At 35.3% G+C, this 72,089-nt stretch overlaps 3 protein-coding genes across 4 annotated transcripts in view; 2 read left to right on the top strand and 1 right to left on the bottom strand.

Annotated features, from left to right (window-relative positions):
• Positions 1 to 18,812: 18,812 nt before the first annotated feature.
• LOC123544880 (dynein regulatory complex subunit 7-like) lies at positions 18,813 to 49,073 on the top strand. 2 transcript variants are annotated; one of them, XM_053540929.1, is made up of 17 exons: positions 18,813 to 19,005; positions 22,945 to 23,116; positions 23,853 to 23,978; positions 25,063 to 25,257; positions 26,095 to 26,253; positions 26,671 to 26,889; positions 27,461 to 27,583; positions 30,550 to 30,597; positions 33,726 to 33,801; positions 34,687 to 34,815; positions 35,661 to 35,789; positions 36,522 to 36,754; positions 37,317 to 37,532; positions 38,300 to 38,521; positions 43,731 to 43,925; positions 45,426 to 45,565; positions 48,344 to 49,073. In XM_053540929.1, exons 1-17 carry the CDS (start codon positions 18,842 to 18,844, stop codon positions 48,423 to 48,425), a joined length of 2,628 nt encoding a protein of 875 aa, XP_053396904.1. In that variant the 5' UTR covers positions 18,813 to 18,841; the 3' UTR covers positions 48,426 to 49,073. The 2 variants fall into 2 exon arrangements, with proteins under 2 accessions (XP_053396904.1, XP_045186908.2); XM_045330973.2 differs by lacking the exon at positions 30,550 to 30,597.
• Positions 49,074 to 55,436: 6,363 nt separating this feature from the next.
• LOC123545763 (surface protein P113-like) lies at positions 55,437 to 58,758 on the bottom strand. Its single transcript, XM_045332074.2, has 3 exons — positions 58,621 to 58,758; positions 56,363 to 57,341; positions 55,437 to 55,795 (listed from the first exon to the last, which is right to left on the bottom strand). The coding sequence occupies exons 1-3, from the start codon at positions 58,706 to 58,708 to the stop codon at positions 55,765 to 55,767; spliced, it is 1,098 nt and encodes a 365-aa protein (XP_045188009.2). The 5' UTR covers positions 58,709 to 58,758; the 3' UTR covers positions 55,437 to 55,764.
• A 12,114-nt stretch (positions 58,759 to 70,872) lies between these two features.
• Positions 70,873 to 72,089, top strand: part of LOC123545764 (fibropellin-3-like) — a 3,600-nt gene continuing 2,383 nt past the window's right edge. The window contains exons 1-2 of the mRNA XM_045332075.2: positions 70,873 to 71,485; positions 71,682 to 71,781. Of these exons, the coding sequence (XP_045188010.2) occupies positions 71,159 to 71,485; positions 71,682 to 71,781 (427 nt within the window). The 5' untranslated portion in view covers positions 70,873 to 71,158. The remainder of the gene's footprint in view (positions 71,486 to 71,681; positions 71,782 to 72,089) is intronic.

The raw sequence follows: 72,089 nt of genomic DNA, 5'->3' as shown, positions 1-72,089 counted from the left end.
ACTTCAGATGTTGACTTTTGCTAATTGATGTTTAGTTCCATATATGATGATCTCATGTTTTTAATGTCTCAGTTTAATCCAAAAGTCATCATGAAAAATTTGAATGTACTGTTGGAACGCGGCGCAGAGATCTATCATTACCACGACTGTTACAAGATTCTTGTCAACGCATAAATACTTTGCATATGTCCTCCGAATTTTATTTTTGCTGCATATAAAATGTATCAAATACCTCAAAAAGAGCATGAAAAATATAAAGAGAGAGGATATTACATGAGTGTCTTTTCATACGAGTTGAATAAAATAATAAAATGCGAGACTCTGTCGGGCATTTTATCAATTTATTCAACGAGTTTGATAAATTCAATGTGGAAGGTCGCAAATGTAATATTCTTTTTATCACTTGTAAGCTTTTCCTGCTGAAAGATCAAAATTCCCTCTTTCTTTTACCTGTTGTAGACCAACGTCTCCTATACTAAAGAAGCTTTATTACATTAGTGTAATACCAAATTTATGTAATGGCTTTATACCATTCCCACGACGAAAAACATATGATAAAGGCACATATGGGTTTTCAAAACCTTTAAAGGCTAAATAAAATACACAATTATAAAGACAGTTTGAATCTTTCACTTGTATTAATAAATGTGAAAGTGCGTCATAAATGACACGAACCGATGAATGTGCTTTTGAATGCTTGGGCACAACGGTCGGTCGTCGCTGTATTTAGTACCCGTTTCACCACTAACGCGACGGTTAAACATAGAGCCATTTATCTGACAGCTGTTTGTTATTACAGGAGAATATGTGAAAGGAATCTACGAACACTTGTTTGCTTGATCAAGACCTGGTATGTAAGTGAAATATTGTCACTCATACAAGTAGAAATAGCTATTTGGTTATTCATTACTTGAGTTAATTAATACTTTTTAGATAAAAATCCTTCAACACTAGTATAGTCCTTTCTCCAAAAAATATCATAAATAGGTATATCAAAGATTAGTGATGTTTAATTTGCTTCCCGTCGGTACAATTGATTTCATATTCACATTTACTATATGAGTTAGAAAGCGGTTAATGACTACAACATAAACAATTATTTACATTCCAGTCTAAATGTGTGTCTTTACCCCACTATTAATACATTTCCGTGAATGATTACTAAAATATGCATGTTTTTATTTGACTCATCTGCTACTTTTCGCCTCTAAAGCAGACGTAACAATAACAATCATTCTGGCGTAATTTTACTCAACAGCTGAAGTGCTTTCTGCAGTTTAATTGACCACAAATGTCGGAAATACAAACAAACCGACATCTGACATCATGCTTCTTGGTACTAAGATCCACAATTATTTGTTCAAAAGATCAGAAATACAGTTAGAAAGTAAAGCAGAATCGCTGTTTTGCTATATTTTTCAAGACGATATCAGACATAGATTCCAGCAAAAGTTGTCCTCCAGTCTGATGTGGAGTAATTGTGACATTGTTATTTCCAAATACAGCCTTTGTTCTTAATCGTTATCTTTTTGTTCTTAATCGTTATCTTTTTGTTCTTAGTCGTTATCTTCCTGGTTTCTTTGATGTGCTCAGAGTATACGTCATTTATACTTTCATAAATGTCATGCATTGTAAGCATATTTTTTTCAGGTCATTATTGATATTGGTAATAGGTTCTTAATTCATGTCCTTAAATCTTTGCCTTCTAAATAGCCATCTTGTAATTGTTTATATAATTAGATATATTAAGAAACTACCGCTTTTATGCTGAATTACAGACAATAACAATATTATTTCATTTGAATATCTATGTCAGGAGGGGAAAAACTGTTTTGATTGTTATTACCAGGTAGAGAAGTGTTGATGACTCACAAATGTTAATGTCTGAAATGAGTGATAGGGAGGTTCCTGATGCTAAATCATCATAACATTCATAAATATTTTTACTGTTAGTTAGCTAAAACAGCATATACAGTTTCGTTCTAAACAAAATATAATTATAGCAGATGCTGTACCGAAAAGTGGAAATTGTTCTTATCAACATATTGTTGTTGTACCATTATCCTTTATGATTAAAAATTCAATGCAGTTAGTCTAACCATGTATATGCTATTAAATATACGGTCTTTAGGTGACGCAGATATTCTAACTGGTCTCTGACAACATGGCAAGCAGACTATTTGCATAAGCATGTCCGGCGTCGTTTGTGTCAGTACAGATTTTACAGTATAATCACTTCATTCACTGCATGTTATAAGCTCTCTTTTTACAATTATTTGGCAGATTAACTTCTCTCTACAAATCAGCTGGAGACATTTGTGTGTGGAAGGAATGAGTTATTGGTAGACGATCTGGGGATTGTATCCGGAATACGTAAATAAAAAAGAAACGTTAGCTAGAAGATATCTTGAAAGTCGTTTTCTTAAAAGTTTTCTTAACGTCTCTGTTGGGTTAAATGGACAAAAAAAATTGTTTTTGAGGATATAAATACGTGCACTCTGGTAGAATCAGGAAAACAAATAAATATCTCGTTTGTTCTTAATAAATATACCCGTTTGTTATTTAGTTTTCAGCAACATGAATATGCCCGTTTGTTATTTTGGTTTTTATTTCAATTACACCTACATTGTGACCTAGCTATATATAGTATAAAAAAATGGCGTTAAACCCAAAACAAACAAACAAAATATATAGCATAGAGTGCTGTGAGAGACTTCTAAATTTTATTATTTGCTTTAAATTTGCAAACATTTGTATCCCGTGATATATATACAAAACAATGTAATTTTCATTAAACAGATTTTATTAAGAGAATTTTCCTATCTTATAAAATAACTCGGCATGTTAACTGATTGTCTTCCACATACAGTTCCCTTCTACTTTGTAACTGTTACAGAAAGAAGTATAGGAAAACTAACTTCGTCTTGCATTCAATAAGGTAGCAGGGTACACTTTCGAATTTTGGCCCCCGTCAATATTTGTTATAAAGAGATTTATTTATTTTGTTGGGTTTAACGTCGCACCGACACAATTTTAGGTCATATGGCGACTTTCCAGCTTTAATGGTGGAGGAAGACCCCAGGTGCCCCTCCGTGCACTATTTCATCACGAGCGGGCACCTGGGTAGAACCACCGACCTTCCGTAAGCCAGCTGGATGGCTTCCTCACGTGAAGAATTCTACGCCCCAAATGAGGTTTCGAACCCACATCGATGAGGGGCAAATGGTTTGAAGTCAACGACTCTAACCACTCGGCCACGGAGGCCCCCTGTTATAAAGAGAACATCGTGATTTTGGATGTCTGTAAATTAAGGTGAGAGATAATGATTATTAATTCTTTAGAAAATTTATACAGCCGATATATGTAAAATTCTGATGTCAGTTGGAAAACTAACTGCCGGTAGCTTTGTATGATCAATGAGACACCATTTCGCGGAAAAATTCAATTCACGGAAGGGTTCTGTGCTTGTTGATTGATACTCAGGAACATTTTCGTTATTTTCCGAAAAAACGAGCTGGATGGGCCCCCATTCCGTTCATGTCCTGACGTTCAGTAAGGACTAATAAATTAAGAAATGCAATAAAATTGGACAGTGTTCTTGCAGCGGGATCATTGTAGACTGTTCAAAAGGTGCAAAATTGATGATTTTGGCACGCTATTTTTCATGGATGATGTAAACCTTTCGCTTTGATAACTTTCTTTATTCTTGTATGAGAATCCTCATCTTGCCATTTATTAAAAGCACAAAACATGCACGCAATTTATAAAATAGCCACCCAAATTTTGCTCATAGGGGAAGTGCAATATTGCGACTCGCTACATGTAAGACCGTCTGTGCCCAAAATTTCCGCATCTAAGTGTACCTTGCTACCTTAAGGAAAATCTGCCAAAATTAAATTTTGAAAGAACTCTTAAATTTGTGCGGTTTCAAATAGTTTAGAACCTCTTCTTCGATATTCTAAACTTTCTGGGCACTTAAACGCTACCTGACGGCACAGCAGCTCAAAAATGTTACGGTGAGGACACATAAAAGCATAAAGTCAATATACATGCATACGATTTTTTTTTATTCTAGCTCCAGTAACAAGGTTCTGGTACAGTAAAAACATCATTTTCATCGTTATTAACTCACACAGCGCATATCTGACCCACCAGCTATGCAGTTTGTCAATCAGGGGGATGGTCGGACGGTGGGGACCCCATGAAATAAGAAAATAAGGGGTGGAGACATTTTATTTTCGCAAAATGGTGCAGAATTGCCCTTATATCATTCCTAATGACAAAATACGTTAAATCATGTCAGAAAATGGTAAAAACGGATGTATTGTACGTTTTTTGTCTCATAGCGACGATTTGTAAATTTTGGCTAAATCTGTGCATTAGGGGTGGGCAAGTTTAGAGTCTCTCATACAGACTTCTTTTCATGCTATTGAAAACATTTTTATTTGGTTGAATTGGCGAAAGACATATAAAAGTTCAGAACAAGTAAAACCCTCTTTTGTTCATTAACTGAAAAATCTTAAGGTAGCAGGGTACACTTTCGAATTTTGGCCCCCGTCAATATTTGTTATAAAGAGAACATCGTGATTTTGGATGTCTGTAAATTAAGGTGAGAGATAATGATTATTAATTCTTTAGAAAATTTATACAGCCGATATATGTAAAATTCTGATGTCAGTTGGAAAACTAACTGCCGGTAGCTTTGTATGATCAATGAGACACCATTTCGCGGAAAAATTCAATTCACGGAAGGGTTCTGTGCTTGTTGATTGATACTCAGGAACATTTTCGTTATTTTCCGAAAAAACGAGCTGGATGGGCCCCCATTCCGTTTATGTCCTGACGTTCAGTAAGGACTATTAAATTAAGAAATGCAATAAAATTGGACAGTGTTCTTGCAGCGGGATCATTGTAGACTGTTCAAAAGGTGCAAAATTGATGATTTTGGCACGCTATTTTTCATGGATGATGTAAACCTTTCGCTTTGATAACTTTCTTTATTCTTGTACGAGAATCCTGATCTTGCCATTAATTAAAATCACAAAACATGCACGCAATTTATAAAATAGCCACCCAAATTTTGCTCATAGGGGAAGTGCAATATTGCGACTCGCTACATGTAAGACCGTCTGTGCCCAAAATTTCCGCATCTAAGTGTACCTTGCTACCTAATGTGTAGATCAAGTCGGGACTATTTCATGCGTTCATGAATTCATCAGTCGCTCCCCCTTTTACTAATCAGCCTTTATGAGTGGCTTAAACATTTCTTTCTTTCAAACACATGTAATGATACAATATCTAATATTTTCATCTGTTAAAATTTATACACGTTGGATTTGGTATATATATACAGAAAACAGTCTTGTATTCAGTTTTTTAAATGTGTAATTATATATACAATGTACTTAGTCATCATAATGCAACATCTAAAATGCATAGTTGCAAGGAAAGTTGTAGGCTCTATTATGTGAGACGTGTTGGAACTCTCTGATACAATTTCACTTTGCGGTAACATATTTCTCACTTAATTATTTAGCAATCTGTCAAAGTCGCGTGTCTAGAATAAATTTCGTAATCAAGTGGATGTTCTGTTATATTTGAGACGGTATGAGGGTAATTCTTATAAACGTTATATAAGTGTTTCCAGATGGTTGCTGGGTCTTTAATTTAGTCTTCAACGTAACTTACCTATAGTCGCTGCAATCCACTAGAATCCAGGTAGAAAATACATAACTTCTTAACAAACAGTCTACATTATCCTCATTGTTAAAACCGCATAATTAAGTGTGTGTGTTTTCAAATAGCTCCAAGATAGCTTTAATTCCAAGAGATTTTACGAAATAAATTCCATATCACTTCGAAACAGGTTGCTCTTGTTCTATAATCGTTTGGTAGCCTCAGGCCTGGAATTTCAAGAAATATGTTTCAAGGTTAAAATTAAATATGTGCACAAACTGAAGATGTACATTACTCAAGGGAAAAGCAATGTTGTTTTAAGGTCACTCCCTCTGTCTGCCAGGTATTTTAATCAACTAAAGCATCAAAAACATTTTCAAAATTTGTTAAGAAATGTGAAAGTTATTATCATTGCAATATTCTTTCAAAATGACAGCCAATTGTTTCAATAGGAATTTATTTTTATATATTTGTTTGAATAGATTTCCGTAAAAACATTTCTACTTTTCTTACCAGAACGAAAGCAATTACATCTTTAACCTAAGAGCTTAATCTATTTTTGCTAAATAAATAACCCAGCAGTGTGCAAATGACGTCATAAACACCCTAAAATGGTTGCTTCCGTGTTAGGCCGTTTTCTTACCGGTAAATGTTTTTAATGTCATAATATAGTCAATAGTGACCCGAGTAAAAAAAAAATTCTCACGGCATTGTAAATAGATGTACGATAGCTATCATATGAAATATAAAATATTCTTCGAAAAAAAAAAACGTTTTCTTTAAAATGAAAAAATATATAACTTATCTTGTCGTGATCACTATGTTAATTGTGCTGTTTGTAATTCATATATATGTAGTTTTTCATCAATGGAGTAAACGCAGTGGTATAAATAAATTCACTTACAAAAATGAAGCATAACTTACCTTTATTTCGTTTATGGTAAGCACTCACTAAAGTTCGAAAATGCCTGAGACAACCGCAAGTGGTTAATAAAAAAACTTTTAAAAAAAAAACGAACCTCCTTCCCAAGCCGCCCCAGTTGCTTAAAAGTAGCAGAAACGAGAAAAAAATATATTTATGAAAAAAAAAATATAATTGATTAGGCTGGATGTTCTGTAGGAGTTTTGCGCTCATAATTATTTTAAACCCGGAAAACCGCTTATTTAACCATGTAAAATTCACGGAAACACAAGGCCTGCTCATTATCCAAACTCATAAGTTTTCTTTGAAGGCACGACTGTTAAAGAGTTTTGAAGTATTTTTGCTTATCTGAAAAGTAAATTATGTATTTATAACCACAACTCGCCGGGCCTGGAAAAAAACAGTAACCAGTCGTTTAAGTGGTATATTGTGATGCATCGGGTTTCTTGCTCAGTCCTTTGTCCCTTCTTTATGGGCTACTTTATATCATTTATGCACATATACCTTACAAGTCTTTTATAAATCAATATAGACTTATGTATTTTATCTATCTAGCTAATTCTTACTGTTTATTTCCCAAGTATTTGTACGTTATTGATCATAAACGTTTATTTTCAAACCCGGAAGTATTCGTGGGCAGCCATATTGTATTGTACGTGCTCTTTATGACGTCACTTTAGACATGACGTCATGTATTCTCGCTTTATCTCGTGAGGTATCCAAGGGCGTTTTTCTTATATTTAATAAAGTAAACTGTATTAAATGACTCTTAAGACCGCATCACTTTTACTTTCCCCTCGTTATTATGTACTTGTGTAAATAAATAAAATGTGCACGTGTAATTTGGCGGCGCAGGGTGCTATTTTTAAGCCTACTACCATGTACTTTTTTGTTGTTAGCAGTGTTAGCAATCCTTTCGGGGCCCCTTTGCTTACAATTTTTCCATGTTCTAACATTTTGCTAACACTGTAAGTAAACAGTTAGCAGAACCATATAAAACGTTGCGTCCGACAGTAAAACGGCACTCCGCAGACAATATTCTTTTGTTACAGAAGGCCATTTCTAAAATTCAAGTAAAATACTTTAGTCGGAATTTTCTTTTACTTTTAAGACTTCTTAAGTAGATACAAAAGTTTTCTTCTACTTTTGTTTTCTAAACGTATTTTATAAGTTGAACTTGAAGTAGGATATTTTCAGTAAATCTAGCCTTTGTGACTTCGGGGCCATATTTATTACTGAGATATTTTAGATAATTTTCATCTAAAAGTTTTGTGTATAGATCTAGAATAAATACATTATTATAAGAAATTTGGTATATTTGCACCTGCGCCAGCCCCTCTGTTAAAAGTTCTATAAAGTTTTATTCGCGGTGTTTTCTCACGCAGCCATATCGTTAATTTTCGTTGCTTTTACGGTCATTTTGTTAAGTTTAATAAATATGATAAAAACCTGTACAAATACCAACATATATCAAATTAAAGAAAGAGCTGAATACGGTCTGCGTATCACATGAATAAGGGTGTGATAAGAGTCTTTTATGTAGAAGTGCTTTTTAAAAGATTTTCCTTGTTACATTGTCGTCTGTATATGAATAGGTTTCTTGCTTTTGTGACTTATTCAGATTGCATATTAAAATGAGTACTTGTTTGCTTTGATATATTTGTTATAAATTATTTAACTGATTTATTATATATGAATAGTTTTCTTTAGTATGGTATGCAAATATTGAACTCAGTTGAAATCTGTTTCATTATATATATGCTATATAATGACTGAATCTCATCACACTGAAATGAAGATACGCTGCATACAGTTTATCTATGTGATATGACTACGGTCAAACTTTGCTTATGAAACAGAAATATTGAAATAATTACAATGGTATGTTTTGCTTGACCTTCACTTTTTTATAGGTGTGACGTCATTGTCCAAAAATTCATGAATAGCGAATATGCATTTGTTAAAGCGGGATCAGTTGGCCTATTTTAGAAATAAATAAAAATAATAAATAAAAAAAAAATCCTTTAATTGATTTTTTCTCATGTATTCTAATCAAACTTGATTTGTAGCATCTTTATTAGGCCCGCAGCCAACTTTGTTCAGCTGGGACATTTGACCCCTTTTAGGGGCTGATAGAGCTAAAACTAGAAATGCCATTATACAGCGTCTCATGAACAGCTTGGTGGATCTTTGTCATACTTGGTCTGGAGCATCATTATTAGGTCCTCTTCCAAATTTATTTATATAGGAACTTGGGCCCTATTAGGGACCACTATAGCTAAAAGTAGATATGCCTTTCTTCGCATTAACCACTAAAATGTAAGGGATTTTTTATCAAACTCGATGTGTAATAATATCGTAAGGTCTCCTGCTATTTTGTTACAAATGGGAATAGGGGCCAATTTAGCTAAAAATATAAACACGTTTAATGACCTCTTCTCATGAACCGCTTCATGCATCTTCATCAAACTACTGCTGTAATTATTCGTCTAAGGATAAACGAAACAAAATTGCAACCCTACGAAACCTTTGCGAAAAATTAAAAGAGAACCGTTTAAATTGTTAAAGTGCGGTGTTTAGTTTTGCAATTTGAAAAATGTTAGATGAAAGATGAATGTTAGATGAAAAATTCATAAACTTCTTTCCTTATTACAATTCGCCGACCATCATTTTTAAAGATATTTCTTGTTATGAAATTATAGGTTTGCTTAATTGCCCATTGTTGCAGTATAGATTAAAGAAGGAACAAATTCGAATATACATGAACATTTGTATTTCGTGGACAACACGCAAAATAACGACGGCGGTACTATAATATCCTGTTCAGTGAAGTTATTTGTCAAAAACTTTAAAGGTACATGTAGGTTAATTTGTAAATAGTTGCAAATAAAAAGCAAAAATAATAAAACTTAGACATGTTTGTGTAGTTGAAGGAAGTACTGTTGTATTTAGTTTTAGTCGAAGAATAAAATACGAAGCAAAATCTAAAAAAAAAAAACAGCCCTGCACATCATAAAACGTCAACCTATGTTTTTTTAATCCAACCTGCTGATAGCGGTCATCAAATGATCAGACTGAAAGTTATAACTGATGACAGAAGACATCTATAATTATGCTATCCATGTAATGTATCAATATTTGGAAATACAAATTGTCCCCAAAGATGCAGCATGTACCGTCCTATTTAAAAATGCAGTCCTAAATTTCCGTTGCCGCTATCAAAGTTTTTTGTTTATTTAAGTTTTAAGTTTCAACTGTGTCAAAGGTAAAAACAGAAATAAATAAAAACTTTGATAAAATTGGCTGGAATAAAACTCCATCCGATTCTGCTTCAACTTCTAATGGAATTTTATGGGAACCAGCCTATCTGAGCCAAACATTTATGTTGACATAGTTAAAAATGCGAGAAGATGAGCAAATCAAAAAGTATGTGTTGAGATAATTTACGAGTTTATTGAATTGGTAGGGATCGAACAGAGAAATAGTAATCTGGCACATCAATTCAAGAGAATATCGTAACAAAGATAACAAAAAATATCTTTAACAAGATTAACGCTGTTTCGCGTATGGAAAATCGGAAACACCACGGTATCTGTGAGGTTGAGTTTACTTAATAGACTGTAAAAATATGGATAATTTATACGGAAGAGCATTAGTGCCATGTGCGTTTTTTTATTAACTCGAAATTTCGAGTCAGTAACTCGAAATTTCGACTTACATAACTCGAATTTTCGAGTTGGTAACTCGAAAATTAGTAACCCGAAACTTCGAGATAATAAGTCGAAATTTCGAGTTACGTATGTCGAAATTTCGAGTTAGTAACCCGAAATTTCGAGTTAATAAGTCGAAATTTCGAGTTAGTAACTCGACTTTTCGACTTACGTAACTCGAAATTTCGAGTTACTAACTCGAAATTTCGAGTTACTATCTTGCCCTTTTATCCACAAAATTTGAACGTCTGTCCGTCTGTCAAAGGCTAAAAATGTAATGGTCGACTTTTGACTCTTCGAAGTGGAATCATTTATCTACACATCCACATATTGTACCGAACATGTAGGGACTTGAACATATACTACCGTACATCAATGTATGACCTACCATAGCCTCTAGAGCTACTCCAGATTTCAAACTGTATCCAGGATAGGTTCCCCCATTTGCATGTATAGTATGTTCATGTGGTAGGGGCTCGAACTAGGTCGAAAACCTTCCAGATATGGTCAAAATAGTGGAATATTCTAAGTTTGAATACTTCCCGGTCTCCTTCTATGACCTCTCCTCAAAATCTAGATTTGTCCAGGTACCCAATCTTGGTCATAACTATACTTTCCTTTAGGGTATGTCTATATTTCATTGACATATGGGCTCAAACTAGGTCGAAAACCTTCCAAACTTAAACATGGTTTAGACATCTGGGGTCTTCCTCCATCATAAAAGCTGGGAAGTCGCCATATGACCTATAACTGTGTCGGTGCGACGTTTAACCCAACAAAATCAATCAATAAATAACATGGTTTAAATAGTAATATTTTCTATGAGCAAACCCTGTAGGGCAACCCAATGGATACACCAGGTACCTAATCTTGGCCAGGACCTATACATCAGCGTAAACTATTGTAGTTAGTAACTCGAAATTTCGAGTTAGTAACTCGAAATTTCGACTTAATAAATAACATACATCTGGCACTAATGCTCTTCCGTACTTATGGTAGTAAACAGGATTTAAATTCAGAAGAAAATTTAAATGAACAACAGGTATCATATCAGTGACAGCTAGTCAAAATGATTTGACATCCTGGGTTCACTCTGTTAGGTCACCATTCTCTATTAACTAAATTTCAGCTCTCATGGAATTACTGGGTTACATTATGCTTCGGAACATTCGGAAAATGTCAAACATGAAGATTTTTTAGAAGTTTCTACTACATAAATAAGGGGTAAAGTGACCAAATCTTCTAGTGGCAATGCTTCCTAATAAAACAGAATAATTTCTACAAACTTCGTAAAGGGTCAGCCAAGAAACTTCAAAGTAATGGTTTCAGAGGAGATGCTGTTTAAAGGAAAGTGTGGACGAACGACGGACGGACGGACGTACGGACACCGGACGGACTTCAGACTGTGAGCGATCATAATAGCTCACACCGAGCACTTCGTGCTCAGTTGAGCTAATAAGGCAAATGGAAAATACAGGGTCATGTGTTTGATTCTTTGCTAGATTGATGCGAAAAAAGAAGACTCCACATAAGTTTTTATAATCAGTGTGTACATACCACGTGGTTTGTGACGTCATTTTCGGGTATTACGGCAAGAAAATTAAGAAACAAATCCTTCGATTCAGAACTTAAAATCACCGTAAGTATTTCATTTTTTCGCCGATTTTAATAATTCTTTTACGAGGCTCAGATAACGGGCTATAAACACAAGGCAATGTTTTTCTGAAATTCTAATAGTTTTTGCAAAGGTCCGTTCCAACCCTGAAAATCGGCAAATTCTTAGAGGGTAAAACGACAAGAAAAACCCGTGATTTATAAAATAATGCAGGATTGCTTTCCTTTACATTGTTGTGCCTTTCACCGCTGTTTATTTCGGTTCCGAGAAGGCCAGAGAATCATTATACTGAAAACAAAATGGTAGGTTTCTCTGTGAAAACATATGTCTTCGGAAAATGCTAATACTGCAAGAATGATATGATGGCAAGCAGATTCATGAATACTCCTATTGTCCCTAACAGCAGTTGAGGCTTACTTACTTCTGTCAGCAGGTTAGTAAATAGGGCATACCTACATAGTGCATGCTATGCTAAACTAGACGGAACCGTTTATAAACAGTAAAGCCCTGTTTCATTTTTGAAGTGTTGGCAAAACATTTTTCCGTATGCATAAAATTTATTCGAAAGAATAATTCAGTGGTCTGTTTTCAAAATTATTGTTACCTTTTCATGCACTTTCAGTCCATAGGAAGGATGGGCGCTTTGCTGTACAAGCAGTTGTACTAAGTGAGCGATAAAGGACTGACATAGCCGTCGCGAGATTATTTTTTAAAGTCTGCCTGTTTAACGCAACTTGAAAATACTTTTTACGAATAATGTTGGCAAGTAAAGTGATAGTATAGGCATAGTCTTACATTCTATTTTACGACCATGATTCTGAAACTATATTTTGAACGATTGTAATTTTGTTCTTAGAAGATATTTATCGTTTGTCAAAATAATTTGATACTATGACAACTTACATATAGGGGTCTGAAGAATGCATGTAATACTGTATAATTTTGATATTAGATTATGCAAAATCTTAGGAAAATTCAAATTTATAATGTTACATTTACCGAACAGGATAATCCTTCTTTTCTTTTCTTTTCATACTTTTACTTTTATGCCTCCTTTTAGGAAATAAAGTTTTAGCACTTTCTGGATTCATCATTATATGATTGGATATATGATTCTTAAGTTTAATGATAAGCTCAAGTTATCTTCAGTAATGATTCTGCGATCCTTACAATAACTAGGGTCATAACTTAGTAAACAACTGTTTCATGACATGACCTGTATTTGGAAGATGTTACACCGACCCTTGATTCCGTCTGTGGCAACTATGTTTAATTTTCCAACAGATTGGTATGCCTCAGGAGCAGATCAATATCGCACTTATGTGCGCTCTTTGGCTAATCACTAACGCTTTGTTCAAATTCTTTCTCTCACGTTCGGTGTGGTCTTTATGAGATACAACGAATCGTTGGTTTACGCGATGAAAGTGCCCAAATATTTAAGAAAATATTTTAACACATTATATTTTGTATATTGTTTTAATTTGTTACACTCTAGTATGACATACTAGAAGTACACATGCATACCTGTATTTTTGTTATTTATAATTATATGGTTTACAGTGATTAAACTGTGATTAATGGACGATACGACAAATGCAAAGTCGAGATGGAAATTCTTTGCACTTACAATAATTTTATATCTTAAGTATGTGTTAGTTTGCCCATCGTCAGTAAAATTTTTGTTTGAATAAAAGATAATTTGAAATACAAATATAACACAAAAAGATGCTGCAACATTTATGAATGTTGATTACTAAGTTTCAATGTGCACAATATGTCGTTGCGTATATGGAAACTACATAGCTGGCTTGGTGACCTTTTATTGATTTTGCATTTGTTGTGTTACCACTGCTTTCTTGGGTCTGATAAAATGAATTGTTCAATTTTACTTAAATTTTACTGTTATGTTTTACATTTCAAAACGTTTAATAAATCTCTAAATTTGTAACTGTCTGCTTATACTGTCATAATTTAATGTGTAATGTGTTAATTTTATTATAATAAGTAACTTTACTGAAAATTTCAATTTCTGTATGTATCCATAATGTAACAAACTTTACATTTGAACTCGCTTGTTGGTTTCTGTGTCTGAACACTGACGTCTTAGATTGTTTCTCAAGTTTAAGTTTAGTCTTTGTTCGTGTCATTACTCTTAAAAAGTAAAAATACGTCGTCCGAGTATTTGTTTTTGCTAACATCAAGTTTTGTGTGTGTTTTTTATCAAGGTTTAGTAGATCTATCACCATAATCTCGAAATCTCAAAGACTTATTTCGAAATACAGTTTCGATACATTATCAATTACTACTATTGATAGGCATTGTTCAGATGCTCAGCTTTCACTAATGCTTGATACGTAAACACATAATGTGAATATGTAGGATATATTTTCAAATTTAAACACTTTTTGTAGACATTTTTGCAGTTTGACTCTTTTAAGATTGTTGTTAGCATTCGCGGATGCAACAGTTTACGGATGCAACAGTATAGACACATAGGGACTCATTTTTAAGATACCTCTTGAGACTATAAATAAAGTAGAAATTAGGAAACTTCTCTTGAAAGCTCTAAATTATTAGATAACAAGTAATAAAACAGAAAAAAATAGATATTTTAAACGATCTTTAAGAAGCATTGAAAAAAAAGCCGTTCTTTCATATCACATCATACCGAAATTAATCTGAATAGAAGCTAAAGAAATCTGCAAACAGGTATTATACATGAGGAAACGAGTCTCAAACTCAATAATCCGCGAAACTGTTTGTAAAGGAACAATAGGTGTACTCATTAATCTGCTTGCCGTCATATCATTCTTGCCGTATTAGCATTTTCCGAAGACATATGTTTTCACAGAGAAACCTACCATTTTATTTCAAGTAAGGTGGTTCGCAGGCCTTCTCGGAACCGAAATAAACAGGATGAAAGGCACAACAATGTACAGAAAAGAAATCCTGCATTATTTTGTAAAACACGGGTTTTTCTTGCCGTATTACTCTCAAAGAATTTGCCGAATTTCAGGTTTGGAACGGACCTTTGCAAAAACTGCTTAGAATTTCAGGAAAACTTTGGCTTATGTTTATAGCCCACTATCTTGGCTTGAGCCTCGTAAAAACGTTATTAAAATCGGTGAAAAAATGAAATACTTACAGTGTTTTTAAGTTCTGAATCGACGGATTTGTTTGTTAATTTTCTTGCCGTAATACCCGAAACTGACGTCACAAACCACGTGTTATGTACACACTGTATAATGATAGAGAGTCTATGGGAAAATCACAATTTTGATGACATTAAAATTGATGACTATAAACTTACGTATGATCGACAATGTAGGGATAGCGCATGTTTTTTCGTGTTATAACATCTGCAGAATCCCAAAGGATTGGATGGTGTCCGATCCCGGTAGGGCGAAGGTACCAACGTATCCTGAGGTATTCTGAAGATGTTATGACAGGAAAATGAACTTGCGCTAACATTATTCTAGCGTTAAAAACAAAATAAATTAATACATTATCCCTAAACGTTATTGAACTTTCATGAAATGCGCGGGAATATCAACGTTGATTTATGACGTTCATTCCTTTTGAATTATCCGTTTTAGGGCACAGTGCCACGGAACGCGCATATATAAAAAGGTGTTTTAACAGCTCGCGAAGAACGGCAGTGAAGTAATATTAAGGATAACATGATGTAATAGGCTTCAATTTCACCAAAAGCGTACATACAACTTGATAATGTAAGCTTTATAAATGTCAAACGATAGAAATAAGGTGCATATTGACAAGTTATATAGTGACAGAAGTTTCAAATATTTCCTTTACATTACCTCCCCTGATAATTTTAGTTTTTCATGAGTTATCTCCCCTGAAAACTAGAAAAAAAGATTTTCTCCTTTTCCATACGGGGAATTTTAGATTTCTTTATGATATTTGTATCAGAATCATATAATGCAGCTTTCTACCGCAAATTTTTCTCGAAACTCAAGTTCAGATTCTCATAATCAAAGAAATTATATATTTCCCATAGGCATTAATGTTAACTTCAATACCGATTATCTGCCCCAAAATGATAAAATTTGAAAAATCTCTCGGTGAAAAGTTTTTAATTTTGAATGTCTTTAAAGTGACCAAATTTCATTTAAATATTACCATCCAAATGTTTAAAGACTCTATAGTTCTCACTCAGTTTTATTAACGTTTCGGCCATAAGGCCTTTATCAAAATGACAAATTCCGAGAATTACTCTACATCATGGCGTCTCATAATATAACAACATTTGAAATACAAAACCGGAACTGACGTTACGTTATTACCATCTAGTTACAAGATATGAAATATGGCTATTAGGCCTACACCATGTTATCCTTACGATATTTAACCATGATTATGGAGATTCTCATATTTCAAGATGATTTTGTGATATTATCTGGAATTATTTTTATTGTGCTGTTTTAGAGGCTTAAATTCTTATAAAATGCATATGTTTGCAGTAAAGACAATTTTAATAACCATGCAGCCAGGAAGCCAGGCTAGGGTGACCGCTGGTAACTGTGAATCATTTAGATTCAAGTTTTGTGTGAATATTGATTTAAATCCTATTCTATATTTCATTTGCAACACAATTAAATATGTCTAAAATAATCCACGATATCTGGAAAAATGAGGTCCGTACTCCTGGGTAATAACTAACGTACGGTGCGGATCTGTAACTGCTGTGTTGATTATTAATTATTCTATTATTCTAACACGATCCGATTCATTTTCCTGTTAAACAAAGAAGGCTGAAAACAGTGAATTATTATACAACAATTCACTGTTCTGACGTCAAAATTATTACGTCATAGCGTCAAACGGCATAGCGGAGCGCTGCAAAAGAAACCGATTGAAAACGGGTCAGTATTTAATGAATGCCGTCAAGGATGTACTTTAAAGTCCTTGGTAACGTGTTAGAATCGAAATAATATATCTAATTTAGTGATTTGCTCTTGAATAAAATCATTGTTTGTCGTTCAGATGCGTATTATTATATCACTCGGGCTGCGCCCTCGTGATATAATTCCTTCGCATCTGAACTCCAAACAATGATTTATTCAGCGACAAATCACTAAATGAGATATATTATTTCTTAAATAGTCCAACTCGTAACGTCGTAGATCTAATTATCACTTTCATTTCAGTTCTGTAACTCAGTCACGTTTAAAAACAGGCGCAATCATATATAAGTGATTCACATCCTCCGAATATATTGCAAGCTGCAGAGAATAAGAATTTTAAATTGCTGTATATAATGCTTTTATCTTGTGAAATGGAACGTCTTTAGCATGTCCTTTAAAAACAGCTATTAAATAATATGCCATGAACTTACAGCATTTAGTTCTGAGCATTACTTTTTTCAATGTCCAACTTTTAACGAACAACGCATATAGCCTAAATCTATTTATATAGGTTGACACGACATTTTTATCCTTTGAACTTGGACTGTTTGTTATTGGGAAAACATGTGCTGTTACCAGAGGAAAATGAAGAACTATTCATCGAAGTTCAAAATTATATAAAACATACTAATCGTTTTGAATAGTGATTGGATGTGTATCATTAATTTAGTCGTTAATTACATCCCGCGTGAGTGTAAAACTCGTTTTTATTAAGGCCCGGTCACACCGACCGAACTTTGTTGGAGCGTTCCTGGAGCGGTGAAAAAATTTCATCACCGCTCGTTACCGTTCACCACCGTTTAACAGAAGTTGGCCCCCGTTAAGGCAACGCCGTATACGCTCGACCACCGCTGATGGTCCCTCGTACCGCTCCGAAAGTTTTGAGCTGCACAAAATATTGCGAGCGGTGGGGAGAGGGCAATTTTCCGCTCCGGCAAAGTTCACCACCGCTCTAACAACGCCCAGTCAAGTTTGGCACCGCTAGACGCAAGTTCGTGGACGCTTGGGTCCTCTAGGCCAACGCAGAAATCTTGAACGCTGGACCACCGCTGCTTAGCCAGCTTTGCCCGGGCGGTGATTAAACGTTGCACAAACTTTGGTGGAGCGGTTGTAAGCATTTTACGAGCGGACACGGGATTGCTGGAACGGTGTCGGGCGTTGAAGCAGCGATCCATTGCGGTGATGAACTTTGGTTTGGCGTTGGTATGGAGGTGTCGGAGCGGGACCAGAACTTCACTATCGACTTCTATAAAAAAATCTATCAGAACTTCTATCAAAGCGATCCGTTCAGCTCCGTAGTCAAAAGCGGTATGCCGCTAAACCAACTTTAAAACCCCGCCGAGCCAACGCACGCATGCGCGGAACGCCGCTCTATCAACGCTCGCGTCACCGCTAAACCAACGCTCGCTACCGCTCGCTACCGTTAAACCAACGCTAAAGCAACGCCGGCTTCAGCGGTGCACCTCAAAGGCAACGCCCGTGTTTTCGATTTTTTTCCCATTTTGTGTGCGGTGACGAGCGTTGTCTAAATTCCGCCCCCTCTTCCTACCGTTGAAGAAACGCTCCAACAAAGTTCGGGCGGTGTGACCGGGCCTTAAACCTAATCCTTGTGGGAACTGGCATCAACTTCTTCAATCTGTTCGAGCTTTTTCTTCTTTCTTATAAGGTCTTTAAAAACCAAAACAGAAATATTGCTCATTTACATTGTATTTTGCTCTTTTATGTTATGATTGTCAGCCGATTAACTTTTAGCCTATATGTTCTTTGTTAGGGGAGGACATTCATTAATGTTGGAAGAACTTGTTGCCCAACACTTTTTGCTTTACTTCTTTATGCTGTGTATATGTTCTGTTATTGTAAATATGTAGAGAGCAAATAAAATATGATTAAACTAAAGTTCTGATTTCCGTTTTAAACTCTGATGCAGTGATGGTTCTATCCGTACACCATAGTTTAGTGCGGGTTGCCATGACGCGCTAGGTAATCAAAAATGGCGGACACTGAACCACAGCTCGAACAAGAAAATACCGAAGATACTCTTAAGGAAGAAGACGAAGAAGGATCTGTTCATAGTGGCGAAGAGCTTACAGAAGATGCACAAGCCTTGAAAGATGAACTTGCAAAAATCGTCGTGCATCCGCCTACAGTCGAACAGTAATTCAATTTGTTATCAGTTTACGCGACATGTTTATATTTTGACGGATGTCTTCAATCAATATTTTGCAAGATATTAAGTGTAGATCGTTTAGTCAAGTTTAGAACATAGCTTACAGGTTCGCTTATTTATTATATTTATGTCATTTATTTATTAGGTGCTAGACAATCATTCCAAATTGAAATTTATTTCACTTGAAATTATTGGTTGGTGAGGTTTGGCAGTGGCTGGGGTCCGGTAACTCAGCCTATGCAATGCAATTTAGACTATATTTGGATAATCATCTATAGGAATTACAACCAAATGAATTAAGTGTCATGGTATAGGACTGTAGTGATAGTAAGTTTATAGCCTTGCTGTTGGATTAAGCCTTTAGTGACGTGGTTGAGTGTCCGCCAGATCTCGAGGTCTGGGTTTCTAGCCCCAGAGGGGACCTTTGTATTTTCTCTCCCAGGATTTACTTTAATGGTGTCAGAAGTGCTTGACGGACTCATGCGGTGTGCATGGAGTGTCATTCTGGAGAGCTGGTAAGCTCTGAAAAGTAAAGGGGGAGAAGCGTAGTGATAGTAGGTTTATAGGCCACTTCCAACAGCCTTGCTGTTGGGTTAACCCTTTAGTGACGTGGTTGAGTGTCCGCCTGCAGATCTCGAGGTCCGGGGTTAGAGCCCCAGAGGGGACCTTGGTATTTTCTCTCCCAGGATTTACTTTAGGATTTATAATAAAAAGGGGAGAAAGTATGTAGGCGACCGGGTAGCTCGGTCAGTAGAGCATCGGAACGGTTTTCTGAGGCCCTGGGTTTGAGTCCCGATCTGGCTGCACATTTTTCTCACCCTGTGACATAAGATTTGATGCATAAGAGAGATTCGGGAGTCAGCGTGATGGAGATCTAATCTGAGCCATTTTAGACAGTTCTGCTTAATTGTTTACATTTTCTTTATTTGGCGCCCAACGTGGGGCTGTGACGGCATTACACTGGTTAGTCTCCGATGCCTGTAACTGCTTATGTATAAAGTACCCTCTGAAATTCAAGGACGAATTTCAAAAATGGTGGGGAAATATGTCACGGTATAGGACTTATAATAAAAAGGGGAGGAAGTATGTAGGCGGCCGGGTAGCTCGGTCGGTAGAGCATCGGAACGTTTTTCTGAGGCCCCGGGTTCGAGTCCCGGTCTGGCTGCACATTTTGCTCACCCTGTGACATAACATTTTATGCATAAGAGAGATTCAGGAGTCAGTGTGATGGAGATCTAATCTGAGACATTTTAGACAGTTCTGCTTGATTGCCCTTACAGAAGAAAAAGGCCTGCTGCGTACTCTTGCTGTGTACATACAGCGTATATGATGCGTTCATGATGTGTACTGAAATCAAGGGCTTTAAATAGTATGCAGGATATACACCGCACATTCACCGATAGTACGTTTGTAGTACACTTTTGACATGCAAATGAGCTCTGCCGCGTACTACTTGCTGCGTACATGCTGTGAACTACATAGTACACAGGATGTACGCTGGAGGAATTTAGTATGCGGGAAATAGTACACAGCATGTACTCGGCACATACACTTTTCACATGCAAATGAGCCTGCGGTGTACTACCCCTGCGGCGTACATGCTGTGTACTCCTGCGGCGTACATGCTGTGTACTCCTGCGGCGTACATGCTGTGTACTCCTGGCCCCGAGTCCTGCAGCGTACATGCTGTGTACTCCTGCTGCATACATGCTGTGTACTCTTGTGGCGAAACTGCTGTGATAATGTAAATTCCTTACCCCACCAACTTTCGTAAATGCTGATCATTTGGACAGAAAAAAACAGAAAAAAGATAAGTGACATGCATCAATAAGTATTTACCCTTACCAAAATAATGTAGATTAATGTTATCAAATAAATTAGTATGCTTTTCTTCATCCACTTTTCAATGAAATAAATCAATTTTTGTAGCATGTAATTTGGTAAACATTTGAAGAAAATGGCGTAACTGCATCAAGGGGAAACAACTTTAATGCAACTAATTATAAGTGTTATGATTTATTATAGATGATGTGTGCGTAGTATGTATTTATTTTGATTAAAATCCATCTGAGAACAATCTAGGACTGGAATTATATAAGCATTTATACACTTTAACGTCCGTAAAAAGTAGCGCATCAAAAAATTTTGGATTGATTTTTTTCAATGGGGCGAGCGCAATTAGCCAAAAACGTTCTGAAAATATACGAGTGGCAAATCCGATGAACAAATTTTTAATTTGGTGAGGCCTTAATGAGTTAACATAATGAGCATTAAAGCCTTTATAAAACATGATAGAATGGTGTTTTGCCTAAGAGTATTCAAATAACAGCGAGAGCTATTAATTCTTCTCATTCGGGTGCTGTTGAGGCATTATCTTGGTAATTATTTCATGTATTACAAAATGTAATGCAACGAAGTTCAAATAAGGCTTTTCAATTATCCAAGTTAGAAAGCTCCAGGATTAATTCAGAATGAAAAAGAATATAGTTTGGCAAATTTTCATTGTTCAGAATACCGGTAATCTGAACTATTCTATGCTATTAACCCTTACCCTGCTAAATTTCTATAATGAACTCGCCATCTTTCAATTTGGACAATACCATTAACTGTTAAAATTGGGTGCATACCAAAAAGTTACTGACTTAATGGCGAACAGTGCAGATCATGATCAGACTGCACGGCTGTGGAGGCTGATCTTGGTCTGCACTGGTCGCAAAGGCAGAATCACTCCTGTTCAGCAGGATAAGGGTTAAGATAAAAGTTACTCGGAAATCAAGTTCTTGCTTCCAAAAAAAAAAAAAAAATGTACAAATCCTTCCTGCATGAAGTGTACTTCAGACTTTTACCTAAAAAAATTCAAAGTATAAACACCAAAAGAAAATGAACAAGTCCCTCCCATGTATATGAAGTTTACTTCATACTTTAACTTATAAAAAAAAAAACTAAGTATAAATGCCAAAAGAAATTGTACAAGTCTTTCCTGCGTATATGAAGTGTACTGCACAAATTTCAAAGTATCTGCGGTGTACATGCAGTGTACTATTTTCTTGTACAAGTCCCTCCTGCGTACATGCAGTGTACTCCTTAAATTTTCAGAGTCTGTGCTGCGTACTTGAAGTGTACTAGTGACCTCCTGCGTACATGCTGTGTACTCGTCGAAATAGTACGCGGCATGTAAGCGGCATGTGGTGTATGTAAAATGTACTCCTCTGGCGTACTACTGTGTTCGCGGCATATACACAGCAAATACGCAGCATGTACGCCACAGAGGCTTGCTTCTGTAAGGGTGTTTACATTTTCTTTAGAAACATAATAACTGAGGAACTGGGGAACACCAGTTAAAACACTCTGGATTGACTAAGCACAGATAATTTAGCAATTTGATGTTTAATTAAGAAATGTGTGACCTTGGTTTCATCTTATAAAGTTTAATTTAGTAGATTTCTTTTTCTTAGTTCAGTTCGTCATTTTTTAATTTTAATTTTCATTTGTTGTTGAGGAATGATTAATTGAAGACTAAAGTTGTATATATGTATGTATACATGTTAACAATATGCATCAAAATGTTTTAGCTCAACTAATTGAAGAATAAGGAGAGCTATCCTACTCATCACTGAGTCGTTGTTGGCATCAGCTTCACACCATAATTAAGTTTTTCGTACTCGAGTCCACAATTAGGAAAATTTTTTGAAACTGCCAACAAGTTTTAAGCAAGAGGGGTACATAACATAAGCAACTGTAAATGGCCTGGCTATATATAAAGCCTAGATTTACTTGAACTGGAACACTGAATTGATAATAAAATTGTACAGTGCATATGCAATAATTTTTTTCTGTACTTTTGCAGTCAGATTTTGTTATGACCATAACAATGCATTTGATGACAATAATGGAAAGAAAGATAAACTATATGTTTTCTCTTCCAGGATTCCAAAAGAAACATTTGATCCGGCAGAATTTCCAGCCTCTTATAAAGAAAATTTACCCAATGAAAATCTAGTTCTACAATTTGCTGAAAACTTCCGTAGACAATATGTGCATTTATATCGGGATAGAAAACCTTTGTTGCTGAATCCAGTCAATGAATGTTTCATAGAGGTATTTGAGCCGCACCATGAGAAAACCAACATAGTGCATTTGCGACCAGCATGGATCAAGACCAGCCTGTGCATCCGCACTGTCTGGTCAGGAACCATGCTGTTCGCTAATGGTTTCTCTTATTACAATAGGCTTTGAAAGCGAACAACATGGATCCTGACCAGACGTCAAAGATACACAGACTTGTCTGATAGCAAACACACTATGTTGGTTTTCTCATGGTGCGGCTCATTTATACATTGTATAAATAAAATTATGCAGAATTTCTAACCAGCCTTTTCACATTTAATATAGTTAAAATATTTTTTCTGGCATATTTAAAAATATTAACCCTGCCGGATAACACACACAAATAAAGCCATGTGTGCATTAAAAGGCAGGGTTTACACATGCATGAACACCAGAAAAAAATTAATTTTATAATTGCCAGTAAACATGTTTCTCAACCAATTTTTCATTTTTTAAGTATTTATCTTTTTGAAACAACATATTGCTGGTTGTCAGAATATACAGCAGTGAAATATTAAAAGTCTTGCCATTATCTTGCACTGAAATTAAATTTGTTGCATCAAATCAGTAACTTTAACACATAATATCTTTCATATCAGTTTCATTTCCCAGATACTGATATAGTTTGATAACTACAAATTTATGTCAAGACATAATCATCAATTTCTTACACATTTTAATGAATAAGATATGCGATGTGAGAAATGCCAAATGCTTTTATTTTTAGAAATTTGTATGTACAACAATTCGACCAACCCAGCTTGAGTATAAGGAGCTGTACAACTGGGATGGAGCTGCAGAATTTGTTGCAGACTACCTTAATTTTGAAACTCTAGATCCTCCATATGAACTGGTAAGATTGTCTTGTTCTCTAAAAACAAGGAATTATTTTTTTTGTATTGAAAGTAGAAATAGTTGTTACAATTTAGTTGAGTATGAACATTTAACAGCTGTATCCAGGACTTATATTATACCAGATTTATATAGTGTCCTTCTCATAATAAACATGTTCAAAGGCACTTTACAAAGCACAGTGGCAGTCACTCCGGGCACCAAATTCATCGAGGTCTTCTACTAGTGAAAATACTGTGATCTGATAAGAGGGACAGAGTGAGAGAAAGTTTCTTTTGTTTTCCAGTATATCCTAAGCTGCTGCTTGGATGAACAAACATTTTTGTGAAATTTGCTTTTCGTTTACAATAAAAAAATTTATTATGTGTTAATTATTGTTTTGATAAAAAATAGTGTTACAGAGTTTCATGTTACTACTTCAAATGGAAATGAGAATCAGTTAAACCTGGACTTAAAAACTAATTAGGCAGTCACTATCTATATTTCCATCAAGCTGCGTTATTTTGATTTAAGTTATGGACCTGTAATGACACTGGGCAATTTCCGAGTGATGATGTATTCTCATTAGATAATTTGGTATTCTTTGAACTTAAATTTAGCTGAACATGTATACACAGCCTTCAGTTTAAACCAGAGAATGTCGAAATCACAGACAGTATGTAATTTAGGCTGATTGTCATTACGGATAAAAAATTTAAAGTTAAAAAAAAGTTTCTTGTTTAACGCGGGTAGTTGACAGAATGGGTGGAACAACTTATTTGCAGCCGAGCCCACAGCAGGCATCATGTTTACCTCCCCAGCATCCAGTCTAGGCTGATACTGCTGGAAACAGTATTAATTTAAGTAAATCACCCAGGACTGAACACTAGTCAGGATATCAGCCGCAACTGGGAATCAAACCCGGACTGCTGGTGTTATAGTCCAATCTGCTAACCACTGCGCCACTGATCCACTACCATTACACATTTTTTTCAGAAAGCTAGTTACAACTTATGAAAGAATGAAGTAGTTTTGGTGTGACATTTAGTTTTCCAAACTGAATGGAAATAGTCATAATTGGGTATTTGAAATTTCATATTTTATAGCCAAAACGACTGCTGTCACCGACCACAATATTGAAGCGACAGAAAGGCAACTGTTTTGAGTACAGTACGTTACTCTGCTCCCTTCTGATTGGTGCTGGATATGATGCATACGTTGTTAGTGGTTATGCAACAAGAGAGGTGTGTCTGGCAGATGAATCAAGAGAAATATGCCCACTGCTGAAGAGAAAGGAGGAGGTACTTGATACTTTTTTCTTCAAAATTTTGCAATATTTTAATTTTCTAGTTACATTAAAATTCTGATAAAAATTCTCAGTTTGATCTCAACATAGACAATATATGGATAACAGCTGGAGACAACATGCGTTGTTCAGGTCAGCCCTGTTGCTTGTGTCATCCTTGCTACAGCAAGTGGTGTTTCTCTTGATACACTTGTGTCATCCATGCTAGAGCAAGTGGTGTTTCTCTGGATATGCTTGTGTCATCCATGCTAGAGCAAGTGGTGATTTCCTGGATACACTTGTGTCATCCATGCTAGAGCAAGTGGTGTTTCTCTGGATATGCTTGTGTCATCCATGCTAGAGCAAGTGGTGTTTCTCTGGATACGCTTGTGTCATCCATGCTAGAGCAAGTGGTGTTTCTCTGGATACGCTTGTGTCATCCATGCTAGAGCAAGTGGTGTTTCTCTGGATACGCTTGTGTCATCCATGCTAGAGCAAGTGGTGATTTTCTGGATACACTTGTGTCATCCATGCTAGAGCAAGTGGTGTTTCTCTGGATACGCTTGTGTCATCCATGCTAGAGCAAGTGGTGTTTCTCTGGATACGCTTGTGTCATCATTGCTAGAGCAAGTGGTGTTTCTCTGGATACCCTTGTGTCATCATTGCTAGAGCAAGTGGTGTTTCTCTGGATACGCTTGTGTCATCCATGCTAGAGCAAGTGGTATTTCTCTGGATATGCTTGTGTCATCCATGCTAGAGCAAGTGGTGTTTCTCTGGATATGCATCAGAAAAATGTGCTTGAGTAATATCATGAAAATTTATATTCTGTTCTGATTTATGTTTCATTTAATAGATAAAAGCAGAAGAGAAAAAGAAAGAGTTGAAGAAATACACAGTGAAACCACCTAAAGATTTACAGAGCAAGTTTGAACGTAAGCAGGCTGCGAAGGCCCAGGCTGAAAAAGAGGCAGAGGAGGCCAAGCGTAGAGCTGAGGAGGAGGAGAGACTGGCTGTAAATATTAATCGATACTAGTGTTGAAAATCAGACAAATTTTCATGTTGATTAATCAGTACAAATGCAATTTGATCAATCATAAATCATGCATTTATTTATGTTCAAAATAAAATGAAAAAAGCCTCTTCGATTTGGGGCAGTGCAATAATTCAAGTATATCTCTAACTTTATACACAATTCATAGGTTTTTACAAACATTTAATAAATCATTTAACATTTGCGTAATTTCTGTTGCATTTGGCAAACAGTTAACAGATCTTCAATAAATTGTTCTAACTTGTAGCTCTAGTTCTGCTAGTCTGTACTATTGGTTTATGTTCTATACATTTATTTCTGTACACTGTTTGAAAATGTTTACAATAATAGCTGTATACATTTAACGATATAAAGTGTTACAATATTTAAATGTTTCAGGAGCTTGAGAAACCCCCTCCAGACCCACTGTATGGTTTACGTATTCACTCATGGGTACTTATCCTGTCTGGTAAACGTGAAGTACCAGAGAGTTTCTTTGTGGAGCCGTTCACTGGCTTGTCACACCCTGTTGAGAGTACCAACTACCTAGGTATAGAGAGTGTGTGGAACCATGTCAACTACTGGGTCAACATGCAGGACTGCTCTGAGGGAGTAAAGGTTTGTTCTACTGCATTAGGCAAAGTTGTCTCTTCTACCTGATGACAAGATCTACGTATCGCGGGGTCGTGAGTTCAATCTCTTGGCGGGCTGCATATTCTCTGTGATGATTTGATAAAAGACATTGTGTCTGATATCATTTGTCCAAGTGGGGAAGTTGGCAGTTTATTGCAGAGAACAGGTTTGTACTGGTACAGTATCCAGGAACACTGGTTAGGTTAACTGCCCACCGATACATTACTGAATTCGAAATACTGTTGAAAAATGACATTAAACCCAAAACAAACAAACAATCAAATCTACCTGATGTATGGTCTAACATACTGACATTTGTATCTAGTAGAGGAGATTGTTTTCACTTTAGGGGGTTTATGACTGTTTTTGTCCCATATTGATACAACAATAAATCATGTGCATGGCAAAAACATGTAATACCAGCGTGTTAGATTCTGTATAATATGTATGAAAATTGTATTATTTGGACATGAAGTGAGTGACTTGTTTTTTTTTTCAATTTCTGTTAAAAAATTTCTAAAACTACCTTACTATTAACAAAATTTTAAATTTACAGAATCTTAGTTATGATCTTGGAGACTGTACAAGATGGGAGTACATGTTCCCAAACACAGACAAACCATTGTTACAGATTCCCGAGGCCGAGGATGACATCATGGACGGTCTTGATGATGAGGAGGTCTGTTAACATTTGTCTTTCTTCTGCACTCTTTTTTTTCCTGTTACAAGATTTTTACATTCATGGAGGTGGGTTTTTTAACTAGTTTTTTTTTTCAATGAGGATTTGAAAAGATACAAGTAGTATTGATAACTGATATACTTTATTTTTTATATTACACCATTTTTAAAAAAGACTTTTGCACTGTTTATGGCATGTGGTGAATACTGCTGTATAATATAATTGTATGCACATACACAAAAAATGGAATGATACACTTTTGAACGTAAAAGATGTTTTAATTTTTATGCCCCCGAAGGGAGGCATATAGTTTTTGAACCGTCTGTCGGTCTGTCAGTCTGTCGGTCTGTCAGTCTGTCAGTCTGTCCGCAATTTTCGTGTCCGGTCCATATCTTTGTCATCGATGGATGGATTTTCAAATAACTTGGCATGAATGTGTACCATAGTAAGACGAGGTGTCGCGCGCAAGACCCAGGTCCGTAGCTCAAAGGTCAAGGTCACACTTAGACATTAAAGGATAGTGCATTGATGGGCGTGTCCGGTCCATATCTTTGTCATCCATGGATGGATTTTCAAATAACTTGGCATGAATGTGTACCACAGTAAGACGACGTGTCGCGCGCAAGACCCAGGTCCGTAGCTCAAAGGTCAAGGTCACACTTAGACGTTAAAGGATAGTGCATTGATGGGCGTGTCCGGTCCATATCTTTGTCATCCATGGATGGATTTTCAAATAACTTGGCATGAATGTGTACCACAGTAAGACGACGTGTCACGCGCAAGACCCAGGTCCGTAGCTCAAAGGTCAAGGTCACACTTAGACGTTAAAGGTCATTTTTCATGACAGTGCATTGATGGGGGTGTCCGGTCCATATCTTTGTCATTCATGCATGGATTTTAAAATAACTACGCATGAATATGTGACACAGTAAGATGACGTGTCGCGCGCAAGACCTAGCTCCGTAGGTCAAAGGTCCTAAACTCTAACATCGGCCATAACTATTCATTCAAAGTGCCATCGGGGGGCATGTGTCATCCTATGGAGACAGCTCTTGTTTGAGATCATTAAAATTCTAATTTGAGTCAATTTTATTTATATCGTTCAAATTTTTGACACTTAGCCATTGAACAAAGCTCAAAAATGTGAATGAAACCTAGACCTAGGTGCTCCAGTATGATAATTGTAAGGGTTGTTTTACTGTCATTTTTCTCTTTTCTATATTATCTAAATTTTTGTTTGCTGGTATAGAATCAAAGACAATTTTCTTGTATGTTTTATTATACATGGCTTATTTACCTCTTTTAAATGCTATTGCATTAACACATTTAATGCATACAGCACTGATTTTAGAATGAGTTTGAGTAATTTAAGATTAATTTAGGTTTTGATGCATGTTATTTTTTGATCTTTTATAAAGATGATATAACTCTTTCAGCTTTTAAAGGTAGTGAAATTTAATTTCTAGATAAAGTGTTTGATTGTTAATTGCTTATAACTGAAGGGGGTTTTTGTTGTAAAATGTGGAAATTTAATACTGGCATTTAAATCCATTGCTTTAACCTAAAGTTGTCTAATGTGCTTAAATGATCTGTTAAGATAGAGAATTTGTTGTGCTTGTTTTGGTGACTCCAGCCAACATAGTCTGTCATGAAAGTTACGTTTTGTGTGAAGTATGTGTTGTACAGTTGTTATATACTTTTTCACCTGACAGCTTTCAGACATTTCAGACCATCCTGTATGTTAAGATGAAATATCAAGAGTATAAAGGACTTTATAAGCATGACCATTTGAAATTTTTCAAATATGAGAGCTTTATTTGTAAGATTTCTGCCAGCAGCGTCACATTGTTGGCATTATCAGCATCCATGACATATTTGCTTCTGAATACTGGGCTTAAAACCTCACTTGGATTTTCGGATGTGGAAGGTTGGTGGTTCTATCCAGGTGATTGTTTTTGCCATATGAGCCGTGCCATGGGAAAACCAACATAGTGGGTGTGCGACCAGCATGGATCCAGACCAGCCTGCGCATCCGCGCAGTCTGGTCAGGCTCCATGCTGTTCGCTTTTAAAGCCTATTGGAATAGGAGAAACTGTTAGCGAACAGCATGGATCCTGACCAGACTGCCCGGATGCGCAGGCTGGTCTGGATCCATGCTGGTCGCACACCCACTATGTTAGTTTTCCCATGGCATGGCTCATATGTAATGCTTGAAGTTGCACCTGTATGTCTCCTCTACCATCAAAAACTGTGTTGGTGTGACAATATACCCAACAAAAAACAAACTACTAAGCAAAATGCTCTCAACATTCACACACATGTCTTTGACATGAGACCTGACAGTACCTGATACATAATTCTAGCCTGTATTTTGTCAAAATTATGACCCTCTTTAACCGCTCTCTAACCTTTAAATTTTCGTTAAAGTTTTGCTTGGTAAGTAGGTTTTGCAGAAGATAATGAGCCAAAAACTTCACACATATCTTTTGCATCTTAAGTTGACTCACAGGACAAGTTATGTTAAGTCTAGCTTATATTTGTACATAGAAAATTTGTTGAAGTGTTGCTTGTAAGCAGATTTTTATAAACTATTTGACTAAATGCTTTCAGACTTGTCAAAAGTTTCTTGCATCATGAGATTTCACTGAGCAGGTTTTGCAACTTTGGCTTACATTTGTTGTAATTATGGCCCATTTCAATATAAAAAAATATGAAGGTTTATCAGGTAAGCAAGTTTCTGAGAAACTTTTCAAATTCAGCATCATAAAATGATCATTCATATCTAGGTGCCATATTTCTGACTAACAGTTTACAAAATTTTGCCCAGTTCTCAAGTTAGAAAATTTTTGTAAAACTTTTCTATGTAAGGTAGTATTCCGTAGAAAGGTCTCAAGTAGTGGAGGTACTGTCATTAGGCAGCATTATGTTTGTATTTGTTTTGTGAGCTATGTTCTTGTCATTTTCAGGACGACAAACATTACATGCGAGATAACACTATGTATTCTGATGACCATGTAATTCTATGTTCTGTGTAAAACTATATGTCCTCATTGCTTTACCACATATATCATCTGAGTGTGCATTCTTAACTGCATGTTAGGGTTTTAGTGTGTCAGGTACATTTAAACAGGAATTGTTGCTAGATTTTTGTCCATTGTCCAAATTCCTCTTAAGATAAATTTTGTTTGTTTACAGAAATGGCTTATGTCAGTATTTAAAAAAAAATCCTTCACTCATTTCATATGACCTACCATTTGTTATTTTGCCAGCGTTTTATAATAACTGAAAGTATTTTTTTAAATATAGCATACACTTAGAACAATATGTCGTTGATAAAAAAAAATTAAAATTCAATAAAATCAAACAATGACGTATATAAATATACCCATTTTATGGCTTCGACCTATTAAAGTAACAATAAAATGTATAGAATTTACAAACTAGAAAAAATGTGATGTCAGTGGAGAGAAAATGACAAAAAAGCACAGTGATGCTGTTAACAAGAATTGTGCCCTGACGAAAAAGATTATTTGATATAAATTTGTGTGATATTTGACCATTTTCTAGCGAAAAATCAAAATCTACATAATCTATATTCTCACAAATTATAATCGTCTGTTTTCTAGTGACAGAACTTTTATGCATATTTTTTTACTTAAAAAATTGAGTGTGATGGTAACATGAATAAAACCGTATCTTTGTGTGATTCCATATTTTTGAAATTTTTGCATAATATTAACAATTAATTTATCTACAGTACTATGGTTTATTTAAAAAAAAGTATTTTCAGTAATTTTTTTAAGATTTAGGCTGAATAGCAAATGGTGGGGCAGCTGTTTAGATCAGTATAATTACATTAAATGGTTGAAAATCTAGCATATTGTATAATTGGCCATCAGTTTTTGCATTGTTTCTTACAAAAACTGAAAAAAAACCTATAAAAATCAGACAATAAAAGTATGGAAACACTTGTATCTAAATTAACATACTTACTAAACTGAACAATGTCTGCTTCTAGAAGTGATATGAACCTATTAAGAAACAAGTGTTCATTTAGACATTTTTTTTAAGTGAGACTGAAAAATTACTGGTATTGAACAGCTGTTAGCTGTATAAAAAGAGCATTAATTCAAGCGAAAAGCATTGAAAAATAGGTATTTGTAATTTCATTTTTTTGTCATTCCTTAGGAGTATTTGAGCTTATAGATTGTTATGATTTAAGTGTTTTGCTGTTCACATTATTGGGTAAATTTGGAGTACAGTTCTTCATCAGTGGTTGTGGATTGTACATTATATTTTTTTTTAAATTTTGCAACAAAACATTTTTTTTTTGGATAACTACTTTTTAAGGTCCAGTAATAAGAGAAAAATTGCCTTAATACTTACTACATTTATCAGTTAAAATGTACTTTATGTTTCTACAATTCTGTTACCATACACAGATGATACTGCAAGTTCTTAGTGGTGTCAAAAACTCAACAAATGGTGTCTTAAATGTTAAAAGTGAAATTGCAGTCTTGTATTACTATACTTAAGTATTTTTGAAGATTTCATACATCATGCTGCATTGATACATGCTTACATTTATACCCCTCACTGCCCTACCTGTTTTAAATGTGTGATGTTAAAGTAGGGGTGTCACAGATATTCCCATCCAAAGCCTGTTCCATGCTAGCAAAGACTTTACCCTTTCTCACCTGCTTATTTAATGCTTTGTTAGTTAAGTAGAAAGGGGTACTCCAGTAAGTTTCATCAACACAATTCAGTATAGACTGATGAAGAAACCATAAATTCATTTTCTTGTCTGCATGAACTACTAAAATGTAATGTCCTGATCAATAGTAGAGCATTTTTGATGGACTAGATCAACACATATATCTACATACTTATGGTGTTACATATTGCTCATGTCCAAAAGCTTCATGAAGTGAACAACACTTAAACATAATTCCTTGCCCAGTTACACTTAAACTGTTGCAGTGTGCATCCACAAGCTTAAATCATATTGACACAAGCTTACCAGCCAAGCGTTTTTTGAGAAGTGAGGTGTGTTCACACTCAGCACAAGTTTTAGCTGATTATCATTTAAAATCTGTGTTTTTTATTATGCTCCCCAAAGGGAGAGCATATAGTTGCCGCTTTATCCATCTATCTGTCTGTGCATCACACTTTTGTCCGGAGTATAACTTGAAAAGTATTAATGGCATTTGATTGAAACTTCACATAGTCATAGAGGCCATTAAGACAAAGTGCAGTATCAAAGAATCATTACTTGAAAATTATTAATGGCTTTTCATTGAAATTTCACAAAATGATAGAGGCCATTTTTTTTTAGGTTTTTCTAATATGTTATTCCCCATATTGGGACAAGCACTTGCGTCGGGGAGCATCATTCAGTTTTACCAATTCCTTGTTTAGATTGAAATTGTTCCTTAGTATATGTACATGAGTTACTTTTTTGTGAAAAACAGAGTTTGCCGTGGTTTGATAATCAGAGATTTGTTTGTTTCAGCAGTTCTGTATATAGCACTTGTTTCTTACTAATGTGCTGTTCAAATGTTTAGAGAAACTGTAACTAGTTTTATAAATTTCTTGTCAAGAAATTTTGTAGATTTTTTTCTCAACAATTTTTTTATTGTTAAGTAATTACAGCCAAGCTATTTCTTAGTTTTATTCTTTCTGGTCATATCAGTGATTGAACAATTATGCAGTAGATTGTGTGAATTTCATGTTGGGTTTATTTAGTGATTTATGGGTTAGCAGTCTCATTTGCATTGCTAAGAGTCACAAATACAAATATTCGTGTTTTAGGACATTATGCAGATTAACCTTTACCCTGCTAAATTTCTAAAATGGACTGGTCCATCATTCAGTTTTGGCAGTACCACTTATAATTCAAAGGGGTGTTCACTGTAAATTTACTGACTGAACAGTGCAGACCATGATCAGCCTGCATGGATGTGCATGCTTATCTTGGTCTACACTGGTTGCAAAGGCAACATTTACCGCCAGCAGGCTAAAGGTTGATATTGATGAATTTGACAGTGGCATTATTTGCATTGAATATTAGCAAAAATAAAACCGTCTTGATTATTATTCAGTCTACAATAAGAGAGTAATATTGTACTCCTGTCTTTACTAGGAAGCACAAGAGGACCTGGAAAAACAGCTGGATCTTCCACCCACCTGGGTAGAACCCATCAGAATATCAAAGAAAGGTAGAGAGATTTTTTCTTTATGTACAAATCCTTATTGTAGTGTGATACCATTTTTGTGTGAGCTCAAGAAAAGAAACACACACACTATTCTGACTTTGGTACAAGAATTGCTTCTTTTCTTTAGTTGATATGTGTTAAAGTAATATGTACTAAGTACTGCATTCTTTCTCAACTTTATGCAATTTTTTTGAATACAGTACAACTTGTGGTATCCCTATGGCAGAGTGGTTAAAGTCACTTGTTGTCAAATCAGTTGGGTCTAACACCCAACAAGGGATATAGAACTCTTCCATATGAGAAAGCCATCCAGCTGATTTACAGAAAGTCATCGGTACTCATGTGCCCAATCCCAGCAATTTATTTCCTTCTTTATAAAGTATTGGTAAAAGGACCTAATTTCCCAATTCAAAAAATGACAATTATTCCCAATTTTCAAGCAAAGATTCGCAAAAAGTCAAAGAAAACTGGTCAAATTGTCTAGTGGTTTGGTATTTTATTGACTTGTACATGCAAAAGAAATTTAAACTTTGCAGATATTAATGATTGCTTGCTTGCAATTTTATAATAAGTACAGGCCTCTGCCACGATTCTTCCCAATTTAGTCTATATCCGACCTTTTCCCAAAGTGACAAAAAAATAGATGAAACCTTGCAGGAGATAATCCAGTCAGTTTACTGTAGATTAAAGATCAAGAAATGATAGCATGGTTGGATGAAAAACTTGGTGTTAAAGAAAATTATAGAAATCAGCAGAATGAAGGCAAAGCTTTGCAGCTATGTTACAGTTAAAAGATAGAAATACTGTATAAGAATTTTTTCTCTCATGAAAATGGCAGTTAATAATGTTTCTTCAAATCAGTGACAACTGATTTTTTTTTTTCTTCAGATTTTGAAATGCGGTGCCCACAGGGAAAGAAGAACAAATTATACAAGAGAGCTAAACTTGAGAAATTTGCCCACTATCTCATGAAAGATGGACTTGTTTCCAGACTGTCAGTGTACTCAGACAGAGAATGTAAGTTTTTTTTATGAGTATTTATTTGATTATAATATACATTATTATATGATACACATCACGTTTCTATGCTAGGAAGAGATTATATTTCAAACCACCAAATAAAACATCTAATTATATACTAATTGTCCTTATCCCTTATCATGCTGCACATGATTGATTCTGCCTTTGCGACTAGTGTAGATCATGATCAGTCTGCACATCCATGCAGTCTGATCAAGATCTGCTTTTTTCGCCGTTCAGTTAGTATCTTTTTGGTAAGCACTCCTTTTAAAAGTTAACAGTATTGTCCAAATTGAAAGATGAAGTTCATTATATAAATTTAGCAGGGTAAGGGTTAATCATGACCAAATTGTAATTTTGATAAATCAGAATGAAATACTGTGAAATTATTTGTGGCATGAAATTTCATGGATTGGGCCAAAATGTCTATTTCTTGGGGAGATAAATTTCTGGATTTTATTTTCTGAACCTAAAATGAGTTGGAATTATATTTGTTCACTGGTATATATTTTTGTGGATTGACCCAACCAGGAAAACCACAAAAAAATCCACAAGAATTAGTCTCCCTTGAATATTGGGGGTGTATCAAAATGAGGGTTTAAGTTTTTAGTTGTTTCGGTTCCTTTTCTCAAGGGTAAAGAGGAAATATATACAGTAATTGTATAACATTTTAGCTTGAACCAGAATGGTCAAACAGACAAATTGGTGTGGCATCATTTCCTACTAATAACAAAGCAGGTAACTTTGATTGCCTATCATTGTAACACTAGAAATATTTGGTAAATTTTGCTAATGAATGTGAAAAGCCATGGTCTATTCAGAAATTGTTTATTTTACTTCAGTGACAGATTTGGTAATGACACGTGAGTATTTTGCTCACCGTGAGGATAAGTTATACAACAGAGTACATAACCACCAGACAACATGGATAACAGAATACTTCCAACCCGGCAGAGCTAAATGTGTTAAAGGTACTTGTACTCACAGTTTTCAGTATACACGATTACATTTACATTTTAAATGTTTTCTGTAGTGGCAGATCTTTACTTTTAAAAATTATGTTATTAGTACATGAGCCGTGCCATGGGAAAACCAACATAGTGGCTTTGCGACCAGCATGGATCCAGACCAGCCTGCGCATCCGCGCAGTCTGGTCAGGATCCATGCTGTTTGCTAACAGTTTCTCCAATTCCAATAGGCTTTAAAAGCGAACAGCATGGAGCCTGACCAGACTGCACGGATGCGCAGGCTGGTCTGGATCCATGCTGGTCGCACACCCACTATGTTGGTTTTGTCATGGCATGGCTCACATATATTCTAGCTTTATAATATTTTCAATTTCTTTTCTTCTTTGGACAGGTCCTGTAAAGAACCTGTTTCCAACTGCAAAAAACTACTTTAATTCCCAAATTGTATGTTTTCATGAGTTGTTTTTCCAAAATTTCTTGTCATTTACAACTGATTTTTACTCACTTTATAATGTTTTCGGGGACTCATATTTTTTATCTGACTGGCACTTGATCCATTCCCAAAATAGGATAAGAAATGCTGTGCTTGCAATAATAAATTGACGAAAATTAATTTCAGTTTGAAAAACCATACTTAACTTAAAGTGAAGAGTAGTTGTAAGCACTAAAATTTTGATAATTTTAAGTACATGTTAGATTTAGCTATGCATAAGTCTTCCTATTTTATTTGTGCAGAACATCAGTATAAGGCTGGAAGTCCTGGACCTGAGAATGAGAGGACTATGTTATTCTATGATGAAGCTAGAGTAGACGGTCTTGTCAAACGTATTGAGACTCCTGCAGAAATGACGGAACATTTTCACAACAGGGATGATTTCTTGTATTACAAACATATTGATTTTGGAAAGAAACCTAAGAAGTTTGGTCCACAAGATGGTTCCTCTTCACAAACTCATAGACCTATACTTGTAAGTGTGTCTAAAGATTATATGAATCTTTCCCGGGTTTAAGGTGCATACAGAAATATCTGGTTTAATGGTAAATGTTTGGGCAGTAATAAGATTTACCAAGTTACTGTAAAAACAGTTGCCCTAGAGCTGGAAATTTCCAGCCACACCTACAGCACATGAGTCATCCTAGACCCAGATTTTCCAACTCTGGCGAAATTTCAAGAAAATACTGTCTGGTCTGCAAAAATAGATAATATTCAACACGTTTTTATATTTGCAAATGTTCCTGCCTTGTATTCGTGTCAGTTGTCTCAAATTCTTACCTATATGAATATTGATAATTTAACTCTTTTGACTTCTTTTAAACAGTTGACAAAATATCCTCATCATGATTTCGTTGATTTCTTGATAAATGATACATTCACTAGCTACTTCAAACTGTAATAAAAAAGATTCACTTATTTTTCACCAAATGATTCTATATATGTAATAATTTTATTATCTTGGTTTAATTTAGTGATGAGTTGGTAAGAAATTTTACAAAACAAAGAAATTTAAAACTTCTTGTTTTTCTTTGTAGAAAATGATACTGAAATTTCATCGCAACAAGAACAAGCTAGCGAATGAGGACATCCTGGAGTGTGTGTTCCTGTGCTCCGAGGACAAGATACAGATCACGTACCATACTGAGGATAAACGTATCGCATCATCAACACGAGAATTCCTCAAACCACACAACTGGGATGAAAAAGGAGCAACCTTGACCTTTTCTCCAGATATGCATCAAACTTTCCAGGTTTGTAATAAACTGTATAGTGTGTTTCTCTACTTTAGTTTCTGTGGAATACAACTTTGAGGTGTATTAATTCTGTATATAGAAGCATATCTCTACCACCATCATCAGATGACCTTTAACTTCCTGTTTTTCTATTTTTTAATACAGTATTTTATGTCAGTTTCTACGTAAATTAATTTGCTGCAAATTTTGTATTTCTGACATGATAAAAAATGCTGCTATGACTAAGCAGTATATATCCATGTCGATGTTTTTAAAAATAAGAAAAGTAACTCTTCAAGCACAAAAAGAAGCCAGTTCTTATTACTTCCCTTAGGGTACAATCTTGGCAAAAGTACTATAAAAGTTAACACTAGTTTTTCAATGTAATCAAAGTAGAGAGTGGTCAGTGCCAAGTTTCATTGTTCATATTGTCGGTATGTTTCAGTTCAGTGATTTTCAGAGACCTTGATTAGTTGTATTTTACTTTGAGCTTTTTATTACTAACTTTGAGTAACAACTGAATTATTTGCAGTAAGGTACAGTTTATACTTAACCCTTACCATGCTGGACAGGACTGCTTTTGCCTTTGCGACCAGTGTAGATCATGATCAGCCTGTACATTTGTGTAGTCTGATCATGATCTGCACTATTCACTTTTCAGACAGTATCTGTTTGGTAAGCACCCCTTTTAACAGTTAATGGTACTGTCCAAATTGGAAGATGGACAAGTTCATTATAGAATTTAGCATGGCAATTTTTTAGGTAATTTATTTATATGTTTCTAGGTTGGTTCTTCCCTGCCCACTAACAAACAAGTGGAGCTGTACGAGATGTTACTTTACTTGCTGGAACAAGAGACAAAGAGTATCGAAGCTGTGCGTGACTCTGAGGAAGAAGTTCGTGAGATTCTCAATGACCGTACCCAGGAGGAGGCAACTCAAGAGCTTGATATTTCCGTGTATGACACAGAAAGAAATGAGAAAGCAAAGAAACATAGACGTGAACTGGTATGTAACTCTATATTTTTAACTGCTTAGAATGATAATAAAAATGCTATATGAGAGAGTAATTCAGAGAGAAACAGTATGGTTGCTTTTAGGTTTTTTTCTGTCATTATTCCCAGCAGTGATCATAATAGAAAAAACAATTTTAGACTAACAAATGTAAAAAAAGGAATATTTCCTCAAGTTTTACACTTTACATTAATGCATTTAGTTATTTTCCAATAAACCCATGCTCTGTGCTTTGAAAATGTCATTTGACATAAATAAAGTTTTGTATTTCATGTGAAAATGTTGAAATGTATTTTAAGTATGACTTCCAGCTATGTGAACTTATCAAAAGGCAAAATCACAGTAGAAACATTTTTTTACCATCCTTCTTTTATTGTATTTCTAAAAATAAATGTCACAATAGTGTATATGAACATGCAAGTGGGTAAAGGGTTGTCTCATTTCATGTGTGGGGGAGGAGTTTTTGAAAAAAAGAGACTATTTTTGTAAATTAAAGAGAGTCTGCTTTTTTGATTTTGAATGACTACCTGTAAGTCAGAGGGAATTCACATTGTAATTTAAAACTAATAAATATCTCCTTAAATTTTTTAAAACATATTTTATGAAGATATGTGTACCAGTAATGTGTAGGATTGTGTTGAAGTCTTCAAGAATGTGTGTTGAAAATGGGACTTATAATTTTCTTTTAATAGCCTACTAAAATACTAGCAATAGACAAGCATTGATCAGTTAGAAAAGTCCAGATGATGAATACATTGTGTGTCAGTGCAAGCTTATAATTAGAGAATTTGAAATACTAGAAAATTTTAAATTCTGCTCAGAAACAATAAAATAACAGAGTTACATAGGTGATTGCAAAAAGAATAACTGTCATAGAAAGACATATGATTTCTGTTGAAAATCACCATTGCAATTAATAAAAAAAAGCCACAGTGTTAGCAAATGAATTTCAAAAATCACCGTTCCATTGACTAAAATTTAACTGTTTCAGCATGAAAGTCTTTAGCCTTCCTTATTTCTATACCAGAATTTGCATATTCTAACCAATGAGGCTAATCTAATTTGATATTCATAATAGATTCATTTGAATAATCAATGATGGATAACATCATATAAGACTGTTACATGCATATAGATGCCATTAGTAGATGATTAACCCTTACCCTGCTAAATTTATATAATGAACTTGCCCATCTTTCAGTTTGAACAGCACCATTAACTGTGAAAAGGGGTGCATACCAAAAAAGATACTGACTGAATGGCGAACAGTGCAGATCATGATCAGACTGCACTTGTCCCAAAGGCAGAATCAGTCGTGTCCAGCATGATAAAGGTTAACAGTATATTTTGGAAAAGTCAAAGAAGTTATAAATCTAATTTGAAAATGTAACTGAGCCGCGCCATGAGAAAACCAACATAGTGGCTTTGCGACCAGCATGGATCCAGACCAGCCTGCGCATCCGCCCAGTCTGGTCAGGATCCATGCTGTTCGCTAAAGGTTTCTTTAATTGCAATAGGCTTTGAAAGCGAACAGCATGGATCCTGACCAGACTGCGCGGATGCGCAGGCTGGTCTGGATCCATGCTGGTCGCAAACCCACTATGTTGGTTTTCTCATGACACGGCTCAATTATGGTTGTAGAAGCTGCATTTAATAAGTGTCATTAAAGCACTAAATTTGGGGAATTTGTTCTGTACTGTCAAGTTATCCTAGATCTGTATAACGGGAAATTACTTAACCTTCTGCGATAGTTTTTATAAGGCCATAGATGTACTGTATTTATTTGTCCACTGTTCTTAATGAAAAACAGTATCAAGTAAATTAATGAGATGCATCTTTAAAACATTTTTGTCATGTATACAAAATATGAAAAACAGAAATTGAAAAAAAATCACAAGTCCAGTTTATTTTACAAAGATTCCTTTATGCATTATGTTTAGAAAGAATGTGTTTTATCACCAAAAGCTAATGATAAATTCCCCTATTAAAAATACTATTTTCAATGTAACCAAATATTATTGAGAATAGCACGAACATGAAAAGTGAAAATTGTTTTGTATCCAGTTACATCTCTGTGATTAGGGATAAATATAACAGATGCAGTTTACTTTTCTGACATGTATTATACATATTTTAGCAAAAATACCATGAATACAATGACTATGGCTATGGTGCAATCTTGTATTGCCTAGGAGAAAACCATCAGTTCGTTTAAGTATTGACAATTGTAACACAGTTGTAGATCACTTTATTCTCTTTCTGCAATTATTAGCTCATCTGATTTTTTGAAAAAAAAATGATGAGTTATTGTCATCTCTTGAGCGGTTGTCGGCGTCGGCGTCGGCGTCTGCGTCGGCGTTGCCTGGTTAAGTTTTATGTTTAGGTCAGCTTTTCTCCTAAACTATCAAAGCTATTGCTTTGAAACTTGGAATACTTGTTCACCATCATAAGCTGACCCTGTATAGCAAGAAACATAACTCCATCTTGCTTTTTGCAAGATTTAAGGCCCCTTTTGTACTTAGAAAATATCAGATTTCTTGGTTAAGTTTTATGTTTAGGTCAACTTTTCTCCTAAACTATCAAAGCTATTGCTTTGAAACTTGGAATACTTGTTCACCATCATAAGCAGACCCTGTACATCAAGAAACATAACTCCATCTTGCTTTTTGCAAGATTTATTGCCCCTTTTGGACTTAGAAAATCAGTTTTCTTGGTTAAGTTTTATGTTTAGGTCAGCTTTTATCCTAAACTATCAAAGCTATTGCTTTAAAACTTGCAACACTTGTTCACCATCATAAGTTGACCCTGTACAGCAAGAAACATAACTCCATCCTGCTTTTTGCAAGATTTATGGCCCCTTTTGGACTTAGAAAATATCAGATTTCTTGGTTAAGTTTTATGTTTAGGTCAATTTTTTCTCTTAAACTATCAAAGCTATTGCTTTGAAACTTGCAACACTTGTTGACCATCATAAGCTGACCCTGTACAGCAAGCAACATAACTCCATCCTGCTTTTTGCAATAATTATTGCCCCTCTTGGACTTAGAAAATCATTTTCTTGGTTGAGTATTATGTTTAAGTCAACTTTTCTCATAATCTATCAAAGCTATTGCTTTAAAACTTAAATAAGTGGACACTGAACATCAAGAAACATAACTCTATCCTGCTTTTTGCAAGAATGATGGCCCTTTTTAGACTTAGAAAATCATGGGTAGGACAATATTTCTATTACACAAAAAAAATCAGATGAGCGTCAGCACCCGCAAGGCGGTGCTCTTGTTTTAATGAAATAATCATAAATCTCTGCTTTGTTTTTCGTGAGAAAGATAAAAAGATAGCTTGATATCATGCTAGGCACTGCACCATATTGGACGTAAGCTTTTAAAACTGTTTCGGGAAGTCAAGAATTTAAATTGTATAAAGGTCAATGTGCAGACTTCATAGAAAGTATTTTAACTGAGTTGTAATTATACACTGGTTGGAAAGTATGGTAATAGTTTCTCAGGGAAGGTTTATTGCAAGTTAGACCAACATGGGTTTTAAGAAAAATGGCTTCTGTCTCTTTTGAACAGTATTTAATCATTACCTCAGAAGGTGCAGATACTGTTCGAAATCCAGGCAGCAGAATGGCCAGAAAGAGTTAATATTAGTTGCTTAAAGTTGTTGGTTTTTTTTAATAAAATGAATTAGTCTATACTATATCAGACTCTTTTGCAGTCACAAAGATGCTCTATCTCAAGTACTACTGGTCTGTCTTACATACTGCTGATCTATCTCAAGTACTGCTGATTACCTCAAGTACTACCAGTCTATCTTACCTATTGCTGATCTATCTCAAGTACTGCTGATTATCTCAAGTACTACTGGTCTATCTTACATACTGCTGATTATCTCAAGTACTACTGGTCTATCTTACATACTGCTGATCTATCTCAAGTACTGCTGATTATCTCAAGTACTACTGGTCTATCTTACATACTGCTGATCTATCTCAAGTACTGCTGATTATCTCAAGTACTACTGGTCTATCTTACATACTGCTGATCTATCTTAAGTACTGCTGATTATCTCAAGTACTACTAGTCTATTTTACATACTGCTGATCTATCTCAAGTACTGCTGATTACCTCATGTTCTACTGGTCTATCTTACCTACTGCTGATCTATCTCAGGTACTGCTGATTATCACAGGTACTACTGGTCTAACTTACATACTGCTGATCCATCTCAAATACTGCTGATTTTCTCAAGTACTACTGGTCTATCTTATGTACTGCTGATCTATCTCAAGTTCTGTTGATTACCCATTCATTATTTACCACTGTGTCTATCTAATACTGCTGATTATCACAGTACTACTGTCTATCTTACATACTGCTGATCTATCTCAAGTACTGCTGATTATCTCAAGTACTACTGGTCTATCTTACATACTGCTGATCTATCTCAAGTACTGCTGATTATCTCAAGTACTACTGGTCTATCTTACATACTGCTGATTATCTCAAGTACTACTGGTCTATCTTACATACTGCTGATTATCTCAAGTACTACTGGTCTATCTTACATACTGCTGATCTATCTCAAGTTCTGCTGATTATCTCAAGTACTACTGGTCTGTCTTACATACTGCTGATCTATTTCAAGTACTGCTGATTAACTCAACTGCTGATCTATCTCAAGTACTGCTGATTATCTCAAGTACTACTGTTCCATCTTACATACTGACGATCTATCTCAAGTACTGCTAATTATCTCAAGTTCTACAGGTCTATCTTACATGCTGATCTATCTTACATACTGCTGATCTATCTCAAGTACTGCTGATTATCTAAATTGCTGCTGATTATCTCAAGTACCTGTGGTTTATCTTACATGCTGCTGATCTATCTCAAGTATTGTTGACCTGTCTCAATTACTGCTGATTAAACTCCAGTTCTGCTGACCTATCTGAAGTACTACTGATTTATCTCAGGTACTATCTCAAGCACTGCTTGATCAGTCTCAAATACTGCTTATTGCTTATTAATCTCAAGAACTGCTAATCTATCTCAAGTACACAGATTCACCTGAAGTAGTACTATTCAATTTAGGTACTGCTGATCTATCACAAGGACTCCTGAATATCTCAAGTACTACTGATCTGCCACTAAGATCTATCACAGGAGCATTGATCTATTTTAAGCTGCTCTGATATTTCCAGGAGAGACAGCAACTTGAGGAGAAGATGCGTAAACAGGAAATGGAGATTGATTACCTTGCGCCATTCCTTGCTCAGATTGGAGACCCAGATAAGATTACGAGACAACAGGCTTATAAACTGAAGGAAGATTGTCTAGCTGACCTGAAACAAAGACTTATTGACAAAGCCAACCTTATACAGGCGAGGTTTGAAAAGGTAAGTTCAACTTAACATGCTTAGCACAGACCTACTTTTATTTTCTTCTGAATTTACTTCTAAATAAAAAGTACTAAAATCTTAAAATGAAATAACATTTTTCATTTGCCTGGTCTTTTAAACATTGTTATAATTGAGCAAATGTGATTAGAGTTTGTATTAGTTAAAAGAATAATAGTCATCTCAGAGAGAAACTGGGAACTTGTTGGTAGTTTCACTGTTTTTGTGTCTTTAAAATCAAAACATACTGAAAAGCTATCCATATATATCTGAAAGAAGTACAAGTAAATAAGTGTTTCCTGAAGTACACTGAACTAGTCCCAGAGCAACACTTCCTGTGACAGATGTGTTCAATTTATGTGATGAATTATGTTAAGTGTTCTCTAGAAATGTTTTGTTTGTCCTTTCAATTTTTTATATGAAATTATGGCACCCGCAGGGAGAAAATGCTTGTAGATTATCAACTGTGTTAAAATTAAGAGAATAGTTAATTTTTTTCTATGTCCTTCGATGTTAATATCAGACTTGATTCAGATGTTTTCTGTCCGTAAAGTGGATTCAAACGTTGTAGAATTAATACAGTATTTACAATATATTGCACATTCATGAAGTTCTTCTGAATAGGCAACAGATAGATTTCCCCAGGAAAGAATGTAGAGGGATATACCTTCAGAGTAAATATCAATTTAATGAAATTGCTGTTGAAATATTGATGATTCCAGTACAGAGAGTCTTTTAGTATTAAGGAATTTGTCCAGTTATAGCCTAATCAAACTACCTATAGGGAAATGAACTCAACAGAAATACAAGTATTTTAGCCTACTATTACCAATTGTGAAACAACATATTGTCTGTTATCTCCAAGACTAGTTAAAGATCTCTGTATGATGGAAAAAAGAGAATGATATGCTCTTATTCCCATTGCTGTTACTTGGAGACTGGTGGATACAGTTTATAAAGTATCTGTTGGTTTGTTATCGCAGGAGACACGGAAACTGCATAAGATGCAGGCTTGGTACCAGCAAAATTAGTTGTCCATGTTAATTTAAACATCTATTACAGGAGACACAGAAACTACTGAAGAAGCAGGCATGGTACCACCAGAATCAAGTGTCCATTTTGATTTAAACATTTTGTTTTATTATTACAGGAGACACAGAAACTTCAGAAGAAGCAGGCGTGGTACCAGCAGAATCAAGTGTTCATGTTGATTTAATCATTTTGTTTTATTATTACAGGAGACACAGACACTTCAGAAGAAGCAGGCGTGGTACCAGCAGAATCAAGTGTCCATTTTGATTTAATCATTTTGTTTTATTATTACAGGAGACACAGACACTTCAGAAGAAGCAGGCGTGGTACCAGCAGAATCAAGTGTCCATTTTTATTTAATCTTTGTTTTATTATTACAGGAGACACAGAAACTTCAGAAGAAGCAGACATGGTACCAGCAGAATCAAGTGTCCATTTTGATTTAATCATTTTGTTTTATTATTACAGGAGACACAGAAACTTCAGAAGAAGCAGGCGTGGTACCAGCAGAATCAAGTGTCCATGTTGAAGGACGATGAGGAATCATACCTAGAGTATTGTAGCCAGGCCATGTTTAGGATACATATCCTGGAACTGAGACTGAATAGGTATGTAACTCTGGAATTGCTTACTGCTGTATTGGTAACAGTAGATAAATTCTGAACATCAAAGTAGGTGGACAACTTGTTCTTTTTGCAAATATTTGGAGCCCTTGATTGGATACAAGATTTTAACAACATGTAAGCTCTAAAGTTTGTCGAAGAATGTTTTAAATGTTTCCGTAGGCATGTTATGTTTTTATTTTCTAAAAGTCAATCACTAACCTAATAGAACCACGTACTGATCATGTGATTTGAATAAATCAGGTGAGGAAATGATCAACAGCTATTGTTACATATATTCTAATGTGGGAATAATTCAATTTTAGGGATACTGAAGACATATCAGTTGTTGTTCTTGATGTTGTTATTTCCAATTAATGTTCAATCCCATAACACCCTAGACATTATTGACAAATTGTCTTACTTGTTTCTCTGGACAAATTTACTTTTGATTTAGATGCCTCTCTGTGGCATACATTTCCTCATCAGATTAAGGATTTGTAAAATTTAGTCTAGCTGAAATCACTTTTTTTAACAACTGATTTTTAGCTCACCTGAGCAATGCTCAGGTGAGTTATTGTGATCACTCAATGTCCGGCGTCCGGCGTCTGTCGGTCGTCTGTCAACATTTACCTTGTGTATGCGATAGAGGCTGTAAATTTTAACTGATCTTCATGAAATATTGTCAGAATAGTCTCCTTGATGAAATTTAAGCCAAGTTCGAAAATGGGTCATCTTGGTTAAAAAACTAGGTCACTAGGTCAAATCAAAGCAAAACCTTGTGTATGCAATAGAGGCTGTATTTTTCAATTAAACTTCATGAATTTTGGTCAGAATTATTATCTTGATAAAATCTAGGCCAAGTTTGAATATGGGTCATCTGAGGTCAAAAACTAGGTCACTAGGTCAAATCAAAGAAAAACCTTGTGTACGCAATAGGGGCTGCATTTTACACTGGAAATTCATAAAATTTAGTCAGAATGATTGTGTATGCGATAGAGGCTGTATTTTTCAATTGATCTTCATGAATTTTGGTCAGTATGATTGCCTTGATGAAATCTAAGCCAAGTTTGAGTATGGGTCATCTGGGTTCAAAAACTAGGACACTAGATCAAATCAAAGAAAAACCTTGTGTATGCAATAGGGGCTGCATTTTATACCGGATCTTCATGAAATTTGATCAAAATGATTGTCTTGATGAAATCTAGGTTGAATTTGAATATGGGTCATCTGTGGTCAAAAACTAGGTCACCCGGTCAAATTCAAGAAAAACCTTGTGTATGCAATAGGGGCTGCATTTTACACTGGAAATTCATAAAATTTAGTCAGAATGATTGCCTTGATGAAATCTATGTCAAGCTAGAATATGGGTCATCTGTGGTCAGAAACTAGGTCAGTAGGTCAAATCAAAGAAAAACCTTGTGTAAGCAATAAAGACTTTATTTTTCAATTGATTTTCATTAAATTTGGTCAGAATGATAGCCTTGATGAAATTAAGGTCAAATTTGAATATGGGTCATCTGGGTTCAAAAACTAGGTCGCTAGGACAAATCAAAGAAAAATGTTTTGTGTGTGATAGAGGCTGTATTTTTCAATTGAGGTTCATGAAATTTGGTCACAACGATTGCCTTGATCAAATCTAGATCAAGTTCGAATGTAGGTCATCTTTGCTCAAAAACTAGGTCACTAGGTCAAATTGAAGAAAATACTTTTTACACTTAAGAGACCACATTTTTGATCAAATCTTAATGAAAATTGGTAAGAATATTTGTTTCCATGAAATCACTAGGTCAAAAATGTTAACACTGTTATGGTGTTTCTCAGGTGAGCTACCTAGGGCCATCTTGGCCCTTTTGTTGTTCTTAGTATACTTAGATATTAATCATTATAAAAAGTAAATTTGGGTAAATTGAATAGTAGTGACTGGATCTTTTTTTTCTATGTAAGATATTCTTAAGGGATTTCTATTAATGGGACATCTTTATAAAGTTTATTTCAGAAAAAAGGCAATAGTTTTTCTCACATTGCCATGGGAATTGCTTATTAGATCATTATTTTTATCTATGGACAATAAGTGTGGCCTTTTGTTAATATTGTCAACTTCATATCTTGTCTTTTATCCTAGTTATGTCGTCATCTAATTCCTGTGTGGCTGAAACACAAAAAAATCTGATCAAATATGACACTCCTAAAGTTTTAATCCAATAAAACAATACCCGTCTTTCATAATGAATTTACATGCCTCAAACAAATGTCTCAGTACTTCTCTTAATCTTGCTAAATGTCGATTTTAGAGCTAACTTGAAGGAAAGGTGATACTGCTTTCTCTTTCAATGAAACGTATTATTGAAAAAATATTTGCTGATATCCCTTTGTCTGCATTTTCTAGACAGAAGCATTTTTCACTGTTTTGAATGAAATATGTTATGAATACTGTAAAATCAGATTTTTTTGCAAAGCTAAAAGTTTACTTTATTTGAAATGGGAATTGGTTTGTGTTTTAGAAAATTTACAAGGTACAGGTACAAAATGTAAAACATGTAGGACTATTTGTAAGAACAATAGCACTTTCACAAATACTTACTTTCACAAAAACACACCGTTCAAGAATAAAAAGTGAGTTAAAATAACTCTTTTGTGAAAATTTCTAATTTTATCAAATACCAAAGTTTATGACAGATTATTAAAAAATCCTAAAAGCAAACTTGATACATGCTGTTTAATTATCTTAATTACAGATGATTAATCAGAATGCCCAACAATGATCATTTATCATATTTTCAGACACAAAGATCAGGCACCTCACAAGTACATGATGCTGGAACAGACCCTGAGACAAGACCCAAGACTTGCAGAATATTTCTAAGCATTCATTCAGAGCTGTCATACAGTGACACAAGTGTGATATTCAGCTTACTGAAATATTTTCACTTTCATAATGTAGACTTTGTTCTAACGTTCAGGCAGTTATTTAAGCATTTTGTAAAAGGATAAATTTGAATATGCTACATTGGCTGAAAAATGTTTGCTTAGAATGGCTGAATAAAGTTCTCCTCATTTATATATTGAACAAAAGACTTTTCACTATTATGAAGGATGCTTTTACTGTGATTCTCTAAATTAAAAGATTCTTTATCATGATTGATGAATAGAAGTCTCTTTGATCGGCAGAATAAAAGACTCATTGTGTGTTTGGTTGAACAGACCATTAATTTCTCCGCTATAACTTATTCAGTAAAAATGTATTCATTGAGTTATCATTACACTGAATACAAATGTTCAGATTCTTTGAGAATTGGAGTTTTCCTATTGATCTATATTTGTAATATCAGCTTCATAAAGTTTAACAAGTGAACAGTGATATATCTGTGATATGAATATTATATTGTAATATATGTGAACAGTGGATACATTCTGTTTTGTTTTATTCTATGTGTATTGCATATGCACATGTTTTCCGTCCATGTCTAAAAATGAGTACATGTATTTATTGAAAATAAAAGTCTTAACTGAATTGTATTTTATTTCTGTTTTAGTTGATATGATGACTGAAGTGTATGACAGCTGACACTATCTTTATTTCATCACATTAACACCACGTGTATCGATGCTAAGTAAGTCGTTCAGGGGTCTGTATCTAAAGGATTTATCTCTCTGTTCTTGGGGCTTTCTCGCACATGTATTGGTGCTAAGTCAGCCAAACAGGGGTCTGTATCTAAAGGATTTATCTCTCTGTTCTTGGGGCTTTCTCGCACATGTATTGGTGCTAAGTCAGCCGAATACGGGTCTGTATCTAAAGGCTTTATCTCTCTGTTCTTGGGGCTTTCTCGCACATGTATCGGTGCTAAGTCAGCCGAACAGGGGTCTGTATCTAAAGGATTTATCTCTCTGTTCTTGGGGCTTTCTCGCACATGTATCGGTGCTAAGTCAGCCGAACAGGGGTCTGTATCTAAAGGATTTATCTCTCTGTTCTTGGGGCTTTCTCGCACATGTATCGGTGCTAAGTCAGCCAAACGGGTCTGTATCTAAAGGATTTATCTCTCTGTTCTTGGGGCTTTCTCGCACATGTATCGGTGCTAAGTCAGCCAAACGGGGTCTGTATCTAAAGGATTTCACCCTCTGTTCTTGGGGCTTTCTCGCACATGTATCGATGCTAAATCAGCCAAACGGGGTCTGTATCTAAAGGATTATCTCTCTGTTCTTGGGGCTTTCTCGCACATGTATCGGTGCAAGGTCGAGCCTGAAAGGGGTCTGTATCTAAAGGTTTATCCTCTGTTCTATGGGCTTTCTCGCACATGTAATCGGTGTAATCAGCAACGGGTTTTTGTATCTAAAGGATTTTCTCTGCTCTTGGTTTACCCGCACAGTGTATCGAGTACCTAAGTCAGCAAACAGGGGTGGCTGTATCATAAAGATTTCACCCTCTGTTCTTGGGGCTTTCTCGCACATTATCGATGCTAAATCACCAAACCCGGTCTGTATCTAAAGCATTATTCTGCTATGTTCTTGGGTATGTACCGGTGCTAAAGTCAGATCAAACAGGGGTCTGTACTAAAGATTTATCTCTCTGTTCTTGGCGCTTTCTCGCACAAGCACTGTGCTAAGTCAGCAAACGGGTCTGTATCTAAAGCTTTATCTCTCTGTTCTTGGGGTTTCCGCACATGTATTGTGCTCAATAGCCAAACGGGGTCTGTATCTAAAGAGATTTCACCCTCCCGTTTCTTGGGCTTTCCGCACATGTTCACTTGCTAATATCAGCCAAACGGGTCTCTATATCTAAGGATTTATCTCTATGTTCTGGTATGAACGTGCTAAGTAGTCAAACAGGTCTGTATCTAAAGGATTTATCTCTCTTTCTTGGGGTCTTTCTCCACATGTAATCGTGCTAAGTCAGCCACGGTCTGTACTATAAAGTATGTATCGCTCTGTTCTTGGCTTTTCTCGCACATGTATCGATGCTAATCTAGCAAAACGGGTACTTTACTAAAGATTATCTCTATGTTTTGGGTATGTACAGGGCAAGCATGCCAAACGTCTTATCTAAAAGATTATCTCTCGTTCTTGGGCTTTCTCGCACATGTATCAAAGCTCAAGTCAGCCAAACGGGTCGTCTAAAGGATTTACCCTGTTCTGGACTTACTCGCCATTATCGATGTAAATCACCAAACGGAGGTTGTATCTTTAAAGGATTTCTCTTGTTCTTGGGCTTTCTCGCACATGTACGTGTAATCACCGAACAGGGGTCTGTATCTTAAGGATTTAATCCTCTGTTCTGGCTTTCTCCACATGTAATCAGTGGCTAAGTCAGCCAAACGGGTCTTTTACTCAAAGGCATTTCTCTCTGCTCTTGGCATTTCCCGCACAATGAATCGATTGCTAAGTCAGCCAACGGGTCTGTTATCTAAAGATTTCCCTCTGTTCTTGGATTTCTCGCACATGTAGCGATGCTAAATCAGTCAAAACGGGTCTGTATATAAAGGATTATCTCTATGTTCTTGGGGTATGTACCGTGTAAAGTCAGTCAAACAGGGGTCCTGTACTAAAGGATTTTATCTCATGTTTCTGGCCTTTCTCCAATTGGTGCTAAGTCAGCCAAACAGGGTCTGTATCTAAAGGCTTTATCTCTCTGTTCTTGGGGCTTTCTCGCACATGTATTGGTGCTAAATCAGCCAAACGGGGGTCTGTATCTAAAGGATTTCACCCTCTGTTCTTGGGGCTTTCTCGCACATGTATCGATGCTAAATCAGCCAAACGGGGGTCTTTATCTAAAGGATTTATCTCTATGTTCTTGGGGTATGTACCGGTGCTAAGTCAGTCAAACAGGGGTCTGTATCTAAAGGATTTATCTCTCTGTTCTTGGGGCTTTCTCGCACATGTATCGGTGCTAAGTCAGCCAAACAGGGGTCTGTATCTAAAGGCTTTATCTCTCTGTTCTTGGGGCTTTCTTGCACATGTATTGGTGCTTAGTCGGCCAAACAGGGGTCTGTATCTAAAGGCTTTATCTCTCTGTTCTTGGGGCTTTCTCGCACATGTATTGGTGCTTAGTCAGCCAAACAGGGGTCTGTATCTAAAGGATTTGTCTCTCTGTTCTTGGGGCTTTCTCCCACATGTATTGGTGCTAAGTCAGCCACACAGGGGTTTGTATTAAAGGATTTGTCTCTCTGTTCTTGGAGCTTTCTCGCACATGTATTGGTGCTAAGTTAGCCAGACAGGGGTCTGTATCTAAAGGATTTCTCTCTCTGTTCTTGGGGCTTTCTCGAATATGTATTGGTGCTAAGTCAGCCAGACAGGGGTCTGTATCTAAAGGATTTCTCTCTGTTCTTGGGGGCTTTCTCGCTCTGTTCCTCAGGTCAGATCGCTGTGCGTCTGTACTAGAACTGGATGAATTTGGTGCCCGGAGTCGCTGCCTTTGCGCTATATAAAGCGCATTTGAACATGTTTATTATGAAAAGGGCGCTCATAGTATAAATCTGGTATAATAATAAAAACACTTTTTAATAATTTTTAAGATGCAAGTCCATAATCGGGTATTAAATGCAGCTGAGCTAGCGTTTTTGCAGTCCTAAGATGTTATGTATAGCAATACTTTGTGTATATAATAAACGCCAACACAAGTTTAAAATCACTAAGAGAAGTACCTTTCCATTTGTATGAATGCAGGATGGACATGGCTTGCATCAGTCAAGTACCCAAGTATTTTATTTCTTAACTCGCCTGTGTCAAATAATTGTTGTTTCTTTATGTTAAGGACAGACATAATTTCAGATAGTGTAGTATTCCCCACTCCTGTTATTTACCAGTCTGCAGTCAGCCAAGCAGCAATTATTCATGCAAATTAATCCTGTTGCCTTACGAGTAACTCGGAATGTATAAATTTTTCTCAGGAGACTCAAAGCTTACAGAGATCTAGATCTTAGCCGACTTCAAATTACATTGTACTTGCCTCTTATTTGTGTGTTTGAGTCCTGCTCGGGTTTTCTTGAAAAAGCCACCTAGCTGAATTGTGGAGGATCGGTGGTAGAACCCATGAGCCGAATCCCCCCGCCCCCCACCAACGCCTTCACCCCAACCATCAATGTGCTAGAAGTAATGTCCGCACTTGTGTCTTCCTCCGCATAGTCTCCATGTAGCCTAAACTGCTTCTGTGTGACTTCAATCTACATCTACGGAGATACTCCCAACAATCAATCTCTGATCATAACTCTGATCATAATCTTTCAAAAATAGTAATCAAGTTAGAGCTTTTCAGGTGTGAAAAGGAATTTTGTAAACTTACATTATAGCGGCAATTTAACAGAAACTCATTCATTAAATTCATTCATTTCCCTGTTGTCTATCTAGATTGAAAATTTCTGAATTCTACAGACTACAGCTACAGACAGTTTTTAATTTGCCTTTTACAATTGATTCTAACCCTGTAGATATGACTTAGAAGTATAAAATGTAAAAGACTTTTGAATGTAAAGAAATACACATAGTTTTAATATTTACATCTTAAACAGATCTCAGTACTAAACAATGACATTGGAAGGCAAAACAATATCACTAAATATGATTTAGTACCATGATTATTTAGTGAAAAATTGCCCAGTTTTACATATAATTTTGTTTAAGAAATGCATAGACAGATTCTGTTCAAATTATTTCCTAGATTGTAAAAGCGATAGGTCAAGTTGTTGAAGAACAGAAAAAAGACGTTTGGTTAGAATTATACCTAAATTGTACAGAAAACAAAAAAGATTGTTTTCTCACTCATAAAAAAACTTTAATAAAAATTACTTTTTAGAATACATAGAGCTATAACATTGAACCCGTCCAGTTGTAATCATCTGCATCGGTGTCCACGTCTGTGTCTCAATTTGGTATAATTTCTGAATGTAAGTTTGTATCTCAGACACTTTTGGGAATGGACTTAAGTTCACTATTTCATTTGTTCACTGTGATGTTCCATCTTTTTTATAAGTTACGCCTATTTTTTACTTATCAGTTTTGTTAAGATTTTGTCGGTTAGCTTATTTCTCAGCAGCCGCTTTTGGAAATGGATCAATACTTAACATACTTGTTCACTGTGATGACCAGACACGCAAATTGGGGGTTGCATAACTCTTTATTTTGTATTTTTACAAAGCAATGCCTATGCAAGTTTTTGTATGAGGGCTGGAACCTCAGTAACATTTTGTGGGAATAGGCAGAAACTGCACACATTCGTTCACTGTGATGTTATTACATGAAAAACTCTGGTCTTATAACTATGTTTTGATATTCTACAAAATTATGTCCCTTTATCAAGTTAGCAATTCTATGTGATTTGTTCTTTCATTAAGCATTATTAGAGGTAAAAGTTCAGCTATTCAAAATTGTTGCCCCTTTCGTAATTGTTTGTCTATGTTTTCATTATTGTAACTTTTTAGTGACAAGGCTTTTGACTAGTTTAGCATTGTTGTCCTTCAATAGCCCATGTTACAATGCCTTCTTTGGTGTAAATCTTGAGGTTTGATTTATTATACAGCATTTTGTCTGGAAGGCCGTTGTGCCATGCTAATTGCCAAATGGTAAATGACAAATACTAAATGCCAATAGTAAAAACCAATTTCTGAATCATTTTGCTGAGTGCCAAATATTTAACACCAAGTGTATGCCATATACTTAATGCTAAATGTCAAATAGCTAATGTCCTGAATGTCAAACGATAAATGCTAAATTCTTTATCAATTAATGACCTCTATCTCTTAAACAAATGAAAGCAGCTTTTGCTTATTTCAAAATATGTGATGTTCCACCAGTCTAAATTGAATCAATAACATGTTCTACCGGTGATGGTAACATGAGATCGGAGGTGTTTAAAAAAACAAGAGGGACAAGGTTATGTAAGGAATGCAAATAACTTTTAAAGGATGCATTCAGTTACTGATTTAGCAAGCACTTGGCAATAAGGATTTGGCATATATTGTTTCGCATTTTGTATTTAAAAGTTTATCATACAGTTGCCGCTTGATGGTCAATATGTGACTTTAGGTATAGTAGACGCAACTTGACTCCGATGGTTGACCTTTGTATTATAATACATAATGAGGCACAACCTATTAGTGAAAAGGAGTGTACGTAAAACGCTGTCATCTCTTGCATTAAAAAACACGAGCTGCCACAAAATTGAAAATAAATTTGTGTAAAAAAGAATTAGTGTATTGGAAAGTTTAATTGATCAAATGTAAGTATTAACAATATTGATATGCACTGTATCAAATTCCATATAAATATATACGGCTACCCTAAGCACCCCCTTATTTCTACAGTGAAATAATCGATATGAATAATCAGCCTTAAGTCAACCATCGCGGTCAAGTTGCGACTACTATAATTATTTGGCAAATAACAGTTTTTATTATATACCTATATAAATTCTGTCAAAATACAGTTTGTATTTCACAAGTAAATATGAACAGGCAGAAAAAATTTCAAATGGCTGAAGCTTAGGGGTTTAACAATATTGAAGCAAGAGCTGTGGATTCTTAGTTATGCTGTGTAGAATCTACGTCATGCTGTGGAATCTACGTCATATGGCGACAAAGACGAAGTGTGAAGCAACATCGAGTTGTTGCATATAGCTTTGCTATCAGTCGCAAAACGAATATTTTATGCAAGCGGAATAAGCGGCGTAACAAAATGACAGAAAGTGTAATGGGGCCTGTCTTGGAGAAGCATGGTCGTCCCCAGAACCTATGTCATATTCTTGGAATTATCACGAGGATTTTATGAGCGAAGTTCATTTAGTTGTGATTTTAGTTAATGAGAGTCTACCGTCCTACCATTATCAAGCAGAATGTTGTTCACAAACATGTCTTATAACATACAGGAACATAATTTCATCAAACTTACTCCAAAAGTTTTTGAAATTATATCAAGCTAGATATATTCATGGTCTTCTTTGATTACATAATTATTGCTATCGTATACACAAATGCCAAAAATGTGAGTCTTTAATTATCAAGCTGCTGACTAAGATTTTCATGTAACTGGCCCATCTTTGTCGTTGTTAGGATTAGACAGACCTCGAAGAAGGTTGCAGGGAAAATAAAAAAAAAATAAACAGTAAACAAAATTGCATATTTACTTACTTAACAAAATATGCATGTTTTTATTAAACCAGGTATTGATAATGCAATAATAATAATAAACAACAACAATTCAGAATGACACTCCCTTATTCAATGACCGTGGAACTCATTCTTTCTGTCCCTGAAATAGATAAAAAGACAAATAGCTACGCAGTAAAATCCACTATCTTTTAAATTGCAGTTATTTAGAACTGACATTGCTGACATAAATGTGTACAGTATAAAAGAATCGATCGTGAAAAATTAATTGAAATTAACATTGGAATATTCGTACAGATTATTCGAATGCCGTAGTTTGCTGTTCAACAAGAAAAGGAATGAGACGAATACTAAAATTAACATTCGAATATTCGTAAAGATAGTTCGAATATTTGTAAAGATAGTTCGAATATTCGCAATCAGTTCAGCAGTTTTGCAGTTTGATATTGGTGTCCGAAACTGCGTTTAGTTGGACCGTTACAATTTACATACAATGCTGTTAAATTCATCATAAATATTCGCTGTTGTTAAAACTTTGAAATAAAAGATATATCTCGGAAGCAAAAAAGTACACACATTTGTGTTTTATCTAGATTACCACGTGACGTATTTTCATACACATGATGAAGTTGATGGCGACTCTTTTGTACATGTGTTGTTTAATCCCCCCACCCCCACGCAATCGAATATATTTAATGTTTTTGCTAACCATGAAATATGCAGCTCACTTTCGCAGTATACCCTCATGATACCAAAAGCGGAACCATATTCTTCAATGTTTCCATTATGGTTAATGGGAGGTTCTTTTACGTCAGAAATATCAATGTCAGATGTTTCTGGCTTCGCAAGGTCGTCAAACTTGAGCAAACTGGTATGACTGTTCTCTTCAATGTCGGCATCGTTCATGTTCTTTCCGAATTTCTTTTCGTTTATCTCCTCTCTACTTGAATTACTGCCCGCACCGGTGTTGTCGTCATATTGACTGTTGTCTGATGAACTTTGACTGAACTCACATCGTAACATATCATTCTTTTGAATTTCTTCCTGTTTCATCTGCTCATCATTCTTTAATTCGTTCCGTATACCTATCTCTACATGATTTATTACATGTCGGGCTTCCTCAAACTCTCTCATATTATCACTGTCATTTTGTTTTCTTTCTTGTCCCACCATTTTTGACATAAGGACATTATTCCGTTGCTCTAATTCTGATATTCCCTGAACAGTATCGTCACGTTTTTGACGCAAATGATCTCTTTGTGTTTCAATATATGCTTCAAATCCATCCTCACAATGCTTTCCGGTCGTAAGGAAAACGCCAATGGTTCGAACGTTTTGATCATTCATTCCATTGACCTTACCTTTAATATTATCTACATTCTTTTCAGAGGATGTGTTGAATTCCAATACTTCATCGTTCTGATCATTATCAGCACTATCATCATCAATGTTGTCGTCTTCTTCACTTTTGTCGTCGTATTTTGTTTTTTGCATGACTTCTCTGTGGTCGAAAATCTTTTGCTTTATCCGTTCGCCTTCCTCTGTTTTCATTTCTTTATTTGACCAAACAACTTCTCTTTCCATTCTATATTGCGGGCCACAGCTGTGTTCACTACAAGTACACACACTTTGGTTGAACTCCTTTGTGACAACCATCATCTTTGGTGGTGTTGGTGGCTTTTGTGGTCCTCAAATTGAAAGTATAGATCGATATCATTCGACATATGGGACACAACGCATGACGTACAGTTTTGTTTTTCAAAACGTTTTTTATTTGTTTTTATTTTATGGGTGAAAACTTTTTTCCAGATAGTCTACATTTCTAATTTTAGAATATGAAACTTTCTGTTCCCTTATTTTTTGTAACTGTTAAATTGAGTGTCTTTTCATATTGAACATATTAAACAAGCTGAATAAGATAATAAAATGCGAGACTAGAGTCGAGCATTTTTTTTTTTTCACTTTTATTCTACGATTTTAATAAATTCAGTGTTGAAAGACACAAATGTAATATTCTTTTTATCACATGTAAGCTTTTTCTGCTGAAATATCAAAATACCTTTTTAACCTTTTGTAAACTACGTGTAATGCCAAAATTATCTAATGGCTTTATTTTCACTCGCGACGTAACTTGTTTTATTTAAATTGCCAATATATAAGAATACACAAATAACATAAAGTGGAAAACATAATATCAACACACCAAACTTACATGTGACTTAATTTCTGCCGGTTTTTTTACTGATTTTTTTTTTTAATTTCTAAAGTTAAAATCTTCTTTCACAAACAGGAAACGCGTACTTTACACAGATTTGCCTGTAGGATTGCACTTAAATGAAGTATCAAAACTAGGAAAAAATTTAAACTTGACTGAATGTATAGAAGCAATAAGATGGAAAATAATTGAATAGCTTCTTTTGAATGAAACTGACAGAAATATCCTGCCAACACAAGAAACCTGATACTGCTGATGAAAATGACATCATGATACAATGTTAGACATGCTATTGACATACCCAGTATAACACTATATAAGTTTTCCGATTGGGAAGTTGGAATTTCTGACATTTAGTAATTTCGATGTTAATAATTTTTCATTGAGATATCAAAAACAATTCTTAGCAATTAAGAAAAATCTTTCACGCTTGCAATAATGTGTTTAATTTATCGACACATATTTTCATGCATGATGAAAACTGGTTTTACGTCTTGCAATCAGGAAACATTACTATCATTTTTCCATACGAGAAGTAGGGCAAAACCCATAGGTTGAGGTCTAGACCGAGTGCTTCCCCACTAATCCGAATGTCAGGAACCGAACCAAATCGGTAGCTCTAGCACTGTAATAAAATTTTGAACCACTGCCCTCTGACCCCGTTTTCTTTAATTAAACGATCTGTCGAAACGGCGATTTGATCTTTACCGAGAACTTTGACCAAAATAAAATAAAATATATATATTACTCACTGTAATGAATATTGTAAAGCAGGTTTGGTTTGTACCAGTTGTCTCTGGGGTCAGTCATCTTCTGTTCCGCGTAAAAATCCCGAAACATTGTGTGAGTGCTGTTTAGTGCTGTTTTAGCGTTTGACTGAATCGTTGCTAGCGTCGCTCTGTGAACGTTGACGTTGATGACGTTAATTACTGTTGACGTAACAAAGAATACGTCTTGACGTCAGATGTGCCTTTGGTCAGAGACCACCAATTTAACTTAGGGCCTACAGGGAATAAGGTACGCGTATACCTGTGTATAAGGTAACGTTTGTCCATTCTGATTGGTCAGTCATGTAAACAAACCCAAGAAGTGATTTTTTTTAATTGATTTTTTTACTGCATTTACAGTATTTATTTACATCTTGACAAAAAATCCTATATTTTATGTGTATTGGAAAAAAAACAACGTTTTATCAAACGATTTTCTCCCGCCATGCCCTGATGTATACAGGGGGTCATCTCATTCACACGAAAATTACCTAAATAAAGTATCACTACTGTATTTATACATTTTCAGTCAGATATTTAGGTGGAACTAAGATAGTTCTTGAAAAAATGCGAACAGATATACATGTTTTGATTTATGGAAGGCCGTACACGCCACAATGTTATAATGAAAGTCTATTGGAAAACTATTGATGTTCTTTAACCTTCTGGTTGAACAAAGACATTATCTGTGGATCCGATATGACCTTCGGTAATTTCCGCAAGATGACGTATTCTTGTTAGGTATTTCGGTATTTTGCAGACAACGTGCTCATGCCTTTCTATAAACACCGGATAATGCTGGGGAATGCCGAAAAATGTCGAAGCAGCAAACGGAAAAACGTAATTTGCCTATTGTCATTACAGGCTCGTTTGATAAATATATTTTTTCCCACACTATACATCTCGAAAAACTGTTACGACGACATGATATGTATCAGTGAATGAGTGTATTTCGGTTATCAAGCGGTGGCTCACTTTTTTCAATTAAAGTTGTTGTAACTTCGTATTTTAACAATATTTTTTTCACTAATATTTTTACCAAATCCTGTTGAAATCTTTTAACCGGTATTTTCAAAAAACTTCTATGATTTGGGTATTGTTAGTGATGATTTTAATCGCTTATATGTTTGAAAGAATTATACCTTGAATTTTGCACCCTTTTCTTTTTGTTAAAACTTTTTTATCTAGACAGTCAAAGATGACGGTTTCTTTTTCTTGTTACAAATCTGTTAATCTGTTACCTTACCTGCAGCTGTGTAAGTATGAATAAATATTTACATTCTACAACTGCATTGAACATTGCATAAGAAATATATCTATGCAAAAACGTATCATAAGTTGTATACTAATAATTTGTATTGCCGAAAACTCTTGGTCTAGCTATTCAAATCATTTACTCTCACAATTTGGGATTCGGCCTCGCCGCTATGCTAGGTCAGGAATAATTTATGTCCCTGGATAGGTGACGAATTCTGTAGTTCTCCTGATATAATATCTGGAAGTGAAATGTGGCAAAAATAGAAAGAATTAAAAACAAAAACAAAGCTTGACCGGACTTCCCGAATGAAGAAAACGGAGATAAATACTTTACTGTGATGGCGAATGATATATAACAAAATTTTCAGACATTTTATATGACACAAGATATCTGATAGTCATGGGAGTTTATTACATATGGTGTTTATAATAGTGTCTAAAATTGTGTTTTCTCTTTTACTAGTCTAATACAAGCGTAGTCCCATGGCGTAGTACTAATGACGTGGTAGAGATATCCCGGCGGTACAAATCGATGCATAACATCTTGCACATATGGAATTGCTTAAATTAATTATAGAATGTATGTAGTTACAAAAACAGTAATTCAAGGAAAAAGTTCTACAAGTGGGAGAGTACGTCCTAAACTTAAGAAACTTGGGAATTGAAATGAACACATTAAATTTTAAATTGACATTTACGAAATTGTTTGAAGTGTCTTTATATGACTGCGATTCCAATTGTCCAAGATTGAAATGACATGTACTTATATTGAAATTACATGTACTTTATTAATATTATAACATTTATTATATCCAACATTTTTGTCAGAGAAAATATTACAAACGTAAAATGACTCTAAACTAATGTTCGTTTATTTATAACAGCAATTTATTTACGTTGAAACGACGTTGTTTACTTTTATATGACTCTTAACTAATGTTTGTTTATCTATAACAGCAATTTATTTACGTTGAAACAACTTTGTGTATTTTTACAACGTCTTTATTATTATTTCATGTGAAAAATCACATTTCAAAACATTCATTATTTTAATGTTTTATCGTGTGCTTCTGCATGCAAAAGTAAAAGTAATTGAATATCATATGTTAAAGGGTATTTCGCAATATATATAAACGTAAATAAAATCCAGTTTTATCAAGGAGTACTCATAGCACAAAGATATTTAGTACAAGCATTTGAATTAGGTGTACCAAGCCAATATAAAAATGTAACAATTAATAAAACACAAGCAGCAAGTTATATACAAAATATTCATGTTACATGTCAAGTAATCACGTTTTGCCCGTGACTCTCTGTACAACGGTCAGTTTTGGGGTAAATATCCATTATCCTATGACAGGTATAAATGCACAGATAAGGTCCTGTCTGGGGTATTGCACGTGTTCACCTACCTGGATTATTGCACGTGTTCACGCAGCTAATTATCATGATAGCCCTGCTTCATCTTCTTCTTCATCTTACTCGTTTGGGTACCGCCTTTAAATGGTCAGTGGCAAAATACCATTGGGAGTTTACACTGGTTTATGGTGGGCACTAAACCTCACTCTCAACTCTAACCATGTTCATATGTCACAGGGCAGTGTAAATAAAAGTTGGTACCGCCTGGTGAATACGTTAAACGCAAAAATGCACATGAAGAAAGCTAAAGAACCATGTAGTCATGTACTAATTGCTTTTGCAGAAGTCAGTACAGATACTTTTTTAAGAGTCCGAAGAAACAGACCAGCGGACAATTAGTTCTGGTGGGCTTCATCGAGTCTTCCAGCTGTCCCACAAGATTAAATCAGACAGAAAAGTGTAGCTTAACATACTGTGTGTCTCAAAAGTAAATTGAGTTAAAGGTCATAATTGTTTTATAAAATTACCGGATACAATCGAAAAATTATCACAATCCAAAATTTTACTAAGTTTATAAACAACATCTTCAGAAAGTCACGATTTGACAGACCTAGTCGCAGACGTGTCTTTAAGTAACTAATAAATTTCAAAACCAAATTTGATTTACGATAATTAACATTTAGAACAATATGATTGTAGTGTATGACGACGGGAGCCCTGAGGAACGAATTCGGAATATATAAATTAGGTTCATTGAAGTCCACAGTTTTCTACCGCTCGTTTAAAGCTTTTAATTGAGGAAATAGTTAAAATGAACCACACATGATCCCGGATGGGCTTGCGGTTGAGTTCTGGATTCCAATCCCCGGATTGCTCCGGATGTGTCAGAAAAATAAAGGGTTTAGCGAATTTGTCATGCAATCGATTTACAAATGCAATTGTAACAGAACCTTAATTAACCAAATAAAACTGTAATAGTTCGTATTTTTGACCACAGTGATTGTCTTCCAGACTTACGATCTTTTAAGATCTGTTACGATCTTTTCAGAACGTGGGGGAACATGTGACCTAAAATGATGCGTAACACAGATAAAATGGCGGCCACGGAGCCAAATTTCACGGAAAATGGGAAGTAAAGGATATTTATATGCAACCGTTTTTTATTAGACATAGCGCAGGCTGAGCAGCACAAAGATCTCCTTCCAACGGTATATCACCCTAAATGGTAGCTTTGCTAGTTTCTTAGATTACCTCGAGGTTTTGAGCGAGTCGAGAGCTTTTTCCAAATAAAATCGTAAGATGCCTTACACGTTTAGTTAATAATTTATCAAAAATAAAGATTTCTTGGTGATATTGATCAAGTTGTTGCTAAAGTATGTTTATTTTATGCAAAAATGCACACAGTATGTCAATATTTTGATACTATGTCTCAAAATAAGAAAAATATTAATGAAAATGAGAAAATGATGCCTTGCACGTAAATATTTTCTGATTAAAGATTCTGATGATGAACACGAACGTTTCCTGTTTTAATTAGTTTGATAAAACATTTTGTTGCTTTTAACTACAACTATTATTTCGAAAAAGTTTGATTTGAAATTCCCATTCTTCAATAAAATGTCTACACAAACGTGAAACAAGAGCGCTGTATTTGGGAACATCATTTCTTTGTTAGAAGTGACAATTTGGTCCTTAATAAGTAACAAAGGAGTTTGGGTATATGTGAATGAAACAGTTCTCAAGTCTGACCAGAGCCGTCTATAAATTTTATTCCTTTGTGATGAAGTGTTGAATGTGTTTAAGCCATGATTGCCTTTATTTATAAAGCTAACTTTCGAAAACTTATATTTTTCAATGCGCTACGACTTAAAACCATTTTAACGTGCAAATATATGCACGAGCTATTCAGTGGTGGCACTGCACAAAATTTACTGAAATTTAGGTGGTGATTGGCGCATTTCTGTTATATAAATGTTTGTATGAGATCCCTCATCCTAACGACAGTTGTTTTGCATTTTATATCTAGCATAGACGACCTTTGACTGGAATGTGGAAAGCTAAATCGACAGCAAGTCAGATCTATGATCTCCTGAAAGAAGACACAGTAGAAAAGTACCGTACAAAGGATATGGATATACCTTTTGCAGTAAGGCTATAACAGCACGACATAGGTAAGTTTTCTTGCATCTTACAAAGAATTGTAATAGAGTCCCATTGTTGTCTTTAAGATTAAGAGAAAAGAAAAACACATATATGAAAATTGATATAACAGAACTAGTAGGTCACATTGTATAGATCTATATGATAAAGCATAAATAATAAAATTGTGTTAATTTGATCACAAAATGTGTTTATCAAATAATTTTGTAGTATTTTAGTATATCGGTAAGCGGTTTATTCATTTGTGCCTTCACTTTCATGTAAAGATTGGGAACAGCTTTTTTAATGCAATAATCTGTTTTGAAGGAAGAAATCATACGTATAAACTCTTAGTTTTTAACAAAAGTTAGTACGCAAATATACTGTTTGAATATTTTAGGTGCAGCGCCCATGACTAAGAAAAAAGATTAAAGGCGGCAACTATCAAAAGAACTTTACACTGCATACGGATGTCCGCTGATATGAACTTCGGCGCATTTGTGATTCCAAAATTGGCATAATGATCCTTCAGAGCACAATGACAAGCATATTACACTGAAAAAGTGTGTGTCTACAGGTACCATCAAGGACGTGGGACAACATAGAGAAGAACATATTAACCTTTGTATATGACGTCAATGAACCGTGTAAAAACGGTAAAAAATATCCATGCTTTTGGATCAAAATCCCCGGGCCCCTTTTCAGACTTGAACACCATATTATATGTCCAGCCAAATTAAAAAAAAAGAACATCCTTCTCTGGAAGCATAGAATGCAACAAAGCAAAATAAAAGCCGACTCGGTTTGTTTGAATCTGTTCATGAGAAGTAATGGGAAGTGGCTACTGCGCAATACTCCTTACGTCCTCTAGCACCGACTTAAGTGGAATTCTATTACAAAGATACTGAATGTACTCCATGATCCCAACGGAGCAGAAAATATAACGACACAATTCAAATACTAGGAAGACTTAATACGCCCGCTGCATGGCACTTCACGATTGCTGTTGAGATAGTTGATAAAATATGTAAGAAGATCTTCTGGAAACATTGAATGCAACCAAGCAAAATAGTCGCAAACTCAGTTGAACTGAATCTGTTCATTAGAGGTAATAGAAAGTGAAACACTTCCCACATCCCCTCCGAGCACCGGCTTTAGCGGAATTCTATTACAGAGATATTGAAAGTACTAGAAAATAGAGCAACACTAATTCCAAGTATACTGTTGTATAAAGTCATATACTGTTTCTTACGTTTCAAACATTATAGCAAACTAGATATGCTTTTGAGAAAAGCGCATGTCTCCCACAACTGTCCCTATGAAAAATGTCTAGTTTCTCTAGATGGCTTAGATGAATGGACCCAGTTAGACGGCTTGGACGAGTGGACTCAATCAGTAATTCAAGGGCCATAATTTAAAAGTGCCTGGGCGGATTTGTCTAGTTATCAAACTTGGCCGAGGTCTTATGGTCAAATACATTTTTTTTTCAAGTTTGGTGAAGATCGGATGAGAAATGTTCGACTTAGAGTGCGGTCAAGCTTTGTGACAGACAGACGGACACACGGACACACAGACTGGAGTAAATCAATATGTCTCCCACACAACTGTGTGGTGGGAGACTATAAGGATCTTACATGCCTGCCTGTGTAAGACGGGGTTTTCTCTACCCGAGGGACAGTGTGGAATGGAAAACCGAGCGTTAGCAGACATGTTAGATCATTTTTCTTGCCTATCACATTAAAAATAGATCGTGAAGACAAATGGGTTTGGGTATTTCCTGACATTATTTATAAAGTTTATGACGTCACAATGGTACCAGTACTATGTGACGTCACATTAGTGCACGCTATTTTAGACAAGTTGTTCCCCTAGGGAAAGACAGGAATATCTATCCCCAATCATGTTCAAAATAGATCGTGGAGACCAATAGGTTTGGGTATTTCCTGACATTGTTTATAAAGTTTATGACGTCACAATGGTACCAGTACTATGTGACGTCGCCTTAGTGCACGCTATTTAAGACAAGGTTTTTCCCTAGGGAAAGACAGGAATATCTATCCCCGGCGCGTGCTCGGATAAATGTATACTTTCCCCGCTAGGTAGGCAAGAATATAAGGATCTTACATGCCTGCCTGTGTAAGACGGGGTTTTCCCTAACCGAGGGACAGTTTGGAATGGAAAACCGAGCGTAAGCGAGGTTTTTTATCCATGCTGTCTCGAGGGTAGGGAAAACAGCTGTCTTATACAGGCAGACATGTTAGATCATTTTTCTTGCCTATCATGTTCAAAATAGATCGTGGAGTCAAATAGGTTTGGGTATTTCCTGACATTATTTATAAAGTTTGTGACGTCACAATGGTACCAGTACTATGTGACGTCACATTAGTGCACGCTATTTTAGACAAGGTTTTTCCCTAGGGAAAGACAGGAATATCTATCCCCGGCGCGTGCTCGGATAAATGTATACTTTCCCCGCTAGGTAGGCAAGAAATAATTATATAGATTATGACACTTTAAACTCAATTCTGTATGCATGGAAAATATAGAATAGAAAAAAGAAAACCATTCTAATGTGCTTTCTCTTATTCAAAATGAGTGTCTATCAAACTGTTATAAGTAAATAATTCAGACAAAATGTGATTGATAAAATACTAGTAACATAGAAAGTACAATGTCAATAATAAAATATAAGATATCATCAGTATCACATTCATACAGATATCTATGTTCCATCATTATAAACACTGTTTTCCTCATGATTATTCGCCTGTAAATGTTTGTTGTCTGCAAATAAAACTGTTTTTGACAGTACAGTTTTATTTTTACACTTAAGGATATGATATCATGTATTTTTAGCTGGACTATTCGAAGAATAGTCTAGCTATTCTACTCACCCTGGCGCCGGCGTCGGCGTCGGCGTCACACCTTGGTTAAGTTTTTGCATGCAAGTACATACAGCCATCAATTAAAGGCATATAGCTTTGAAACTTATTTTTTTCTTTTTCTAGGTCAATTACCAACCTCTCTGGGTCAAGTCCCATAACTCTGACATGTATTTTGAGCAAATTATGCCCCCTTTTGGACTTAGAAAATTTTGGTTAAAGTTTTACATGCAAGTTGCTATCTCCAAAACTAATGCAGATATTGATTTGAAACTTCACATGTGTCTTCGGGGTTATAAAACTAGTTGATAGCAGCAAGTCCCATAACTCTGACCTTCATTTTGGCCAAATTATGTCCCCTTTTGGACTTAGAAAATTCTGGTTAAAGTTTTGCGTGCAAGTACATACAGCTATTTCTAAAAGGCATATAGATTTGAAACTTGTTTTTTCTTTTTCTAGATCAATTAATAACCTCACTGGATCAAGTTCCATAACTCTGGCATGTATTTTGGGCAAATTATGCCCCCTTTTGCACTTTGAAAATTCTGGTTAAAGTTTTACATGCGAGTTTCTACCTCCAAAACTAATGCAGATATTTAATTGAAACTTCACATGTGCCTTAGGGGTTGTAAAACTACTTGATAGCAGCAAGTCCCATAACTGATATGCATTTTGGTCAAATTATTCCCCCTTTTGAACTTAAAACTCTTTTGATATTTAACCTTTTAAGGTAATATTTTCCTGCCTCTGGGACAATATTTCGAATAGTCGAGCTTGGCTGTCTTACGGACAGCTCTTGTTTTTCAAGTCATTGCTTTTCATGTAGATACAATTTTATTCATGTTCTTTTGAAATAAATTTTACACAACACTTTACCTTCGATTTTATTGTTATTTATAGTATTCCTCCCCCCCCCCCCCCCCCCCACCCACAAAAAAAAAAAAATAACACACATCCTCACGTATTTAAATAAGTATTGAAAGTGACGTGTCTTTTGTTCTATTTCATCATATGAACATACATCTAATTCGGCTGAGAAAGAGATAAATGATGTCTTTACTGTTGGATATAATGATACACACTAAAAGTAAGATGTTGCAAGTTAGTAATGAATCAAATTGTCGTTCCTAAAACACAATACTACAAATTTGTAAAGTCCCTTGCTTCATGTTAGTAGCATTTTGTATTCCTTTTTCATGCTTTTCCCAACCTTACACCTAAAGTCTCTTTTTGGACAGATATCCTGTAGAAGCTTGGATCTTCTTTACTTCTTTGACCGTGTAGTATCTAACATCCTTCAGAATTAAATGTGTGTGCCCTTAATAAAAAACAAGACTAAAAAGAAATGTAAACGAGAAATAACAATTTTTGACTGTTTTTTTTTTTCAAGTGAAAGTAGTTAAATTATTATCTTTATTATTATTATTATTATACGTAAATGAACAAGTGAAAGATGATGATGATAACGGTATAGATACATGTAATAATAATTTATCATAATTGCTATAGTTGTATCTTAAGATGTTTGAACATTATATATAGTTTTATAAAAAACATTGAAACTTGTCCTAAATAGATTTGCCGGTGTATACTGCAAACACTTTAATAATATTGATCAACATGAGCAGCCAGATGAACAGCTATAACTTTCAGCTTACTTCGTTTCGACATGTATTGCTTGATTTTGAACTACAACTACTCCTACACAAATAGCTCGTGGCGTCCAGTATGTTCCTGTAAAGTATACAAACAGGAAATGAATATAAATTCATATAAATTGCATTATTGAAAAAAAAAAACAGTCGTGTTAATCACCATCTTCTTTAATCAGAAAATATTTACGTGTAAGGCACCATTTTATCATTTTCATGAATATTTTTCATATTTGAAGACATAATGTCAAAATATTGATAAACGATATGTGTTTTTGCATAAAGTAAACATACATCGGCAAAGGCTTGAACAATTCCTTCTTTAAATCTTTATTTTTTATAAATTATTAACTATACGTGTAAAGCAACGTAACATGTTCTCGACTCAAGGTAATCTAAGAAACTAACAAAGCTAGGACGTTGGGAGATATACCATCGGAAAGGGAATATTGTATTGCTTAGCTTGCGCTATGTCTGATAAAAATTGGATAAGAATAAATGTCACTCATCTCGCATTTTCCGTGAAATTTGGCTTTGTTGCCGCCATTTTATCTGTGTTGCGCATCATTTCATGTCCTCCACACTGGGATTTATTACGGATATATTATTCGTGGCAAAATTTTTTGCATGTCAAAAACTTCGCACCCTTGCCCTTGGATGCCCCAGATTTCTGAACGGATACACCGGATGACTTACAAATGAGTTAGGAGTTCTACGGATGCGTTAGGGATGCTATCCGGAACTTATCCGCAAGCCCGTCCGGTGCAGAGTGACCCATGAGGTGTTACAGGGGCTTCTTCCTATTTGAATGTGTACAATACCAAAATGATAAATTTGTGTATGGATAATATTTTCATTTGTAAAGAGATAAATATCCAGAAAATATACAACATATCCGAATTATTAGCTCTCGTGGAGAAGTAGCATTCATCACTGAAGCAAAATCTGTACTAAATGCAGAAAACAGAACATCAAGAGGAACACAGTTAAAGGATCCGGCGAAACAGGCAGAAGACAAGCACGAAAGCAGCTCCCCACCCAGTTAGCTTTCAGAACATCCTAAATGTGTTCCGTCGGAAACAATCAAATAGGAAAGCGCAGTGTAAAGTCCATCTGCAAAAGAATTGAACGCCGAACATGCGGTGGGTTTCAAAATAAGTAGTTGAGTCATAACCTCTTTAATAAACTTTTTATAATATAACCAAAATCAAACTGAAAACTGCCATGGCCCTGACGAGGTTTGTAAAGAACTTCTCCACGGAAGTTGTATTTTGAGATTCATTACTCAAAAGTTTTCTTAGATTACTAAAAAACTTTAAAACCAAATCTCAATTCCGGTTATAAATACAAATACATGTGTACACATGCGTATATAAAACATCCGTAAAGGGAGAATAAACGAGTGACCGAAATAATTCTGAAAATATTTTGCAAAGAAACACTAAAAGGCGAAAATAAAATTATAAGTGAGTTTAAAAGGTATTTTAAGGAGCTATCAGAAGACATTAATATTGAAGGCAATGCCAATTGGACGAATTTTGTAACAGGTAATTAGATCCTGATGATGCTATATATGACGAATTCGGTAGTAAAATTAGTGCTGAAGGGGTCATCAAAGCAATTAAATCTTTAAATCGGGAAAAAAGCTCACTCCATAGAAAATATAATCAATGAATATTTCATCGAAGCTTGTGACCTATGCTAGGACATATTGTTACGGTGGTATGTTTAGGACATGCGTTTATTTTTTTAAGATTAGATTATCTCGAGCGCTCGACATCTTATCTGGTGCGCACGACATCTTATCTATATATATTAGGGTCCTTTGTGTGTATTTAGGTCAATAGTAAAATCATATGGACAAGTAGATGATTAGGGTCCCGCCTATACAAATGTTATTTGTAGATAAGATGTCGTGGGCTCGAGATAAAATGTCGTGCGCTCGAGATAAGACAAATAAAATGTCGTGCGCTCGAGATAAGATGTCGAAATAAAATGTCGTGCGCTCGAGATAAGATGTCGTGCGCTCGAGGTAAGACAAATAATATGTCGTGCGCTCGAGATAAGAAATCGTGCGCACGAGATAAGATTATGTCGAGCGCTCGAGGTAAGACAAATTTGATGTCGTGCGCTCGAGATAAGATGTCGTGCGCACCAGATAAGATGTCGTGCGCTCGAGATAAGAATTCGTGCGCACAAGATAAGATGATGTCGAGCGCTCGAGATAAGATGTCGTGCGCTCGAGATAAGATGTCGAGAAAGGTCTAATTATTCCACTCTATAAGAAAGGTAATAAAAATGAGACAAATAACTTCCGCAGTATTACTTAAATTAATTGTAATGCGAAACTGTTTACTTTTGTTTCAATTAAACTATTGACCTCTGAATTATCACATTAATACAGACGGACAGTTTGGTTTCTTTGCAGGGTGTTCTAATGTAAAAAAGAAATGTATACCCCGTAAGTTGCTGCATGGGGAACATCTTGATGTGGGAAATTACAGACTGAGTTCTAAAATCTAAATAATCTTTCTCATCATGGAATTAAGGATATGTAATATAATTAGAGATGTAAAGCCTCAAAAGAAGCAAAACTACCTAATTTGTTAGTTTTATTTATCTGAAGCTCCCGTGGCTATTTAGTATTAACTATATGAGAAGAAACGGATCGTTTTATAATTGCAGTTCTCGCGTTTTCTTTGTATCTTGGGAAAAACTCAACATAAATACAATTAAATAACAATACAAAATATATATATATATATATATCTACGACACGTGATTCTCATGCAGCTTTTACGTAAATACCAACTCAACTCAATATTATTCGGCAATCAACATCTATGTACATACAATGCAATTGGTCATTTAGATATGATACAAAACTAAAATATGGCAAAAACAATTTCAACATATACTTTTCATGTTTCTAGAATTGAAAACACTCAACATACTATCATCTTTAGAAAAAATATATAACAATAGCCTCATATTCTCGAGACATTTACAATATCAATATTTTTGATTGTCTTAATAAATATTTCAAATGTTTTTTCTTTCTTCAAAAAGCCATAATACTCTTTGATGTTGTTTCAGATAGTTGTTGTGTTGTATCAAGTTGAGCCGACAAGTAAGAAAATCAATTTTCAGGTTAAATAATTAATAACAAAAACCATTTGTATACAAACAGTCGCCTATACGTTTAAAAACCGGTGGAACTTTTCAGTTGGCAAAATGGAGAAAATAAAATTTCTAATTTTCATCACAATGATATTGTGTTTAGCTAAATGGACTTTAGGTGAACAATGTGATGCCCTATCAACGATATCAACACAGTATCTGGGCATGCGCATGAGGACGGAGCACACCGTGTTGTCGATGAACACACCAGCAAGCTCGGAATGCGCCCGACAATGTAAATTGTTCGGTTTCTGTCGCTCCTTTAATTACGGCGAGTCTGGGGAACAGTGTGAGCTGAATGAGGAGGACAGCTTGGAGAGTCCGGGAGACATTGAGGAGAATGCTGATTTCGATTACTTTGACATTGACGAATGGCCGGAGGTAAGCCTTCTATTCTTCTGGTTTTACATTTATTTTCATTTTGATATTTGTTCGACGTTATAGAGGGAACAAAAATGACATACATCAAAATAAAACCATTTCATTTGTGTTTCATAGTTATGTGTATTTAAAGTGCTTGTATATATTTTTTATCAATTTTGCTATATTTATATGGTTGCTATCTGTCCCTCAACAGGAAATTGCAGAGGGATGTGCAGGGCATTCTTGTCTGACAGATGAATTGTGTGTACCTGGACCTAACCAAACAGCGGTCTGTGTGAAGGCAAACGACTTCAGTAAGATAACTTTTATGTTCAATTTGATTCAAATTAGTGGTACGTGAAAAAAGTACTTTAAATGTGAGATGAATTTCGCATTTGCTAAAAGCACCGCGCAACTCTAGCATGGCTTGATTAGATTCCCAGTAATTTGCAAGAATGTCAAGTGCTGTATATTTAAGAATTAATGATATTTTTGCGATAGTACGGGTATAAACCACATTTGGACTTCTTGCGAATTTATGAATAGCGCTAGCGGTTCTTGGATGAGTTTGCAAGAAGTCTAAGTGTGTTTATACCCATATAAACGCATAAAATAGCATTCA

The sequence above is a fragment of the Mercenaria mercenaria genome, chromosome 1 (genome assembly GCF_021730395.1).
Source record: "Mercenaria mercenaria strain notata chromosome 1, MADL_Memer_1, whole genome shotgun sequence".
Classification (NCBI taxonomy): domain Eukaryota; kingdom Metazoa; phylum Mollusca; class Bivalvia; order Venerida; family Veneridae; genus Mercenaria; species Mercenaria mercenaria.
Note: the sequence above shows the minus strand (reverse complement) of the source record. Positions and strands in the feature narration are given on the sequence as shown.

What these genes read in the sequence shown, in the direction of transcription:
- LOC123545763 (XM_045332074.2), bottom strand. Translation starts at nt 58,708, where the DNA reads ATGTTTCGGGATTTTTACGCGGAACAGAAGATGACTGACCCCAGAGAC. An exon ending in GCTTTACAATATTCATTACA is followed by an intron (nt 57,342 to 58,620) that starts GTGAGTAATATA and finishes TTTCAATTTGAG; the next exon opens with GACCACAAAAGCCACCAACA. An exon ending in AGTGAGCTGCATATTTCATG is followed by an intron (nt 55,796 to 56,362) that starts GTTAGCAAAAAC and finishes TATCTATTTCAG; the next exon opens with GGACAGAAAGAATGAGTTCC.
- LOC123544880 (XM_053540929.1), top strand. Translation starts at nt 18,842, where the DNA reads ATGGCGGACACTGAACCACAGCTCGAACAAGAAAATACCGAAGATACT. An exon ending in CATCCGCCTACAGTCGAACA is followed by an intron (nt 19,006 to 22,944) that starts GTAATTCAATTT and finishes TTTCTCTTCCAG; the next exon opens with GATTCCAAAAGAAACATTTG. An exon ending in AGGAGGAGGAGAGACTGGCT is followed by an intron (nt 26,254 to 26,670) that starts GTAAATATTAAT and finishes TAAATGTTTCAG; the next exon opens with GAGCTTGAGAAACCCCCTCC.